This window comes from Gymnoscopelus braueri (genome assembly GCF_963280865.1).
Source record: "Gymnoscopelus braueri genome assembly, chromosome: 21".
Lineage (NCBI taxonomy): Eukaryota > Metazoa > Chordata > Actinopteri > Myctophiformes > Myctophidae > Gymnoscopelus > Gymnoscopelus braueri.
In genome coordinates this window covers 47,095,503-47,159,912 of record NC_137623.1, presented here as the reverse complement: position 1 = coordinate 47,159,912, position 64,410 = coordinate 47,095,503, and the positions used below count along the sequence as shown (strand labels likewise).

The 64,410-nt window shown below is 41.6% G+C and overlaps 2 protein-coding genes across 6 annotated transcripts; one reads left to right on the top strand and one right to left on the bottom strand.

The window, feature by feature from the left end:
* Positions 1–5,541: 5,541 nt before the first annotated feature.
* idi1 (isopentenyl-diphosphate delta isomerase 1) lies at positions 5,542–16,529 on the bottom strand. 4 transcript variants are annotated; one of them, XM_080418535.1, is made up of 7 exons: positions 16,427–16,529; positions 15,426–15,604; positions 12,687–12,859; positions 11,862–11,954; positions 10,917–11,047; positions 10,029–10,133; positions 5,542–7,585 (listed from the first exon to the last, which is right to left on the bottom strand). In XM_080418535.1, exons 2-7 carry the CDS (start codon positions 15,599–15,601, stop codon positions 7,373–7,375), a joined length of 891 nt encoding a protein of 296 aa, XP_080274661.1. In that variant the 5' UTR covers positions 15,602–15,604; positions 16,427–16,529; the 3' UTR covers positions 5,542–7,372. The 4 variants fall into 4 exon arrangements, with proteins under 4 accessions (XP_080274661.1, XP_080274662.1, XP_080274660.1 ...); XM_080418536.1 differs by having other exon boundaries at positions 15,426–15,499; positions 16,427–16,527; XM_080418534.1 differs by having other exon boundaries at positions 15,426–15,702; positions 16,427–16,474.
* Positions 16,530–17,250: 721 nt separating this feature from the next.
* Positions 17,251–53,316, top strand: LOC308076831 (WD repeat-containing protein 37-like). Of its 2 annotated transcripts, XM_080417330.1 has the most exons (15): positions 17,328–17,345; positions 17,476–17,516; positions 21,556–21,759; positions 27,244–27,340; positions 28,434–28,529; positions 29,275–29,339; positions 32,980–33,118; positions 34,395–34,466; positions 36,500–36,544; positions 36,654–36,730; positions 37,725–37,959; positions 38,966–39,107; positions 48,355–48,489; positions 49,067–49,181; positions 49,372–53,316. In XM_080417330.1, the coding sequence occupies exons 3-15, from the start codon at positions 21,619–21,621 to the stop codon at positions 49,501–49,503; spliced, it is 1,491 nt and encodes a 496-aa protein (XP_080273456.1). In that variant the 5' UTR covers positions 17,328–17,345; positions 17,476–17,516; positions 21,556–21,618; the 3' UTR covers positions 49,504–53,316. The 2 variants fall into 2 exon arrangements, with proteins under 2 accessions (XP_080273455.1, XP_080273456.1); XM_080417329.1 differs by having other exon boundaries at positions 17,251–17,516.
* The last annotated feature ends 11,094 nt before the right edge of the window (positions 53,317–64,410 follow it).

The window sequence follows — 64,410 nt, the reverse complement described above, 5'->3', positions numbered from 1 at the left end:
TAACATTAACTTTAAACTTACCTTCGTTGTCACCAATGTTCTTTGTAGTGACACAAAACCGCCCGTCTTCCTTCAGTGGCTGCTGCAAGATAGAGGGGCCTGGCTGTTATGTTCAGCATGGGGGGGGTGGGGGGGTGATGATGATGGCCACGGGAAGCACGACTCTCCCCACACCAGACTTGGGGTTCTCTGGACAAAAGAAAAGCCACTAGTCAACTCAAACGTCTCTGTAGCCTTATAGTGGGCTTTTCAGAATCAAGCTAAACTGAGAGTCCAGGGGTCTTCAATGTTTTTCAGGCCAAAGACCCACTCGCAGAGAGACAGATGAAGCCAGGGACCCCCTATTACATATTGTATACAATTGAGTTGCAAATTTATCATAGATTTCATAGCCTGTAAATCAATGTTTGTCTATTTACAGACACTACTTTTTTTTACCGTTACTCGTTATGCCAATGAATTCCTCCTCACACACATTTCTGTGTTGTCACTGCTGTTTGTAACAGAGAGGTCCTCTGTTACTGATGTTTTGCACAGTTGTATTTTGCACAATTAAGTCATGATTTTAAGTATTTATTGAATTATAATCATGAAGGGCAATGTGTAATGGGTATGATAAGAGACCAAGAGCAATATGTTTGAGTAGTGCAATATAGGGAATGCTGGGTGATTGTTGAAAGCTTAACATGTCCCTGTAAGTTGTGCTGTGGCCAGTGTAATTGGGCTGGACCAAGTCAGAAGGGAGGGGGGGGGGGGTGTAATGTAGTCTGAGAATCATCGGTGTAGTTCATGGAGTTTTAATATATCTTATGAGAGTTAATGTTATCTGTATTTATGTATGTGTATTAATCGGTAATCTACCCCTTGACATGGTTGAGTCCAAACTAATTGCCTCCAGCTGAGTATAAAAGGCTGACAGCAACAAACACATTCAGTTTGGTGGTACAATGGGAGCTGGACACCACCATGTCACATGTGTGGAGAGCTGCCTGTGTTAATGTATTTTTTGTATTGTCGGTGAAACCAGAATCAGAATAAATACACCTTTTTGGTTGCACCCTATCAAGGCCCCTGTACTAACGCCAACCGCTAAATGGGTCATTCTCACACTGTTGTATCTTATACTGACTCATCTGCCAGTGAGGAGCCCCACCGAGAGGACGTACGAGCCTTCGTCCTACTCCTCCCGCCCCAACACTCCCCGCTGACAGGTGCCGCCCCAGCCCATAAGAGTTCATGCAATGACCAATATCACCCTCACCGCTCGGCTTCCCTCCCCCGAACACGGGCCAATTGTGTTTGTATAGACGGCGACGCCCAACTTAGCCGGATGCACCACGGTGGATTCGAATACACAATCTCCATGGTGGTGGGCAGGGACTTTACCACTGTGCCACCCGAGCGCCCCTCTCTTCTTCTTATCGGCTCTTTTACCCCTATACACCAAATCTCGTAGCCAAAAATAGCCGATCTACAAGCTCACAACGCACTGCGATGCGTTGAGCTTGTAGATCTGCTGTCTTAGGTGAGCGTTCCTCCCAGAATAGGGATGCTATAGGTTTCAAGTGGAAGAAAAATCCCCCCCCCCCCCCTCCTCTGTAACTCTGAGGACCCCCTAGGGGTCCTGGACCACCTGTTGAAGACCCATGACTCAGACCATATGGAAACAGACTGCCCTAAAATAAGGTCAACACACACTGCACTGATTAATTATTGAGACCATAGGGATGGTGTCATTCATAATTGATGTATTTTGTGCATTTATGAGTCAAATCCATCAAGGATATAGCAAACAGTTTAGGATTTGTATCTATTGTTCAAAAGAAAGTCGCCAACTTGCTTTTGTACCCTGTGTTGGCCTGATATTTACAGTTCAGTGTGAGGTAGCCAGTCAGCTAACTGACAACTGTGCAGATATTAATTGACCATTACATTAGTGTGAGGTGTAGCTGAACAGAGTGCAGTTACTTTATCAAAATTAAGTGTGTCTGACTCTCAATATAAGGCTGGCTGCAACTACAAACAAACTAAAGCTTCCCAATGTTGCAGCAGATGACATCAGCAAGGCAAATTCTGGTAAATAGCATGACTACTCTCTCGCCATACTACTACACTTGCTGGCTTGCAACCAACCAAACACACACAGTGGTGGAAGAAGTACTCAGATATTTTACATAAGTAAAAGTATCAATACTGCATTGTAGACATACTCTGTTACAAGTAAAAGTCCGGAATTCTACATTTAATTGAGTTAAAATACAAAAGTATTGGAATCAAAATGTACTTAAAGTACCAAAAGTAGATAGTACTCATTATGCAGAATGTCCCTTTTCACAGGTTTTCAAATGTATAAAATTCTTTTGCAAATAGCAGATCTACAAGCATCGCAACGCATTGTGAGCTTGTAGATCTGCTATGTTCAAATGGCCGAAATGTATATAGGGCTGAAGTGGGTAATGTATGTTTTGTAATAATAATCAAAATCTACAAAGTAGTAACTAAAGTTTTCAAATAAATGTAGTGGAGTATAAGTACAATATTTGCCTCTGAGATGCAGTGGAGTAGAAGTAAAAGTATTGCAAATTGGAAATACTCCAGTAAAGTAAAAGGACCTCAAAATTGTACTTAAGTACAGTACTTAAGTAAATGTACTTAGTTACTTTACACCACTGCACTATACTTGCTGGCTTGCAACCACACACACACACACACACACACACACACACACACACACACACACACACACACACACACACACACACACACACACACAACAATAATGTCACAGACAGTTATCCTGCTCATAAAGAACAGCAGGTAGATCAAAAACCCAGAGGAAGTGACCATATTAGGCAAGCTATTTATAAACACATCATGTTTGTGTTGTAAACAAACCAAGAGATAGAGAGCAGACAGACAGCATGGACACAATGACAATGCAATAAACTCCACGTATAGCTTCCTAAATCATCCTAAACTTATACTTATTAGCGTTATGGTGGCTAACAACGAAGCTAGCTGTAAGTTAGCCAGGCTAGCTGGCAGCACAGAGACACCAGCCATATGGACTGACAGGCAGATCAGACAGTGGTCAAAATGGCTTATATAATATAGGATACTTACTGTACAACAACACTCACTCTGTACTTAGAAGTCCCACTGATTATGTGTACAAGTGTACAACACTATGTGATGCTCTCTCTCTCTTTCTCTCTCTCCTCGCTCTGTTCATGTGACATTCTTCCTCCTACACACACACACACACACACACACATACTACAATAATACATATACCAGACACCCAGCAGAGGGCGCACTTCGGCTTTGGAGCATGCTTTGGAGTAGTAATTCGTCTCCGCCAGGCCAAAAGGCCTAGGCATAAATATTAAACTTTAATTAACTGAATAATGATTGACCACCACCGGTAGTAAAGGACTAATGTATCTGTAAATGCTTGCAATGCCTCTCACAGCATCTAATCTATGTACTATAGTGTAGCCACTCATTGTCATTGATATATTTAAAGGTGCCGTTTTGATTGATTGATTGATTGATTGATTGATTGAATACTTTATTAACAAGGTTTTTAACAGTACAGGTAGTACAGTCACTCACAACAACGGTTATGCAAAAGAATAACACAAAAAGCCCAAGGGGGCTTGTTTCCATTGTGGTCCATTGCACTCAATTAATCAATTATACAATACATACCAAACAAAACAATACAATAAATGTTGGAATAAAACTCAGTAGCATACTTGAGAAAGGAGGGGTGGGGCTGGCGGCAGAGGATTCTACTATCAAGCCGTTAAAGGAGTTAAACTATGCTCAATTGTAGCCTATTTTAAGGTCAGCCATTCTTTTAGATTAATTTTGAGTTTGGGTAGGAAGTCGAGAACCTTAATGTATTTTGACAGGTCATTCCACATTTTAGTGGCTGCCTAGAATGCTTTTTTCCACATGTTTGAGCCGAATTTTGGGGGAACCAAACAAGGTCAGATGACCTCCTTCTGGTGTTATGCCTGTGGGCATCACTCGCTCTAGAGAAGTAGTTTGGTATTGGTCGTTTTTAGGTATCTGGGCACTGATCCTCTGAGTATTTTAAAGACCAGACCCATTGAGAGATGTTGCACTATCAGTTTTCTACCTTGAGTCAACCCAGACTAGCAAAGTGTGATTGGAGAAGGTGAGTCCTGGCCTGGGGGAGAGGCCTAGTAGTAGCCTAGTCTTATTAGTTTGTTTTGAGATGTTAGTGAACCAGGAGGTGCAACCTCAAATAACTAAATATCAGAGAACAGAAGAAGGATACGGGATAAAGAAGTGAAATGTGAAGTGATGACACAAAGAAGTGAGCGGACATCATTGGAACTGGAACACTATAGGCCTACATTTGAAGCTATAAATGGGTACTCTTTCCTGACAGGCTGAAATTGGCAACCCGCCACCTAATGCATTTTCTATTTATTAAAATGCTGGAGAGACGGGGAGACCACTGTTATGGACCACACACTATTACAATGATACTATAGCAGAATATAAAGCTTTAACCTTTTAACAAAATACCTTGTTTTAACCAAACTATATCACATTATTTTAGACTAATAGAGCTAAAACTATGTAGGCCTAAAATATAACTGTCCCCTTGCAGGCTATAGGAAATCCTATTGTGCGTTATCTATAGTAATCGATATTCATGTTCAACCTTCCATGTCCTGTCCTTGGCTATTTTTGTATTTGAGTGGTGTTGTTGACTAAGGATTAAATTTGGAATGGAAACATTTTGAAAGTGAGCTCAGCTCCTGCACTGTTAAAGGTTAAAATTTTTAATAAGTAGAAAACCTGGACTGGATCCGCGGATCCGGATCCAGATCTTCAAATAGTAAAATCAACAGGAAGTTGACATTTTTATAAAAAAAAAAAACAGTACTGGGTTTGGTGATGTTCTATATTGTCTGAATCAACTTTGTTTGCGTTCGTTTATGTGCTAAAAGAGTGACTTTGAGAGCTGTTTTACCGTACAATGTAAGTCAATGAGGAGCATATTTTGAATTATCAATTTCTAATCAATGGAGCAATTATTTTTGATTTCTTGCCCACCTTTGGAGTTACATCATGGCAAGGTAACTACACAACCCAAACCTCTACCAAAGTGGTCTTACCCTTTAAGACTGTTGGCATAAACACTAGGTCGCCAATTTAATTCTCTGCTCCACCAAGGTTGAAAATCAGGGGTACAATGTCAAATAAGATTACACCTCATTATATGAATGTATTTTGTATTAGTAATTTGAATAGTAGCCCTACTGTATGTGGGCAAAATGCTGTTTTACAAGTATTTTGGATTTTCAGTCAGTGAGATCCTGTATATTGCAAGCCTGTATGCTGTTGAACAGGAATGTGCTGCCACCTCCTGTACGGTAAAGAAACTGCATTTGTTTTATTGCATCTCCAAATTACTGTGTCATTATCATGTATGCATCACCATTGTAATACATTATGCATGCACAGATAGAGGTACCACTAACAGGACGACAACGCAACACTGATTCTCTTTATTTATTTATTTAATTGAAAAAACAAACAATGATAGTCATCATCTGATGTCAACGGAATCATACACTGTGGCAGAGGTCATCCTACTTGTACCCAAGTCATCAAAACTTAATGACCTTTGCTCAGGCACTTACTGTACAGCTTTCATACAAAAATACTCTATATAATTCTTGGAACAATCAGTCATTTCATCACACAGAGCCTACTAAAGCACTCACCTTAAATGATGAGACTTATGAGACTTGGATGCAGGTAAATGCAGGTATTTAAACTGCATCCTGTATTTCTCGCTCTTGAGGAATTACAAAGAATGAGCAAACCTAGTTTACAACTTGTCTGGTCTGACTGATCATCTAATCTGATCATTTCTGGAGCATTTCTTGAGTGGGTAAAATGTGACTTAATACGAGCCAAACCAGTTTGCACATGCAGCCTGTGTGCAAGCACACATTGCCTTCATTCCTTTTCAACATGCCATCATGTGTTCCAGTCTCTGCTATACCTACAGAACATTTTACTTTACAAATTTAGATTCTTATGAAGATTGCCTAGCAAGCATTACTTTTGTGATTGGCATTACCTTAGTCATAAAATACAAGAAAGTTGTGATGATAGAATCATGACAGATTAAAAGGTACCCCCACTCTCTCCATTAATACACTTTAGCTTAAAGTGAACATTAGCTAGCAGAAACAAGTGTAGAAGTAATAAAACAACTTGTAGGCTACACGATTGCACCTAAACTCTGTGAGAGTCATGTGCGAGTGAGATGCTGATGATGGCTTCTGAAACTCTTTTTTTTTTTCACTCAAGATGAAAACTATTCTGAAACGCACTTTTCAGTCCATTTTCACTTGTAATTACCATTAGCAATTCAGACAGCAAAGAGGAGAAATGGACTAACCAACGCATTGTCACTCTTACTGGGACAGAATTGGGGTTGAGTGAAGTGGCGCACAGTGGTTAACTAGCGTGTATTGTTTTCTTAAGTACCCATGACAAAGCTGCCCCGATAGACAGCGGTAATGAGAGACAGCAGCGAGAGAATGGCCTGAGATCAGCTTTCGTACAGATATACTTATAATACAGTAGGCTAATCAAGTTGTAAATGTTTTTTTCTCCAGATCACCTCATATTGGACACCTTCTCAGGCAGCATCTGGTCTGCGGGCCACTAGTTGATGTAGAGGGATGACATGCTACGTGCTACAAAATGTACATACAATATGTCAACATATTTATTCTTAAGATCAACCGATTCCCTACTTCCCCTAGTCATAGCAGCTTCAGTATAAGAAAACCTACACTCCAACAACATAGACATAGACGCCTCCTCCGGCTCTGAGGCATCTGTATCTCGGGCGCCATTTTGGAGAAGGCAAGCTTCCTGACTACTGGCCAATCACAGTGCGTCTTTTCCAGGACTTGGCGTATAAAAATATAACAGGATATTTTTATACAACTAGATTCTGACAAGGCCCGGAAAAGACGCGCTGCGATTGGCTAGCAGTCAGGAAGCTTGCCTTCTCCAAAATGGCAGCCGCGGTACAGGTCGCTCCAATGAACTGCAGAGGCCAGGCCGCCAATGAGGTATCTAGGTTTCTATATCTATGTCTAACAACAGAACAAACATACTTGACAACCGTGACATCATTATTTATGCAGAACAATTACATTTGAGCATTTTCTTGTCATCGTCTTGCCTGCCTGCCTGCCTGACCACCAGGAGTTTCCAACAACTTAATCTTCTGTGCACACAGTCACACTAATGCCAACAAAGCATATCGGGCTGGTAGTGCTTGGGGGACACGGTGGTGGGGTTACATGCGGTGGATGTGGTCATGATCCATGAACTGCTTCAGGTTGTGCAGGTTGTCCCACCACTTGAAGAGGAAGGTATCGGCGATGAGACTGAACCACGGCGTGATCTCCAGCTCCTTGCGCTTTCCCTTCTCCAACATGTCCTTCAGCTCCTCCTTGGTGACGTAGCAGTGGGTCTTGATCTCGTTGGGGTCTGGGTCCACCTCCACGTCCTAGAAATTAGACAACAAAACAAAAATGTACCCCTAACACGTTATATTTACACTGGGGGACACTGATGATTTTTTAACCCATTTAGGGCAGGAACCCCTATTTGTAACTATACCTTTCAGGATGGGAACCCCTTTTGGGGTTGTTGTTGCTATGTACAGTATATAGCAACATACATGTGCATGGATTAAAGCAAAATATATTCTCAGGACTCAAACAGTCCTGAGAACTTCATGCAACTTCATGCAAGTCCTATTTACTTGCATGAAGTTGGTTATCAGCAACTGGTCAATCTATCACATGAACAATAGAAGCTGTACTAATGACATTATCCACATGCTGTAGGTTACAAGAATTTACACACATTATGATAGAGGAATAGAAATTACATGGACTTATTTACCATCAACCTGGATTTTTTTTTACCAGTTGTCCAAACAGTGATAAGTCACTACCCCTAAACTCTGACATTATAAACCCTGAACTACACTGGCCATGGTGTTGATGACCATCACTCTGATAAAACCCATAGTACTTCATCTGTTGTAAAGCTGCAAAGAGCTATTCCGACTTATTTAAAGGGATACTTCACTTTCAAATAAAATAAACATTTAAAAAAAATATTTAAAAAAAATGAAAGAAGTTATGGCAAAATAAAGGCCCCCTCACGCATTAGAGTGTCCTACTAATGTGTGAGGGGGCCTTTATTTTGCCATAACTTCTTTCATTTTTTTAAATACATTTTTTTAATGTTTATTTTATTTGAAAGTGAAGTATCCCTTTAACACTTCTTCTCTTTTGTAATAATCACCACTGTTTTTATATTGGTTTTCATTTTGATACTGCCCTCTTGAGTCACATTCTCTATGTGACAGGTGCTACACAAATAACTTTATTTATTTATCATCAGTGTTGGGCTATATTACTTAGGAGAGTAATATGTTACTTAATACTTATTACTCCTTTGAAAAGTAATATTATATTACTTATTACTTGGAATCAAGAGTAATATATTAGGTATTACTTTATATTACTTTCCCCGTGCCCCCTCCGCAAAAGAAAAGACGTGTACAGTTTTTAGCCTTTTAGAACTGAATCCAATTTAATGGAACAATAGAAAACAGTCAACAGTCTTTATCCTTTTAAGTATTTTGCTGCTGCAAAAAACAATAATTATCCTTACAGGAACAAAATCAATCTGAACTGCACATATTGGCTGCAGCCTCTCAAAAACTGAAACAATAAAGTAAACTTTTTGAACATTTCTTAACATTTTCAACATATCTTACACCAGTCAATATTAATTAGCCAAAGTGCAAGGGGGGAGGAGAGAGGAGATATAGAGCAGTGGTTCTCAAACTTTTTCATGTCAAGGACCCCCAGTTTGACATGCATTAGGGCTACAGACCCCCATTTAATGTCATTTCTATCACTTGGACCGCAATTTATATTGTAAAATCTATGTCAATTTAACTCTGAGAGTGTACAAATGGAACGAAATGGACCCGTTAGGGTCCATTTGGTTCCATTTGTACACTCTCAGAGTTACAGACCCATAAGGGTCCATTTGGTGCCTAATCTATCATTTAGCTGGGGACCCCCTGGAACTCCCTCAAGGACCCCTGGGGGTCCCCAGACCCCACTTTGAGAACCAATGATAAAGAGGAGAGGAGAGGAGAGGAACACTGTTTCCTCTCCTCATCAGCAGTTCGTTTCCCCGACCACCAGACAAGTGACGCAGGGGGACTTCTGAAAGGGCCATGCCGAAAATAGGTTGCTTTATTCGGATACAATGCGTGTCACTCCCTGCCCCTGCCGGTTCTCTGAAATTTTATTTTTAAATAGGCTCTGTCATGATTAATTGACCACACATATGAAGTTAAACAACTAAATTCTATCCAAACGATATCTTATAAGTAAATTCCGTGCCTCAAAATAGAAGTTTGAGAGCTTTTTTAAGTAAAAAAACGGCGGAGAAATATACGACGCAGCGGTCACATACGGGTCATGCGCTACGTCATAACTTTGCGCAGGCTGCGTGCTAAAAAGAACTGATCTGCAAGCTAAAAAGCATCTCTGTTGACGTAGGTTGATAGCTTGTAGATCTACTCTATTTTTGCATGATGCGACAACTCGCCTCTATGAGAGACGGAGAGAGTACATATTAAATGAATGAATGAGCTAAAATAAATGACGCTCGTCATCAGTAACGAGTAACGAGGCCTTTTTTGTCGGAGTAATATGGTATAATATTACTCTTTTGGCAGAATAATACCTTACTTTACTCGTTACTGGGAAAAGTAATAATATTACAGTAATATATTATTATTAATCCGTTACTGCCCAACACTATTTATCATCAGTGTTATTGTTGGTGCACAGGCATGCAAACAGATGCATAACAACACAGGCATATGCACACAAAAAAAGCCACAGATGTACTACCTTTTGCATGAAGAGGATATAGTCAATCTCATGTTCTCCCCATACACCATCTGACTGGGCCTTGTAGTGGATCCTGGTCAGGTACGTCATCTCTTCTGGCGTCACCTGAGGCACCACAGGAAGGGCAGAGGAGATGAGTTACACTCTTCATAGACCAGTGGTTCTCAACATGTGGGTCGGGACCCCCACATGATTTGGGGGGGTCCCCATATGACAGTGACGTGATAATGTATGGAATTTTAAGACCCTTTTAATACCTAAAAATAGTGATCAACAAACTACTATAAAAATGGTCAAACCTTGGCCAAATTGTCAAATATTATAAGAAACAGGCAAACATTCTCACTCACACAACCAACACATGCATATTCAGGCAGGACATTGCTGTGGCATGAGTTCATCCAAACATCAACTTATTTCCAGCACAACAGCTCAAACAAAGAACTAGATGGCAGCAGAGACCCTATTTGGAAGCGATGGTAAGCATATTTTTTTTTATTCCTTATGCAGAGATTAAACGCTGAAGTTGTATTGCCGCAAAGTGATGTTTTTCTTTTTTCTTTTTCTTTGCAACTCGTACGGTGAAGTCAGAGCCTCTCTGGGTGAAGTCAGTTACATAAGGTTTGTTTTTTCCCTTGAAAATAATGAAAAGCTACTGGAATGTGTCTGAATGGCATTTTCCCAACATTTTCTAACTTGACTCTTGTATATGGGATGCAGCAACACAAATCTTTACACACACACACACACACACACACACACACACACACACACACACACACACACACACACACACACACACACACACACACACACACACACACACACACACACACACACACACACACACACACACACACACACACACACACACACACACAGCTGTACCTGTTCCATAGGGATTCCCAGTTCAGCTTGGAGTCTTCTCTGAGCAGCCCTCCTCACCCCCATGAAATCCTTCTCCTCCAGCTCACTCTCAGTGTGCAAGGGGTGACTGCAGCATGTGTTCGTATAACAGCCTGCGTGCATGAACACACACACACACACACACACACACACACACACACACACACACACACACACACATAGTTTCTTTTAAACCTTTATTTACTCAGGGCAGGTTCACTGAGCACGAATGCTCTTTATCAGCAATGTCAATGTGTTACAGCATTCAGTAATACATCCTCTACTACACCTGTTGGCTGCCCAGTACAACAACAGTCCTACACGGTTGGCCACAGAGCATGAAGTGAAAACAATGGCTTTGACTTACTGTGTGTACACGCTTGGCTTAAGAATGTCCCTATTCTGGGTATGTCATAATAGGCAAACATTCTGCCAAAACAGACGATCTATAAGCTCACAACTTGCAGATTTAGCTTGTGGCTATTTGTGATGAAGAGATGTGGCAAAGGAAGGGACCAAGTCATAGACCCCTGCCATCAGGGCCCCTAGACTCTAGAACAGCCTGCCATTGGACCTCAGGCTTGCTAGCTCCATAACCTTTTTTAAATCAAATTTACAAACAAAGCGTTTTTAACAAAAATTGGTGCACCAGCACCACCTATCCTCATTGATGCTGTGAATTGTGTGTTGCTTGCGGTCTTGTCATCCTATTCACACAAATTGTATATGATTCATGGTTTGATTTGATGTTGTAAAGCACTTTGTAACATTGTTAAAATATTTGCTAGTTTATTATTGAAAATCAATTACTAGGCGCACTAGTCGCTTCCCGTCTGAAAAGCCTTTAACACAGCACAGACTGGCTACTGCGGTTGCTTCTGATAAGCATTACACTTGGAGGTGAAGGGTTAGCTCAGCTGTGCTCACCTGGAAACGTGATCTTGGCATCAGACCTCTGTTGCAAGAGCAGCTTCTCTTCGCTGTTGAAAATAAAGACGCTGAAGGCTCTGTGCAGCAAACCTGGTAGAACACAGGACAAGGTACATATGATCGATGCCGTTACTTTCCAGGAAATGGAAAAAGACAACAATTGTGTTCCAATGGATCCAATGTAGTTATTATTTCATCACAAGCTCTTGTTAATACTTTTCATTGGTTAAATATTTATAACAGACAGACTTAACCACTTTCAACCTGGCATCTCTATTTTGGGCATGCCATTATAGGCAAAAGATTTAAAAACAAATATTCAACAGTATTGAAAATAGCACATACAGTATACAAGGTCACCTGACCTTGTAGATCTCATTTTTTGTTACATTTGCTCAACATTCAATGCAAAGTATAAAATCACCTAAAGCATTAATTTATGACAGAACATGAAAAGAAGCAATACAGATGGAGACAAAAAGTTTCTGCATGACAGCAACTACGTGATTATTCCTTGCTTATTGTACCGGTTAGTCACTCTGCATAATAGCATCTCCTAAATACCTGTGATATACTAGTCTAAGTTGTCTAAGTTGTCTCTTCTAAAGTTATGTGAAGCCACAAAGTAAACTGTAGCACCTGATTCATCGTCACTCAGTTTCCTTCAATGTACAAAGTCAATGTTCTGACTTCAGTGTGTGATCTATGAACTTGTTCTGTGGTTACACTTATTCTCTGGGTTTAAGTACATGCAGGATACACATTATTACTGCAGGTTACTGCAAGGCTAATGCTAGTAGATGGAGGTACTAACTGGCTCACCTTTATCAATATTGGCGTTCAGGTGGCAGTTTTTCTTGGTGTCTGCTCCGATCTTGTGGTCGTTTTCGTCGATGAGGATGCACATCTCTGCCAGGAGCTGCACCTGCTTCTCATCAAGATTATCCGTGTTGATTTCAGGCATTCTGACTGAAGATTGCAGGTTCCTTGCCTCACTGGAGCAGGGTTAGAGAACAATGATCAGTTATACCTGTACCAAACACAAACGATTTGTTTTTAACAGGTAATTTGCCAGCTGGCAACTACTTATACCATATTCATTACATTGTTATTGATTTAGCAGTGTCAGGCAGACGGACTGGTGTATTTGACCATGGCTATTCATTCGCAGAAAATATCTGTTCTACAAGCTCACAATTTATTTTTATCAGGTAATTTGCCAGCTGGCAAATACTTATAACATATTCATTACATTATTATTGATTTAGCAGTGTCTGACAGACCGACTGGTGTATTTGACCACGGCTGTTCATTCACAGAAAATATCCGATCTACAAGTTCACAACCTTTCTCAATTTGTGAGCTGGTAGATCGGCTAAGGAGGGAAAACAGAAAAAGAAACTTTTATCAAATACATCGTCATACATAGTATATTATTTATTTGAATTATTGGTACCAGACCAGTCACTGTCAGTCATGTCTTTGAAAGTCATTTGTCATATCTGTCCTTTACAAATTCTGTTTGCCTTAAAGGCCAATGTTCAATGTCATAGACACAATTATTAAATCGCTAATTGCAAATATTTGTATGCCAATTAATCGTCAAGTAAAATGTCATGATTATCATGACAGCCTTTAAGTGACACATCCAACTAGTAACACTAAGCAAGCTGCCTGTCAGCCAGCCAGCTATCAATAGCACAAACGGTGGATCTTCTCCACAGGTTAGCAGCTTTAGCACGACAAGGATTAGCAGCAGCGGTGGCAATGGCTTGGTTGTTTGATTGAACTCAAGAACATAGCTACTGAACTTGTCAAAATGCAATGGTGTAAAGTAACTAAGTACAATTTACTCAAGTACTGTACTTAAGTACAATTTTGAGGTACTTTTACTTTACTGTAACTGGAGCATTTCCAATTTTCAATACTTTTACGTCTACTCCAATACATCTCAGAGGCAAATATTGTACTTTTTACTCCACTACAATTATTTGTTACTTTGTAGATTTTGATTATTATAACAAAACATACATTAACCTCTTCAGCCCTATATACATTTTGGCCATTTGAAAATAGCCGATCTACAAGCTCACAATGCGTTGTGTTGGGACACATTGTGAGCGTGTAGATCTGCTATTTTCAACAGATTTCTATACATTTGAAAACTTAAAATGGGACCTTCTGCATAATGAGTAATTTCTACTTTTGGTACTTTAATAGCCATGGTTCACATGACGCTTGTATACAAGCGTCATGGTGCCGAGTCCCCCTGGTCTAAAGTTGTGTTCGATTTTTTCACATTGCCATCTCTCACATAAACATAAACGTTCAGATTTCAAATATAAAGTGCTTACCACCGAGCCACGGATGTTACAAGGCGATGCGGACCGCGATGAGTACCCGTATCTCCCGTATTGTTCAATAAAAAGCATTTTAATCCCATCGCCGACCATTTTCTTCAAATTGTCTCCCATACTTTCAACCATGCGACACTAATGGTTGGGAGGTGTATTGCACTCTGATACATTACAAAACAAAAAAAAACAAAAAAAGAAAATGGCCGGCGATGGGATTAAAATGCTTTTTATTGAACAATACGGGAGATACGGGTACTCATCGCGGTCCGCATCGCCTTGTAACATCCGTGGCTCGGTGGTAAGCACTTTATATTTGAAATCTGAACGTTTATGTTTATGTGAGAGATGGCAATGTGAAAAAATCGAACACAACTTTAGACCAGGGGGACTCGGCACCATGACTGTCATGGTATGACAGTCATGTTTCAGGGCTAGTACTTTAAGTACATTTTGATGGCAATACTTTTGTACTTTTATTCAAGAACATTTGTAATTGCGGACTTTTACTTGTAACAGAGTATTTCTACATTGCAGTATTGATACTTTTACTTGAGTATAAAATGGTGTACCTTTTCCACCACTGGTTGATTGAACTCAACAACATAGCTGAACTTGACAAAATGTAGCCCTGAAACATGAATGTCATATCATATGTATCATGACCATCATATGGATGAACTTCAACCTGGTGTTTGCACTGACCTTCTCCCATTTTAGTCCGTACATCTACATAAACGTTCAGATTTCAAATATAAAGTGCTTACCCCATGGCCACGGATGTTGCAATTATGTACGGCCCCCAGAAGTACCCGTATCGTCCGTATTGTTCAATAAAAAGCCTTTTAATCCTATCGATGGCCATTTTTTCCATATACTTTGAACTACGCGACCCTATCGTTTGGGAGTTGTATTGCACTCCACTCTGATACATATAACGCTGAGAAAATGGCCGCCAATCGAATTAAAAATGCTTTTTATTGAACAATACGGAAGATACAGGTACTTCTGAGGGGCCGTACAGAATTGTAACATCCGTGGCCATGGGGTGAGAACTTTATATTTGAGATATGAACGTGTATGTAGCTGTACGAGCCAAAAGAAAGTGCAAACACCAGGTTAAAGTTCATCCATCACATGACGGTCATCATGACACAGACGACCGTCGTGTGATCCATGGCAAGTCAAAATGCAACAACAACCTTACCTTGATGCAGCTCTGAAAGACCCAGATGCAGGTAGATGAAGTGTCCTCCTCAGTGTCACAGAAGCAGGTATGTTCTTGAACAAAGACACATTACTGTCACTGTGATGATGACAGCACGCCATGCGGAGCCCCGCCCACGCCATGCGGAGCCCCGCCCCCCACGCTGCCCGCACCATCGCCTGACCAAAAAATAAGACCAATCACACAGGCTGAAGATATGGCTTCTTCTGCAAAGGCACGGAGTGGAGCCACGGATCGGATCGGCCAGAAAAATACTCTGTTACAAGCAAATGTAAAAATCTTAGTTCATACGTTTTAGCATCAACGTGTACAGTACAGCAGTTAAAGCATAAGTACTCATGCAGAATGGATATTTCAGATTCTTCAGAATCAATATAAATGATGTTATTGATGATTATTGACTAGCCTTGGATCAGGACTATCATCATATTGTGTATTTTATTGAGTATTTTGCTTTCGTAAATATAGATACGAAAGCAAAAGTCAGACTTGATAAAATACATGATAGTCTTGATCCAAAACTAAGTATTGACCACTTAAGCCCAATTATATAGATGGGCTATTTGAAAATAGCAGATGTGAGCTCACAACGTGCCGCACATTGCGACGCATTGTGAGCTTGTAGATATGCTATTTTTTGAAAGGTTTTTGATGAAGGATTTATTAATCAAAAAGTCATATGTGCTCATTTTGCTGGGGACCCCCTGGACTGGACCCCTCTCAATGAAGGACCATCTGTCCCCTGGAGACCCCACTTTTGAGAGCCATTGGTGTGAGTATCTATTTCACTCCGTTCCAAAAAGGCAGACTCCATGTCACACTTTATCGGTACTCAACACGCCATCGCTGATCGCCCCATAGAGCCTGCAGCAGCAGCAGCAGCAGACCTCAGCTTTGACTGAACGGTCAAAACATGCGATACAACTCACTCATCTTTCAACAAAGAACAGTCTTTAGAAAAACACTGAACAAATACTTACTAATGAATGTTCGTATTTCAGGTATTATATAAACCGCTGCTACTTTGTTTTTTAACGGCTTGATGTTTTCTTTTTTAAACCCGGAACGCTAGTGTGTGTCCGCAATCCCCTCTGTTTACCCCGCCCACTTCCGCAAACACTAGTTTGTGATTGGCTCCTTGGTCCTTCCTTACCATGGATCACATGACGGTCGTCTGTCACGACAGTCATGGATGAACTTCAACCTGGTGTTTGCACTTTCTCCCTTTTTAGCCCGTACATCTACATAGACGTTTGGATTTCAAATATAAAGTGATAACCCAAGACCATGGATGTTACAATTATGTACGGGCCCTCAGAAGTACCTTTATCTTCCGTATTGTTCAATAAAAAGCATTTTGATCTGATTTCTTGCCATTTTCTCATAGTTATAATGTACCAGCGTGCAATACACCTCCCAACCGATAGGGTCGCGTGGTTGAAAGCCTATGACGAAAATTCAGAGAAAATGGCCACCGATTGGATTAAAATGCTTTTCATTGAACAATACGGACGATACGGGTACTTCTGAGGGGTCGTACATAATTTTAACATCCGTAGACATAGGGTAAGCACTTTATATTTGAAATCTAAACGTTAATGTAGATGTACGGACCAAAAAGGGAGAGAGTGCAAACACTATGTTGATGTTCATCCATGACTGTCATGATATGACATACTTGATATACTTGAATATGACAGTCATGTATCAGGGGCAGCTCCTTCCAGCCATTACGTAACACACGACGACGAGACCCTATTGGCTGAGCAGAACGCAAAACACGTCTTACCACGTGACGCGGAAGACGTCGTCCCCAAGATAAATAAATGATGTGTCAAACCAACCAACAAATATGATCGAAAATCTCTTCTTGGTACCGAAAAAAATGATTTAATTATGGTACGATATCAGTATATGAACTGTTGAATTAATTCACACGTCAAACACATTGAACAATCGGTTCATTAATAATGTAGTGGACTCTGTTCAGGAAATAATCCCATCAATATTGTCGTTCGTTAATCTGCAGCAGGGTGAAAGTTGAGTGGAACTGAACCCACCGCGGGGAAGGTGATGTATGCAATTTGTTATCACTATTTAAATAGTTTTGAGACGAAATTCTGCTAATTGTCCCAAAGTGACTGCAAAATATTGCTGCTATGTGTTTCAAATCGCTTCATACCCTGTATATAACATGTATACAACGACGCAATGTGATAGCTCTGTTTAACATTCCCAACTATACTGTACTTTCCCCATTCTCAACTGTTTTTATTACATTTTGACACTTGCTTTGGCTAATGTAAACGAATGTTTTCTCATGCCAATAAAGCTCCTTCGAATTGAATGGAAATTGTATGCCAGCTAGTCCTTTAGCTTTGCCAGCTGCTGTGTGCAGAATCTGAGAATAACCTGCGGTTTTCTGTTTTCTAAACCCGAGTGGATTGTGAGAGTGAGTATAGATTATTGCCTCCTTTCGCCCAGTAAACAGTGTATAAATATAGACGGCGATGTCTCGATGATCTGTTGATGCTGTTTTAGCCTGTGAGTGATGCATGGGAGCTCTTTGCAAGCAACAGCTAGTTATTCAAGGGCATTTAGATTAGGGCTGTCACGACTATAAAATATTAGTTAAAGATTAATTGTCATCCAAAACATTGCGAGTAATTGTGTTTTTGGCATTGAACATTGGAACATTATGTCTACAAATTTATAAAAAATCTGTTTGCCTTTTAGGCTTTGTAAACAGAAATGACACATATGACAATAGCTGAAATGTACAAAGAAATTACTGACATAATAGTTTTATACTTAAAAAGAAAAAGTAAAAATAGTGTAAATAGCTGATCTACAAGCTTACAACGCGTCACTTGTAGATCTGCTATTTCTGCTATCTTTGGAAAATGTTTGAAAATTAATGAACATTTTTCACTATGGAAACGATTATGCAAAAATAATTGCAATTATCTCAAATAATTGCGATCAGGCAATAATAATGTAATAATTGTGACAGGCCTAATTTAGATTGTTCAATCTTGTGTTTGTATAATGTTACCTTTACTTGTGTCTTTTTAAGCCAGCATTATGTTTTGTGCCCAGTATTCTTATCTTGTTGTTATGTATTGCTATTTTTAGCACAGCCTGTGGAGTGTATATATATCCAACATTTAGCTTCTTGTGTAGCCTACTTGTATGAGTGAGTGATAAATACAGTAAAGTATTTATATTGAGGGATGAATACAGTTAAGTATTTTTTAGCACAGTGTGTGGACCATATGTCACCAACATTTAGCTGCTTGTGTAGCCTACTTGTATGTGTGTGTGAGTGAGTGATAAATACAGTAAAGCCCTTCTTGTTGCATGTCTAGGCAGGTACTGGCTTGCACTGGCTTCCCTGATTGGCCAACACATCGGCTTCAGAGATTGGCCAGGATTCGTGTGATGTTTGTGCTGCTGTATATATAAGTGGTACTATGCAATGATAATCAATTCTCTTACAGAGCAAGGCTGGACCGATCTACTCAAATTGCTGGTGTACAAAATGTTCCACTGGGTGGTGCACCTGTGTCCTACTGGAGTACCACTACAAAAGCGTGACACTTGTCTTGTATTGTTGGGACACAAAGTCTACTGCTTTGATGGGGCATATTTCAAGCATGACAACAGTGATGAAATTGCTGTGCACATCTTCAACACAGTGTCTTTGCGTTGGACGACGTTGCCCCCAGTGAACACTGGGAGAGATGTATGTCCCCTTGAAGTTCACCCCAGTCTCTTTGACCACACAGCAGTTCTGATAGAAGATACTGTCTACATCTGGGGAGGCCACTTCGGGAAAGCAGGCGTTCCTTTCTCTAATGTACTCTATGCATTTGATGTGGATACCCACACATGGTTCAAGGCCAAGCATTCTGGGACTGTTCAAGAAGGGAGAATCTTGCACTCAGCCTGTGTCTTGGAGAAGATCATGTATATCTTTGGAGGATATACTTCGGAAAGTGGAAATGACACGATGTGCAAGTTGGACACCACCACAATGGTCTGGTCTTTAATTAACACCTGAGGCTCTCCACCATTTCTTGGACATGGTCACTCTGCCACCATCATTGGAACAAAGATATTTGTACTTGAGGGCTCATTTTCCCGTAAAAATAACATCGAAGTGTTCGACACAGAGACCGACTGTTGGTTGAGTACGCCTTCTGCACAGCTTTCTCTGAAAGCATTTTTTCATTCAGCCTTTGCCTACAATGGAGAGCTGTACATATTTTGTTGCAGAAGAGAGGAAGGGATGAAGAGATACAGAAGAAGAAAGAAGAGAGGAAGAGAGCTGATCGTCAATGATCTGTGGAAATTCAATCCAGAGACCTTCTCCTGGAAAAAGGTTGAGCCTAAGTGGAAAGGCCCAGGTTCAGGGACTCAGAGACATCAGATGTGCGGTGGGAGATCGTATCATCCTCTTTGATACCCATGTAGTAAAGTCCGCAACCGTTGATGACCTGTACATCTTAGACTTTAATCCTAGTCTCAAGACTTTATGTAAACTAGCAGTTATTCAGTACGGTCTAGAGCAGTCGGGACTCCCACACAACATCAGATGGGAACTGCCAACCAGGTACTGCCAGTCCCAGGTACTTGTTTGGGAGCCCGAACAGGGCTCCATGGCAGTAGTCCAGACGGGAGGTAACAAATGCATGAATGAGGGTCTCAGCCACACTCAGAGGGTCTCAGCCAGGTCATCTGCCAGAAAAGAAGAGAAAAGAAAGAGAAAAGAAAAAAGACCCTTACTGCATCAACAGTAATCAACAAAACTATACTATAAAAACTGGTCAAACATTGGCCAAATTGTTAAATAATATAAGAAAGAGGCAAATAGCCGATCTACAAGCTTGTAGATTTGCTATTTTAACAATGTTTATCTGTGGAACCGAGTCAAGCAAAATGTAATGCCTCAACTCCTACAATTCCAAGTGCTTGTCAGGGTGGGGGGTCCCCAGTTCAAATGTGATTTCAATGGTATTGTAATGCTGTGTGACTTGTGTGGCAGTTTACATACATTAAACATAACCACCACTTTGTTGCAGGGTTGCAAGGTATTGACAGAAATGCATCAATAAACATTTTCTTAATGTATTTTACAGATTTTCAACAGCTAAAGGACTTTTAAAAATATTGCTGATTTGGGATTAAATGTAATGCTAGATGCTTTGATCAGTGTTTACAAGTGGTGGACTAATAAGTACATTTACTTGAGTACTGTACTTGAGGACATTTGTATTTTGTTTTCTTTGCAAGCTCATTATTTTCACTCCACAACATTTCTGGAAGGGACTCTTGGGACCACCCAAACTTAACAAAACAAATAATATTATGAATTAACCACTTAAAGGAAGACTTCACCCATTTTCAACCTATCTTCGTATAATTAGTCCACTCCTCACTAATGCTTTTTATAATATGGTACCATTTGTTGTTGTCTACTCAGTCTGTGTCTCAGACAGTTCAGAAACCTGCCTACCATTGACTTCATCGATGGGGAATCTAATAGAGACTGAAGGCTTTCTATTCCTGGAAAGTTGCTATAAGCATGCTATAATAGAAGCCATTGTTCTTGCGTTCATAAATACATTGAAATCTTGTTTGAAAGGACCATACCTGCCTACCGAAGATGTCACTGATAGGCGGGTTTCTGAGTGAATAGACAAAAATGGGCATTAGTGAGGACCAATTATATGAAGGTAGGTTTAAAATGGGTGAAGTCGTCCTTTAAGCCCTGTTTCAAATATAGTGAAAATATCCGATCTACGAGCCCACAACGCATTGCGGTGCGACGCGCTTTGAGCTTGTAGATCGGCTATATTTTCACAATTGTATTATTTTTTTCAATACAGCAATGCATTGATATTCAAAAGAAAATGTACGTCATAATGATATTTTGTACTTTTGAATACTTGAGTATTTACTTTGTCCTCTACTGTTTACACTGGCTGTGAACACGATCTCCAGGTTCGCACGCCGCAGGTCATGTTCAAGTTGAGATGAGCATTGAGCAGTATCTTTTAACCACGCAAAACCAACCAACCAGAGCACCTGCCTTTTGTTTATCCAGGTTACCTCTGGAGCAGGAGGTGAGTAGGGGCAGGGCCACCACGTGGGAAGGAAGGGGGGAGGGATGCCTTTGGAGGGCGGAAGCAGCAGCTCTGCCTCTGGCCGTCATCCCAAGCAGAAGCGCAAGGCCCACAGCCTGTCCATACGACGCAACAGCATCGACGACAGGCTGCCTACACACAGAGGAGACATGCTGGAAGGACAGGTGAGGGAGATACACACACACACACACACACACACACACACACACACACACACACACACACACACACACACACACACACACACACACACACACACACACACAGAGATACGCACAGAGATACGCACATATCCAAGTGTGTGATGCCAGGATGTATAGGCTCACATACCAGAATATTCCCCCCCCCCCAAAGAGTAGATTATTGTAAAAATGTTTTGTTTAACACAAATAAACACATAGCTGTTAACAGCCTGGATTCTACTGAGAACAACATCCATGCTGCATGCATCTTCCAGCTCTCTGCTCTGTTCCTGGATCCAATGTCTTCCCATTTGCATTTTGATTGTTAGTGAGTTGTTGTAGTGATGGACTGGTTTCTGTCAATGAATGTAGAGTACTAACCAGTTTGTTTTTATTGAGGGGTACGGGGTAGAGACTAGAGAGTACAGTACAGTACTAAACCGGTTAAGCAGCATTACTCGAATGCTCGTATACATTGTTTGTATTTTCTCTCTGGTTTTGCAACATCCCCTTTCACCATTTATTTACAGTATTGCTGTGTTTATGCAGAGTACTTCCCCAAGGAATGTGGGAAGTGTAATAGGATCTTATTTACTTTAAGCTTAGTTTAACTTAGACAAGTGGTATTAACACTGTAGCAAAATAGGTTAATTTGTCTTCTTTTAACCCTCTGGTGTCTCACATGTCGTTTTATAATGCAATACAATGCAAATAATGACATTTTTACCTTCCATAAAACCACATTAGTGCATATTATGTTTTTGTACAGAAAGAACAGATTACGTATATTTACCTTTTGAGCGGTGTAACCGCTCCTATAAGAGGGTTTAGGACCCATCCGTGGCGAAAGTTTTTCTTTCCGTCGTGAAAATTTGTCTTTTGCTGTGACGCCATGCTGTGGAAAACACGCCCATAGGCTAAGCCTTGCAGGAAGTGCTGTGATTGGCTAGCGAGACACATGATGAAATTAACTTCAAACTTCGCAGACGCGCGTGATGGCTAGCGAGACGCATGATGAAATTAATAATAATGAAAAAATGTAAGCACGTCACTTCGCACGTCACTTCGCAGGAGTGCTGTGATTGGCTAGCGAGACGCATGATGAAATTAATAACTCATAAATAGCAACGCTCACTTCAGACTGGGTGTGATTCTTTTTATTTAATAACAACAACTCCCAAGAATAGACAGTGGCAGTAAGATGGAACACGCCCCACTTCCTGCTTCTTCTAATACAGCTTCCGTTGAGACACTCCTGACTCAGGGAATACCCAAAAGGGGTGCAGCGCCATCTAGTGGTTTTTGTGGGAACATATTATTTTCCACTATGATTGAGGTGGAGCATATTATTTTATTGATTATTCTTTCGATAAAGTTCAACAGTACCGCAACTATCCTTCTTTTTTTCCAACCGATGCGGTTGTAATCTTTACTCCCAATCCCCATGTTGTATAGGTGAGGGTTTCTCAAAGTGGGTGCCGTGACACCAGTCCAGGCCGGGGTGCTGCGTAATAATTTGATATTATTAGATTTTTTTCTTTCAACCAAAACAGATATTGTACGTTTTGCTCAGGACGTCTCTTCCTATTTAGAGAGCACATTATTCGGATAAAGATGCCAATGCAATTGTGCCCTGCGTTTTAGACCGTGTGCCATACATAGGCCGTCTAAATATGGCCCTTAATATTCAAGTTATTTGTACAAACTTGCATCTTTTTTTAAAGATGCACGGTTGCACCATAGCAGCCAGATATCCAGATCACTTGCATCTTTTTTAAAAGATGCACGGTTGCACCATAGCAGCCAGATATCCAGATCACATACTCAACTATCGTCAAGCAATGCCAGGAATGGCATCCACATTCTTTTGAACTTTACAAACTTGCTTCTTAATCCCGCCTACTACTGCAATGCTCTCTACACATGTCTAACCCAAAAATCTATTTCCAGTTTGCAACTAGTCCAAAATGCTGCTGCCAGACCTCTGACCAACACTAAAGAAACACGCTCATATCACCCCTGTTCTGGCAACTCTTCATTGGCTCCCTTTTGTTTTTAGAGATGATTTTATGATTCCTTAACAAACTTTTAAGGCTCAAAAGGGTCTTGCTTCCCAATATTGTTGAGCTCTTGTCTCCCTATGAGGTTTTCGTTGTCCAAGCTCCTAGACTCTGGAATGGCCCACCTGAGGCTATCCCACGAGCTGATTCTGTATTGTCGTGTAAATCACTTCTAATAACACACTTGTGTAGAAAAGTTTTCCTGTTAATCACTGTAATTATCCTGCTTTATCTCTTGGATCTCTCTTTCTTGTCTTACTTTCTGTTACTTCCCTCTAATCATACATTTGTGTTATTTTATAATTATTAATATTATTTATTCTCGATATTCAAATCCACAATTGATTAGTTTATTCCACAGAGGTGTTTGATAATCGGGATTCAGCTGTCAGACCTTTTGCAGCTGAGATACTGTAATAAAAGCTCTTTAATGTTTGATCAGAACCTGGTTCCTGGTTGTTAACTTTTGGGAGTTGCCCCCATAAAAATGTTATGTCTCTTTCAGATACGTTATGCAGAAGTTGCATTAGTGAGTAGGACTATAGTGTGTTTTCATCATCCTACTATAATTCTACAAAGCTCTGTAGTGGTGAGGTGGAGAGGCCAAAATCTGGTTCTCCTCAGTGGCTGGAGCATTTGATCTGAATTTGCACACAGCCATCATTAACCATTACCATGTGCACGGAACAGCGAAGCCCATTTTTCGATTTCACCAAATCTCAGCTGTTTATTAGCGTTTTTGTGTAAAAGAATGTCGCCATAGTTACGGCTGGGATGGCCCCGCGAGCTATGGGACAAATTGCCTCCCGGGTTGCCAGATAATGTGCGCATATCCCCCCACGGGTATGGACTAGTGGAAGATAATTGTAATTCTTATGAAAAGACTATAGACAGAAGCCAATTTCTCTTACTTTGGGGAGGCTATAGGACTAGGTCTAAATTAATTCAACTAATTCCGGGATACGTTTATCATCATCTCCTGTGTAGGTGCTTTTTCCTTTTTTTTGGGGGGGGTGCTAGTGAAAGTTACAGGTATGGTGTGTGTGATATCAAATGTTATGTGAGCTTAGTCAGCTTACCATAATCATAGTAATCCTTAATCATATTCCATCATATTCGAGGGCTTTTGGAGATAAATGAGACAGACTCCATAGAGCACCGCAGAGTGGAGGCAATTATGTTTCTGCACTCATTTTCGGTTTCGGGCCAGAATTTCCCTTTTGGTCCTAAAAAAACGTAGCTTATCAATTAATCGATCGATACGGTTATCAACCATCAATTCATGAATTAATTGATAATTTGCATCCCTAAAACCATCATTTGCTTTTTGCCAGAGCGAGTTTGTCGCCTTTTACTTTCTCCTCTGTGCAGTGTGCAGCAGTTTTGACCTATTGGCTTGTGAAAGCAGAGCTGAACACTAGCCCAGGGCCGTTGTCTCATCAAGTTTTAATATGGGCTGCCTGTACAGGTCTGATTAGCCCTTTTCACTATGCTGTTGTTTATGCCCACACGCAGCCAAGACCTGTTGGCTCATAGCTCATATAGTATGGACAGTAGTCTATCCCCTTCGCTAGGACAACACACACACACACACAGTCACTCATACAAAGTAAACAAACCCATATAGATTACATCCGGTGCCCCCACCCCCCTCCTCCCCCCTTCTCTCAAGGCTGTCCTTATGCACGGTAGCCGGTGACCTGTAGAATTGTTTTGAGCCATGGACTGAGCAGCTTAGAATACATAAGGGGCGGTCTGTTGTTCGCTAATTGCCCTCTTTCAGCAGTGTGTTTGACATGTGGCTCTGACAGAATGGAGAGGCGGCACCGTTGCTCTTGAACGTGCGCCAGAATACAGGTCGACAGAGAGAAGTATTCGGTTTCCTCGTGCTGCCGGTTGGCCGTAGAAAATGAGCTGTCAAAGCCAGACTTCTGATTGCATTGTTTTCATGGGAGCCCTATACTGCACTACTTCTCTTTGCATGCTGTGTAGTCTGCCAGCCAACCAATTACTGGGAACGTATAGGAGGTCACTATGGAGGTAAGTCAGTGGAGATGAGGAGTTTGTGGGTCTAGCTTGGATCGTCTTAACCACTTGAACCCCAGCATCCATATTCTGGGAGCAACATTAGCCAAAAAAATAGCCGATCTACAGGCTCACAACGTGTCACGATGCGTTGTGAGCTTGTAAATCGGCTAGCCTATTTTTGGCAAAGAGATTTGGTGTGGACGGAAAAAAAGCGGTCCAAGTACAGTTGCAACTCAGGTCTTTTTTTTTCTTTTACTAAGAGTGGAGGGTTTAAGTGGTTAATCTTATAGTCTGTTAGTTGACTGTGGGTCGATGTATTGTATACCAGTAGCCATACCTTCACACTTGCTTCACACCACAGACTGTAGCTTTGTGTTTGTTTACACTTAAAGTGCAACCAGACGTAGATGGTGTATGATAAATATATATATATAAACACTGTATATATTTATATAAAGTATAAACACATTATTTGCACTAGGTGCGATTAGGTGCTTTAAGCACTGTTTGTTTATCATCATGACATCTCTGTGGTTTGTTCCAGTTTACATGCTTTGTCTAATTAAGTGTTCTTATTTTGAGCGTTGTGGTCACCGGTTTGCAAGTTATGTTAGTCACTGTATGACTAAGCCCATCTTGTATTAGCACACAGAGCACAGAGCTGCTAGTTGATTATTATTATCCCCGTCAGGTCAGAATGGCCAAAGGCGAGGGATCATGTTTTCGCTCCTGTGAGTCTGTCTGTCTGTCCGTCTGTGAACAGCTAACCTCGGGAACTGCTGGACAGATCGGCGTAAAACTTTGCACCGCACACTCCCGGGAGGCCAAGGAAGAACCCCCACCCCAAAATGTTCTAATCGGCCTATTATAGCGCCACCATGAGACAATTATTTGCAAAACAAATGATGTCCAAACCTGTGTAGTCATGTGATCAAGATATATCTGTCAGAGTTTTCATGTTCAATTAGGATTGGCTAGGCTTGGCTTCCAAAGGTTGCGGGAGTGGCCTGTTTTTCACAAAATGCCACAAATCATGAACACAACGTTCGTTTGCCGTAAAACATTGCAAGCACATTCTCACTTGTCCAAGGAAGAACTACCACCCTAAAACTTTCAAATCGGCCTTGTGGTGGCGCTACAACAGGTCACAACATAGTCCTTGGTAGGCTACCCGGCCTGGCGGGATCTTCGCTCAGAGGAGTGCACTTTTCAAGTTTTTATTTTTTATTTTTACACAATAATTCTGTCCCATCCACAACTATCTAAATACAATAGCAAAATGGTGGTAAGTATAATGTGTTCTGTTTGTCAAGTCTGTGCAGACACAGATCAATTGTATTACATGGATTTGAACAATTTTCTCTTTGTATTTGTGTAGGATTCCAAGCTGCCTCCATCATTAAGGAACAATCTCTCGGATCTGTTTGGCCAAATCGAACGCGAGTTTGAGAATCTGTACATCGAAAACCTAGAATGTGAGTGAGCTCGAGGGAAGGGAAGGGAAGAAAGCATTTGTTTGTTTATGGTTGATGCCATCAAAATCTGTCAGCCATTTTTCTTTTCAAAGTCTTGACCATACAAAAGTAGAGCTGCGACAATCTATTATCTTCTTAGCCAATATGTATCAACAAATCAATGTCAAACATTTTATTTGATTGTTGATAATAAACAAAATGTATTAGTCTTATTAACCACTTAAAGGACAACTTTGTTTTTTTACAACCATGGTTTATATTTTAGCTTGTAATTAAAGTAAATAAAAGATGAGTGTTATTTTTTTTTCATTTACTGCTTTCTATAGTTTTAGCAATTTCCGCAATATGTTTTACAGTGGGCATTCTGTCCAGTGGCTAAATATGCCTTTTTTACACAATAAAAAATGTCCTGTGATCTTTGATGGCCAAATGTGAGTTATTGGGGGCTAGAAGAGCTACTGTAAATAATAATAAAGAAAACGCCGGGTTATTGTGTAAAAAAAGACATATTTAGCCACCGGACAGAATGCCCCCGCCCACTGTAAAATAGATCGCGAAAATTGCTAAAACTATAGAAAGCAGTAAAAAAAGTTTTTTTAACACTCATCTTTTATTTACTTTAATTACAATCTAAAACATAAACCTTTTGTTGTAAAAAAACAAAGTTGTCCTTTAAGCCCAATTGTATTGCCTACTTTGTCGTACAACATTGTTGTGCAAAAATAGCCAATCGTCTAAAAAGTATTTTGTTAAAATCAATTATTTTTGATTATCGATTAAATCCTAACCCTGTTCGATGAACTGCTGCACCCCTAAACAAAAATAACAGGAATCTATTGCAGCGAGGGAATCCTGTTTCAATAGCTCCTTTGTACAGTTTACGTTTTGGTGTGATGGAACTGTGGTTGGAAATTGGACAAAACCCCTTTCTTCAGTTCACCTCTTCACACTTTTATTTGTTGGGTACACACCCCCCTTACCATTAAAGTGTATTGATCTTAAATGTTGACTGATTTGTCGATCCAGTCAGCCTCAGACCACACTTTGTGGTGTTTGCCTACTGAGTGCCTCTCTCGCTGTGCTAATATTCCAGTGCGTCGGGAGATTGATACCCTGAACGAGCGACTGACAGGGGATGGGCAGAACATCGAGGGGGGAGACCCCGCCAAGGGGGCCCTAAAGACAAAAGGTACAGTGCACTTTTCTTTCCCAAGGAGAATTTTATTATTATTTCGATCCGCTATGCTATTCAGGTGTATATATTATTAACCCATTTAATATTTGTAACTATACCTTTTAAGACAGGAACCCCTTTTGGGGTTGTTTTTGCTATGTACAGTATATATAGCAGCATACATTTTTTGTAATTTTTGAATAAATATTTGAATTTTTTCAGAACACTTAGGTCAGGATTTAGAAGACGTTTTTAGAATCGGCCTCAGGTCTAAATGGATTAAGAGGAGGGTCTTGTTTTGGCAGAAATTCAACAATTTACATTATAATTATAGACATTTATGTATTCTAGACATATTGATATGTTTTATTTAAAATGTTCCTTGTTTTATTAGACGTTAATTTATTTCTTGCTCATTTTCATACTGCACAGGACACCCTAGTTCTTAAATAGGGTACACAGGATACATCCATATTTAAAGTCCAGAGCATGTTTCACTTTCTACATTACCTTAACTTTCAACTTTTCTGTTCATATGCCGGTGTGTACATGAAAGTCTGCAGTTGACATGTAGACGGCAAAATGCAACTCCCTGCAAACAAATGATTTGCATTGTGAGAGTGTATCTGGTTAAAAGTCCTGTCAACCTTTATTAAGCAGTTACCAGACTTCCAGTAAAACCACACAAGCAAACTGCCAACATTTAACAAGATTGTGACGCTGGTGAATTTCCCTCATTCTTCTTTGTCTCTCCACACAGCCAGCCACAGCACCAGTCAACTCTCTCAGAAGCTAAAGACGACATACAAGGCCTCTACCAGCAAGGTAACTGGCATTCACTGTACGAGCACGCTCTATAGAGCTAACCAGATTAGCTGTCTATGTAAATATTTGAGCTGTTTTGGATTCAGGGCCGGTGGTAATGATTAGTAGCCATCAAAAGCCCCTTTGTTACTCAGTCAAAGGAGGGACCGGGGAAGGCTAGCTAAACAGTTCAGGCAATTGATTGAAATGTTACACAATATCTGAACGTAAAGTGTACTTAAGTTTAGCCTATATGGCCATATTTTTACATGATACATGGGAGTAAACATTTTAGTGGCATCACAAAAAAACAGGAAGGAAAGACGTAATCTCACAGAATACTTCTCTCATTATTGTAAATCCTCACTAGCCGAAAGCAGTGTTGATTTTGACAGCAACATTTTGATTTAGTTTTAGTCATAGTCTTTTGAATAAAATTCCATTTAGTTTTAGTCATATTTTAGCCATCTGAAATGTTTTAGTTTTTGTCTAGTTTTAGTCGACTAAATCGACAGTTGATTTAGTCGAATGTATTTTGGCGGTGCCTTGATGGTGTCGTAATGGTTGATTTTACACTTGGTTGCATGCTGAAAATAGCAGATCTACAAGCTCACAACGCCTCGCAGCGCGACGCGTTGTGAGCTTGTAGATCTGCTATTTTCAGAGCGCATCACCTGAGTGCAACCAAACATAAAACATAAAATGACTTGTCTTTTAGTTCTACTGCATCTCTTTTCCACTAGTCACTTCCTAACATTTTAGTCTAGTTTTTATTTGTTGACAAAATTGTCAGTATATTTACTATTTACTTTAGTCATCATAGCTTAGTTTTTATTTTGTTTTGATTTTGTTTTTGTCAGTGAAAAAAGGTAGTCGACAAACATTTTTCGTCATAGTTTTAGTCAACGAAATCAACACTGGCCTAAAGCCGTATCGTATCAGACAAAACAAGCCTTAACACACTTTTTAATGATCTTCATTCTTCAACACTGACCATAATATGCTACAATGCACGTAAAGAAAATGACCTCTTCCTCTCAATCTCTCGCCGACATAGTGTTTGTACGCTATCCAAGGCAGTAGGTGGACCTTGCAACTTCAATGTGGCCACATTGATGTTGGGTGAAGATTCATGGGTAACTGAACAGAGCTCTGTTTGTCACTAATCCATTAAGATCGGGAACGCATCTGTGTCATTTTAAGATTTATTTGGCTATTTTCTTTTTATCATGGAAAATGTGTGCAAATCTTTGAATATGAAATTTTTTAACTCCAGTCTGTGCTTCTGGGGGTCCCTGGAACGTATTTTGAGATTGGGGTCTGCGGCCAAATACATATCATTTTGGGGGTCCTTGACCTGGAAAAGTTAGAGCACCACTGATATAGCAACATACTGTTAGGATTTAGAAAACATTTTCAGATGGCTGCGGACCCCCATCTCAAAATGTTTTGTTCCACGGATCCCCAGAAGCAAAGATTTGAGTTACGCTTTAAAAAATATATATTCAAAGATTTGCACAAATTTTCAAGATTTTTCAAAAATAGCAGATCTACAAGCTCATCGTGCCATCGGTGCGTGGTGCCGCACTATGAGCTTGTATATCTGCTATTTATGAATAGCCAAAGAAATCTAAAATGACACAGAAGCGTTCCCGGATTGAATGGGCTAAGCATGATGGGACATGATGGCAACGGGCTGAATTCTTGAATCGAAGTCTGACCTTGACTCCTTGTGTCCTTGTCTCGTGTTAAGTGGTCAGATGGGGGGGCCGCGAATGCTTTCAAGATTTTCAAGTGGGCCCTGATCCAGAAAAGATAGAGAACCACTGATCTCGAATTCTCGATGATATTTCTTCTCATCACTCCTAATAAAAAAAGTAAAATGTCTAGCTAGTAGAGCATTCTGACTGGCTTAGTGTTCAGTAGAAGTTAAGGAGTATGTCACCAGCGTTCAGGGTTTTCCCTAAAGTTCTCAATTATATCAAAATTACTTAATACAAATCAATATTATGCTCTCATTTTGAAATTATTAGAACTATGACAAGGGATTCGATATCAAAGTAAGTGTTTTTAGACTAGGCTTTAGAAGGGTCCCCAGGGTGACTGAACATTTGTCATGAATCAGTGCTGTTCTCTTAAAAGTATAAATATTGTCCTTTCCTTTCCTCATCGACCATTTTTTCCACAAGACGGGAAAGGAATACATTTTGGAAGTTAGGAAAGAGGATACAAGGGTTCAAGAGAAGACTTCACGGATTAACCTCCTGTTGAAACTTGCTAATAATGTACAGCTAACTTGTCATCTGGTTGAGATACATGACCTCAAACTAATGAAGGGACGTGGCACTAATGCAAACGGTCTGCACTAACTTTAAGTTCCCTGATTACCATGTGAGTTTGCTTGTTCCTGGCCTTCACCTTAACCGGAATGGGCTGTCCTTGCAGTGTTTCCAGATTTTCCAAGAGAAACAAACGGTCAGGTGTACGAAAGCAAGCAAGAAAATAGCAGATCTACACGCTCACAATGCGTCGCATTGTGAGCGTGTAGATCTGCTATTTTCAAAAAATATTGGAAAAAAAGTGAAATATTTGTGAAAAAAAAGATATTAAAAAGAAAATCTTGCATGGTGGTCCCTGGTACAACATCCTTTTAGATGATGGTCCGTGGACTAATAAATATTAATCTGGGGGTCCGTGACATTAAAATGTTTGAGAACAACGATTTAAATAACATTAGGAAACAAGCCCAAACAAGCAACTACACTTTAGAAACAAGCCCCAAAAAAGCGCAAACCGTAACTACCAATAAGCGACAGAAAAATAAGCCCAAAGTTGCTAATAATAAGAGGACATGGTAACACTGTATCCTTGTTACGTCTAGTTTTATACTTCATCGTATGCCATGTTGCTCACATTTTTCACTTCAAAAATCAGCGAGCGACACGGTCGCATGACAAAGTATAAATTAGTATTTTCTTTTGCGGTTATGTTTGGTTGGCCTTTGTGCTCTTTTCACAGGAGTACAAGAAGGAGCACTAGCATTCCAAACATCAAAACTCACTCCAGAATTAAAGTGTTGTAGGATACCTCACAAAGACACTTAGTGGTGTGTTCTAGAGTTTTTTCGGAGGGCATATGATAATCATTCCCTGCACATGGTCGTGGTTACACTCACGCGTGGTCAATGGATGAAATGGTTAGTAGAGGGCCATGCTTTTTTCCAAAATATTCTGCACGTCACACTACGTATATAGCGTAACACGGTAGAACACACCACTGCTTAGAACCTAGATGCTTTGCTGCTGCATCTAATGGCAAATAACTGTAGCTTACTGCTTTGTTCAGCCTTCAGCAGCATGAACGGTAGAACGACGGTGTGTTTTCATTCATGTACATTTTTTTACCAAGCTGTAGACGGGACCAGGCTGTGATGGATACATTGGGATTCCATTTCACTTTGTCTCCCTGCATAAATAATCCAGTAGCCTACAGTGCAGTACTTAAGAGTTCATGTACTGTACATCAATTATACAAAATTATTTCAAGTTCATCTTTGGTCTCTCATTGTAGCACAGATGGGTTTAGTTTGGCTCTGGTACAGGTTCCTTCTGGCGCTCTTGATTCTATCATTCCTTTTCTCTTTCTTATTCTTTCTCTCCAGATTGTGTCTAGTTTCAAAGCCAACGCAGGTTCCAGGGCTGTGTGTCAGTTGGTGAAGGAGTATATGGGCCATAGGGATGGCATCTGGGACCTCAGTATAACCCGGACACAGCCCACGGTCCTCGGAACCGCCTCTGCAGGTACGCCAACATATAACTGACTTTATAAACTAATACACTGACTGGGATCCCTCAGGGCTCTGTCCGTGGCTCCCCTGATTTTATTCCCTAGTTATCTCCAAATCTCTTCACCGAAAATAGCCGATCCACAAGCACACTTGTTGGTCGGCTATTTCCGCCGAATGTTCGCCTATTATGGCATGCCCAGAGTAGGGACACTAAGCGTTCATTACATGACATTTGTTGAATACTCAATTCTGATTGGTCAGTTAAGGCATTCTGCAATCTGTCATTTCTGATTAACATGCCACTACACAGTGATTCAAGTAGTTAAATTAACTTTTTGTGAAGTTAACTATTGACACCTTGGTGCATGTCGTGTAGTAATGCATGTGGTGGTGTAGTAGTGCATTTGCAAATAGCCGGACGTTGCTCTGTGCTGCTCTCAGACACACAGCGACAGCAATGCATCATCATTTGGCTATAGTTTTTAATGTTTTGAATCTGAATTTGTAAAACTAAACTTAACCACTCCTTATTTTGGGGCATGTCGTTAGAGGCGAATTTTTTTTTTTTTAAATCACACATTTTCTAAAATGTCACAGTTCGGCTATTCTTGCTATTTTTAAACAAATCTAAATGTTGGGCTTTAGTGGTTTCATATATTAAGTATAAATTAGTCATGAGTATATTTTTTTTACACACGGACACGGATTGGAATCTATGGCTCTGTTTACTTTGTGTGTGTGTGTGTGTGTGTGTGTGTGTGTGTGTTGTCCTTGGAAGGGGAATAGCCTACTGTCCATACTATGACCTACTGTATTAGCAACAGGTCTCGGCTGTGTGCATTCATTTAATTTTTGTCCAATTATTGTAGAAGTTACCTGGTTAATGAGTAATCCTGCTTGGTGCAATACCCCACCTGGACTCTAGGATCTGGAATGCAGGAGTATTTTATTTTTTGGGGGTTTATGTATGACCTGTGAACAAGCAGGCACTTTTGCAACAAACCCATGTGACCGGCATCTTTTACTGGCATGTGACATTTTTCTATTATATTGTATTATATTTCGGGACATTGTACATTAACTCACTGTCAATGTGATAATTAGTAGTTAGACATAGTACATTTTCCAAGTAGCTCTAACTAAAGCTCCTATGGTAGCTTTTCTGTAGTTCAACGTCTTCCAGTGTGAAATAAAGGGTAGCGTGTAAAGCTATGCTTTCAAACTAGCTTCACCAACACTGCAAGATGGACATCATCATCATTGTAACACTCTCATTCTTTCCTCCTTAGACCACTCAGCTCTGCTCTGGAGCATAGAGACAGGAAAATGTCTGTTACGATACGCTGGCCATGCAGGATCAGGTAAGGTTTCTTCAGTAGGAAGTGAATGGTTCAGTTCAAAATTGAATTGGTCACAACCAAGCGCAAGGCCACTGGGCCTTTGGTGTTCTATCATTCTTTTTTTGTGAACAAAGGCCAAGTGTCGGCCCATCAAACGTCCATCATACAAAACAATGATTTTAACTCCACGAATGAAATAACGATTTCAATGTAATTATTTTCTTATACATCATCAGTGAAATAAATACAAATAAGTTGTCTATTTTGCTAAATAAATTATGCGTATTTACACATTACCAATATTTGTTGAAACTCAAAGGTTCATACACGCTAGGGATGGGACGATATGAAAATTACATGTCACGATTATTGTGGCAAAAATTATTGCGATTAACGGTATTATCGCGATAATCAAAAGATGCTTAAAACTTAAAATGCCACTTTTGTTTTATCACGATAAACGATCATAACGATTATCGTCCCATCCCTAATACACGCTCAGCCCTAGACTAATTAGAGTCACTATAGACTCATTTGAAGATGGAGATAAGGACTCAGGTTCAAGGTTGTGCTTTATTGTTACATCTTGTGTACAGGTACATAAGACTAAAACTTATTTTTGTTCGGCTTCCTTCAGACAATGCAGCAGCATAGATTATAACAATAAAACAGTAAAAAGATTGAAAAAAGAAACGGAGACTGCAAAAAAAGAGAACATGAGCGTATGTACACGTGCATGTACACAGGCAATTCTGTAGAACCAACGCTAGAGGGCAATGCAAGCCAGACATGAGCCCCACACCACACACGCACGCATGCACACGCGCACAAACGAGCACGCACACACACACGCGCGCGCGCACACACACACACACCCGCGAACAGCCTGATTCCATGCAGTTGAAGCACAAGGGGGCGAGGGGGCGGGGTTGGCGGGCTATGTTAGTGCAGCAAGTGGCAGCTGGGGCAAACCATAGAGGGGCAAACGCAGTCCCCACAACATCATTTACGATTCTGTGCCTATCGGTACATAACTTGGACGGCGCTTAGTCGACTAGCAGACCATCGGCCGGTCGGCGCGGGCACTCGCGCCTGGAGGCACTCGGGCGCGACTCCTTGGCCTCAAGGTCTGCTGAGTCGGAGCGCCTCCGTCATGGTCCAAAACTATACTTTATCAGCGAAAAAAAGTAGTCCACGGTTGTTTGAAAAAGTAATGTCCCAAGCGGGAGTCAAACCCAGACTCCCAGTGGTAGTGGATGGGGAGTCCAATGATTATCGAAGTGCGCCACTGAGGCCGGTATGTATGTATATCCATGTTGTCGTCGTCGTCGCATCAAAGCCCCGCCCCGTGCCTAAAAACAAGCGCTCCCCTTTCAATTTCCCTGGAATGCCAATTTCCCTGTGACATAATACACCATAATTTTTTCAGTAGCTGTCGTATTACTGTAAACGACTTCACAGTATCTTCTATACAGCACTGCAGTTTAGGAAGGACCAGTTCAAGCATATTAAAGTGCAAGAAAAAATATGTCAGGGGGGTTAAGAATTCAACAAAAGACACCAGTGTCTAAAAACGGTATTAACAGTAAAGAGGCAGAGGAGAAAACAGTACAATCAGCTGGGGCAGTGTGGACGGAGCATCAAGGCCACTGTGACCTTAAGGCCAAACTGCAATTTCATGCAGGCCATGGCCACAGGGGCCATGGCCTGCATGAAATTCCTGCCCTGGTGACGGTACATATACTGTACATGTAAACCCACAAACGCAATAAAGAATTGACACAAGTAGTCTTCGTATTACAAACACTTAGGATAAAGATAGACTGTTGAAAGTTTTGGATGGATCAATACAGATCAATGAAAGCAAAAGTAAGTCACTTATTCACTTACTGCAATAAGGCATCAAAACCAAGGTTTCACAAATCTAAACTTTGGGTGTAAACGGATTGTCAGACTTGATCTTCGACGATCGATTCTTAATACACTGACAGTTCAAATATTATTCACCCTGAATAGATGCAAAAACAACATGTGTGTGCTTTCTCACTCTACAGTCAACTCCATCAAGTTTCACCCCACAGAACAGATGGCCCTCACAGGTATGTAGGCATGGATTATTTGTGTATGTGTGTGTACATATGGTCTATGTGACTTGTGTGTATTAATTTAATTAATAATTTGTGTGTGTGTGTGTGTGTGTGGCCACAGCCTCGGGGGACCAGACGTCACACATCTGGCGCTACATGGTGCAGCTGCCCACCCCCCAGCCCGTACCAGACGTCACTGTGAGTACCACTCCCTCCTGTTCTATTCTCACACCACCCTCTCATCCAGCTAGCCAGCCAGCCAGTCATTCCTTCAGCTAGTCAGTGAATCATTAAGGCAGTCGGTCAACCAGCCAGTCAGTCAATCAATCATTCAGCAAGCAGTCGGCCAGTCAGTCAGTCAGTCAACCAGGCAGGCAGCCAACCAGGCAGGCAGCCAACCAGGCAGGCAGCCATTAATTCAGTCAGTCAGGTAGTCATTCAACTCATTCAATAGCTTAGTGAGACAAAACAGTTTCCGTAACCCAGTACAGTGTTCTCTGTTCTTGATCCTGTCTTCATCTTCAACTGATCTCACGTGAACATTTCTTCCCTATTGTTCCTGTGTTTTATCATTCATGCATGCAAACACACTTGATATACTCAGTGGAATCCACTTTATAATGAATGAATGAATACCCAGTCCTCCAGTGAAACGGAGCCTTCTATTCTGTTGGCCTACCCATCAGTTAACCACTTAAACCCTTTAGTCTTAGTAAAACAGACCCGAGTTGCAACTGTACTTCTTGGACAGCTTTTTTTTCCATCTACACCTAATCTCTTCACCAAAAATAGCAGATCTACAAGCTCACAATGCGACGCGTTGTGAGCTTGTAGATCTGCTATTTGTTGGCTAATGTTCCTCCCAGAATATGGATGCTAGGGTTCAAGTAGTGTCTTTCTGAATCGAGTAGAAATGTCTTACAACAGTGGTTCTCAAAGTGGGACCCCCAGGGGTCCTCGAGGGGGTTCCAGTGGGTCCCCAGCTAAATAATTGATGGCTAGTAGTAACCAAATGGACCCTTGGAGGTCTGTATTGTAACTCGGAGAGTGTAGTGGAAAGTAATGGACCCGTACAGGCCCTTACAGTTCCATTTGGTTGAACTTGTACACTCTCAGAGTTATGGGGTCCATGGCCTAAATGTCTTACAAAACCCATTAAATACGTTTTCGTTCCTCTCCCGTGCTCCCGCAGGCTCCGTGTGACGATGACCAGGACTCGTCGGACAGAGAGGAGGGGGAGGTGGACGGGGAGGGGCCCTGCGAGGTGCCCACCATCCGCGTGGCCACCGCCACGCTGAGGAGCCACCAGGGCGTGGTGATCGCGGCCGACTGGCTGGTGGGAGGGAGGCAGGTGGTGACCGCCTCCTGGGACCGAGCTGCCAACCTGTACGAGGTGGAGACCTGTGAGCTGGTCCACACACTCACTGGTAAGACACACTTCCGCCATGATGGATATTAGGGCTGGACAAGAGACTGTGCATAACCCAAAGATGGTTAAGTTACGAAGTTCGGCCATCCCAATTGTAGCCACAAGAGGCGAAATGGTATACAAATCCTACAAATGGTCTCCTAACTGGTTGCCGGCGTCTGACGGCAAGTCTCACGAACGTCCTATGTTTACTAGTGCTATATCCCGCGAGAGTGTGCTGCTGGGGACAGAGAAAAGTTGACAATAACGTTGATTTTGTCCTGATTTGTCTCTCAAAAAAAAAAAAGCCATTTCAGTGTTTCCCTTAGCCAGATGTTGAAGGTGTGGGGGAGGGTTCTCAAAATGCCTATTTATGCTCAAACACAAAGTCTTATATCTTATATAGTACAGTGCACAGTAATAATCTGTATAGTTTACATATGAATTGTCTCCAGATTTAGGAAAATATACTTTTATTAGACAAAAGTATAGACAAAAGTATACAAATCAGTCAGTCAAACATCAACAACTAGTGATGGCACAGATGGCATCCTGCCTGAGAGCATTTGAGCCTTATATCAATGCATTTGAGCATTGATATAATGTTTGGATTTTTTTCAGTTTTTCTGTTGGATATTTTTTCAGAAAAAAATCATACTGTGGCGGTCGGATTCAAGGGGTGGCGGCCCGCCACTGCTTAATGCATAAAGGGGAAACACTGCATTTTAGTATGAAAATCTTGGGAAGATTGTGTGTGGTTTTTGGCTCCAATATTTAGTTCAATGACCATGATGGGACTAAAGAATGGTTCAGAAGCTGTGTTCACGTTCGCTCTACCATTGGAATTAATAGACTCCAACCTGCTTCCGGTCTCCTACACCTACTTCACGCAAGAGATCTTCCTTATTGAACTTACGCTTAGAGCTACATTTTGTTTGTGTACAGTAGGTGTGTGTGCATCTCTGCCAGTAGTTTGTGTATTGTGTAGGTCAAGGCTAACTGTGTGTATGTGTGTGTGTGTGTAGGACATGACCAGGAGTTGACCCACTGCTGTACCCATGCCAGCCAGCGTCTGGTGGTGACCTCATCCAGAGACACCACCTTCAGACTGTGGGACTTCAGAGACCCCTCCATCCACTCTGTCAACGTCTTCCAGGGCCACACTGAGTGAGTCTCACACACACACACACACGCACACGCACACACACACACACACACACACACACACACACACACCTTGTGCTACTCATCCCTGGTGAGGCATCAAGACGAAGAGAAAGCAGGGTTTCCCAAACACTGGGCCAGGGTCCATTTTCATGGGTCATTATAGTAAATATGCCCTTTTTTAAACAACCCATTAAGACCTGAGGCCGATTCTACGAATCCCTTCTAAATCAGTATTTCTCACACTTTCAAGATTATTCAAAAATGTAAAAAAAATGCAGATGTACGAGCTCACAGCTGTGAGCTTGCTATTTTTTGAATAGTCAACGCTAAAAAGTTTATGAACCACTGCTGTAAACTGCAAAGCCTTAATTGTAACATCGTGAATTACATTTTCATTGAGAAGCTGTGTGGTGCAATACTTGTTTCATCCACATGGTGGCACTGTAGTACCATGGCTGGACCATTCTGATTCCATCCCTCTGTCAACGTCTCTAGCTATTTCCTGAAGCTTTGACAGGCTCTGGTTTAAGGCTCCGACTATCCATTATCTTCTTAGCGATTATTCTATTGATTACTTTAATAATAATCAAAAAGGTGTTTTCCTTTTTTTTAAATACAAAAACGAATGTATATATCAATCATTTGATTAACTACTAACCAAAATTGTGAAAATAGCTGATGTGTGTATTTTCCCTTTTTCTTTTTCTTTAAAAAGATTTATTTTAGGCTTTTCTGCCTTTATTGATTAGATTTTTAATTGAAGATTAACAGGAAAGAGGGAGAGACATGCTGTCAGGCTACTTTAGAGCCTAGGTGCCCGGACCTCTATACCAGCGGTCCGGGCCTATTTTCACTATATTTCAAGATTTTTTTTACTATAATGACATGCCCAAATAGGGATAGATTATTAATTGAATATTTTGTTAAATGATCGATTGTTATTTGTATTTATTTTTTATAATCGACTAAATTGATTAGTTTGATTAACTATTGCACACTTACTCTGCTTTCCTCTGTTCCTAAAGCCATCAGCTCCACAGCTTATAACCACATGAACCCTAGCATCCCATGGGTGATGGGCAAAGTCATATTAGGCGAACATCGGGCGAAAATAGCAGATCTACAAACTCACAACAACACAATGCAACTTGTAGATCGGCTATTTTCGGCAAAGAGATTTGGCGTAGAGGGAAAAAGGAGGAGAACATGTATAGACCCCTGTGGGACCCCGATCAACAAAGTATAGGGTTTAGATATTTAACTCTTTGACTGCCAGAAATAAAACATAATTTGCTAAGCCACTGTCAACGATTTTTGAGTGTTTTCACTAACCTTTGAAAAATAGAATATTCATATCCAGTATAATCGATCCCCTGATCGCTTTAAAAGATGTATCCGAGTCTCGTAGAATGGGGAGGGGGGGGGGGGAAAGCGTGCCGCCGCAATCCTCCATTCCATCGATATTGGCAGTTGAATGTAGGCTGTTTTCGCCAAAAAGCAACAGAAACAGCGAAAAAGCCATTCTTCCACATCGGATAACAAGGAAGTGAACGGGCTGGTTTATTGCGATCACGTGATCCGCTGCTTCTCTCCTTCACTGGGAGCCAAACGGTGACCAGTAGGCGAGCGAACAGCGCCATCTAGTGGAAAACCACTGAAAATTGGCTGCGCCTTAGCAAAATATGACGAGAAATCTTGTCATTGGCAGTCAAAGAGTTAATGACTGAATATAGGCAGGGTCTTGACCATTCTTCCAGCTCTGGGTCACTCAGATCTGACAGTCAGTTGTATTTGAGGACTCCACGGTCTAACACCGTAAGGACGGGCCACCGTGCCTTCGCTGTGTGGCACCAAAGTGTGGAACAAACTCTCCTTGAGCATCAAGTCTGCCCTTTTGGACTTTTAAAAGCATGCTAAAGACCCATCTTTTCACTGTGGAGTACTCCTAAGTTCGCCTGTTGTTATCTTTGTTGTTTATGCGCGTTGTGTTTATTTTCTACTCCCTCCCTCTCTTGTTGTGAATGACTGACAGTGTTTTCTTCCATGTAATCTCTTTTTCTCTTTCCTCGGGCTGCTCCCCGGGCCAGTGTAATAGCTGGATTGGGGGGGGGGGGGGTGGTGCATTATAAATACCGAACCTATGAACCTACTTCACTTGTAAAGAAAACATTTGAAACCTTTGCTTGTGAAGACAGGGCTGACAAGGGACACTGAGCATGCACTCAACCCTGTGCAGTTTGCATATATAAGGCTTACAGAAGAGTTGAGGATGCTACAATCACCCTACTTAACCTTTTGTTTAAGCACCTAGAGGGGAATAAATGAAACCCATGCTAGATTGCTACTTATTGATTCTTCCTCAGCCTTTAACGCTATCCAGCCCCATACATTAGTCATGAGGCTGATAGAGCAGGGGTCTTCGACATGTTTCAGGCCAAGGACCCCTTAGCTGACAGAGAGACGAAGCAGGGCCCCCCACTACATACAGTATATTGTTTTGTTGAGAAAAGTCCTCCATGCAACTTGCTTTCAAAGCTAACTCACCATATTTAGATGATTGTCTCATGTCTTGGAAGTATTCCACTTGTTCTTCTTGTCTCTAAGTGAGGCTGCAGCTTTGATGGCTTCATAGATTTGTTTGACAGCGCTTTCATCAGTGTTGTGTGAATTAAACTTTTTTTTTTTTTTTTTGTTTACAAATTGTCTAACATTCTTGGGAAACAAAAGAAAAAGTCATTCCGATCACACAAACATTTCGCGGCCTCCCTAAGGTAACCCCTGAGGTCATGGAACCCCTGTTGAACACCTATGTGATAAACCAAACACAAGGGCTGTGTTCTCTCTCTCCTTCACTTGATTCTGTACACAAAGACGAGAGAAGGCATGAGAAGAGGACTGTATTGAAATGTGCAGATGATAATACAGTCATTGTGAGTCTGCTACTGTACGTGGCAATGAGTCCATCCATTGGTCCACACGTTGATGAGTTTGTCACCTGGTCTGACGAGTCTTTCTTGGAGCTTAACATATCCAAAACAAATGTATAATCACAGATTCTGAACTGATGCTTCAATTTGCAAAACTACAAAAATCAAAGACCAAGCTGTGGACTGTCTGTGTAGAAAGCTACAAGTATCTTGGGACAGTTGTGGGCTAAATTGGACTTCAAGAAGAATTGTGAGGCCGTGTTTAAAAAGCCACATCAGTGCTTGTACTGTCTCAGAAAAGCATCCAGTTGCCACATTGATAAAACCAAGATAACCCTCTTATATCGGCCTTTTATTTAATTAATCTTTTTCACCGTTGTGTCATGGTACGGTAACCTGTCTCTGGACAAAAAAATCTCTCAACCAAATAGTTGAGTGGGCTAGTAAGCTTATCAGCTCTTTACTCCTCACAGCTGCAGTGCAAGTTGAACTCTATTCTTCGAAGACTGTTCTCATCCTTTGAACAGAACATTCTTTGCTCTGACTGTCAGTGTGTGGCCCCAAGGTGGAGAATAAAACCATACAGAAATGCTTTTGTACCTGCAGCTGTCGTACTGCCAAACAAAGCTAGCACGAGATGATGCACTTCACCCATGCACGGCACTTGCGTGCGCGCGCGTAGAAGCATTGTTCATGACCCTCTTAGAAGTTCTTATGTATTGTTGTGGTGTCTTGTTTTTAACTGGATTGCTGAATCTCTCGCCTGCACAACACATACAGTATAGCCTTGGGTACAAAAAAAAGAAAGAAACCTTGACCATTACCCTCCCTCTCTCTCTCTTGACCATTACCCTCCCTCTCTCTCTCGCTCTCTCTTTGTCTAACTCTCTCACACCACTCTCTTTTGCTCCATTTTTTCCTGTCTGTTTCAGCGTTAATCCTCCATTCGGTATAATTTGGCACTTTGCTCGCTGTTAACGCTCATTTCACAATGACGGCTGTCACTGTCAGGCTTGTCTCTGGATTTCAATGGCTGTGCTCCTTTTTTTAACCCTTTAAGACCTGAAGCCGATTCTACAAATGTCTTCTATCCCAACAATTAAAAAAAAAACGTATGTTTCTATATCCGTGGTGCTCAAACTTTTTCAGGTCAAGGACCCCCAAAATGATATGTATTTGGCCGCCGACCCCCATCTCAAAATGTATGGTTCCAGGGACCCCCAGAAGCAAAGATTTGAGTTAAAAATGTTCGCTTTAAAATAATATAAATATTCAATTTGCGCACATTTTTACGATTTTTCCAAAATAGCAGATCTACGAGCTTGTGTATCTGCTATTTTTGAATAGCCAAAGTGTAAAATAATGCTTTTTAGCTCAAATAAAAAAATGACACAGATGCGTTCCAGGTCTCAATGGGTTAAAGCTAGGAAAAGTGTGCACTCGCGCGTATGGTGTATGCGCTTGTCTGTCGAGCGACTTGATGCGTGCGCCTGCCGGCTGGCGCTCTCTCTCTCTCTCAGCCTTTGATTGTGAGTGGGGGGGATTATGTGGTGTTCATTTTGCGACCTCAACATGTATAATTCCTATGGATCCAACTTTGAATTCTCTCCCATAGACAATAAGCATAATGGGATTAAGCACCTCTGTTCCACAACCAACAACAGCTTTCCCTCATTGTCTCCTTCCTTCCTCCCTTCTTTCTGTGTTATTGTTTAATAAAACAGAAAATCTGTTTAAAAAAAGAAAAATCTGTTTACATTTACGCTCTACTTCTATACTAAGTCATTCAGGCCAATAAACCCTCAGCTAAATCCTTAAAATGTCAGACTTCTAGTAGACTTCTGGTCTACTAGATTAAAGGAATAGTTCACCCAAAAAACTACTTATTTTCTATCTTATTTTCTATATTGAATTCATGGAGATGTTTTTGTCACATTCCTAAGCCAATAATTTGATTATCGGCGGATAGATGCTAATGTATCCGGTAGGAGACTAAAAGGAGACTCTTTGCGTCTCCTACCGGAGAGCCCGCCGGTCATCAAATTATTGACTTAGGAATGCGACAAAAACCAAAAAATCTCCATGAATTCAATGCTTCATGGGGTGTGTAATTGATAGAAAAAAAACGACTTATTTTAAGCTTTGTATCCTTTCCTGACCCTGTTGTTTAATTGCGTTTGTGTCTGTGTGTGTGCGTGCATGCGTGATTGGCTGGCTTATTGTTCTTTGTCATCTATTCATAAAAATAAAAATAAAATACAGTATATTTACTTGTGACCCATAACAATGGGTCTGCGGCCCACACGTGCGTCCTGACCCACCGAAACACTGCCCTACCCCATGTTGTCCCTGTGAACCTGTAGGATGATGCTGACTCCAGCAAATGCATGAACCAGAGCAAGTTGCTGTTTTGATAATATTCATAATAATCTGCGGTACAGTATAAAACCATGGAATAGAGATGGAAAGGATGTAGCATGAAGGATTCTAATAGAGACAGGGAGGAGAGCAGGAGGAGCAGCGAGGGGGAGAGAGAGAGAGAGCCGTCTCTCTCTATAGCCACTGTCTTCACTTCACCGGCAATTACAGCTAACGCTCCCTGACAGCGTAGCGCGCCAGTCAAAAGTGCAACATATTTCTGCCTCCTCCCCCTTTGCCGTAATTGCCGAGTAATGACAACGGCAAGCGAGCTAACAGGCTGCAGAGAGCAAACGAGAAGTGGCAGCGAACTTGCCTTACAAACAGGATGCCATGTTCTTTCTCTGTGTGTGTGTGTGTGTGTGTGTGTGTGTGTGTGTGGTTGGTGTGTGTGAGACAGCATGAGTATGCAGCATAGTACTACATAGTGCACGCGTACGTCTTTGTATGCAGATTTGATCGCCGTTCTTGGTGGAATTATGTTAGCACTTAGCACTAGTTTGAATGTCACCACAGCACTTTAAAACCTATTTGCTGTTCCGTGCCCAAGTTGTTTACATTCTATTCTGAGGACATTATTTAAGCTGATGCTTGTATATCCACAGCAAACCTGCTGTAGTATGCCTTATACAACACTGTAGAATAGACCTAACTTCCCAGATCATAAACAGTTTTAGGTAAACGGCATGGGCCATGAAACCTTTTCTGGATCAGGGCCCACTTGAAAATCTCAAAAGCATTTGTGGCTAACCCACTGACTGGACCACGTGCAATTTCAGAGCATGTTTATTTATTTTAATTTAATGATCAATCAATTGACTCATTGGCTGATCCCGAAAAACGTTGGGTCGGGTAGGGCTCGGGCAGAATTTGAGAACTATACTTGCAATACCCGTTCCTCTCAGCCTGGAGTAGGTCACAGATGTCACGCGGTGCGTCACCTGTGACTCGCGCTGTGCCCTGTGGACCAAGCTCAGCCATCCGTCGGGCCTGATCAGCAAAGCCCCATTACAGCACACTCTCCCCTAGCCTTGGCCTCTCTAATACGTCCCATAATTACACCTTAATACCATGTCAATTTGAATTAAGGAGGGTTAGCCCAGGCGAGTACATCTAACCTCAGACAAGATGTGGTGTGTGTGTGTGCATGTGTGCATGTGTGCACGCGCGGTTACAAGGAGCACATTTGTAGAGCGAGGGTCCCCCTGCTAATCTTAATCAAGACGAGCCAAAGTGAAGGAAATCTCCTCCACCAAATCCACTCTAAAAGAAAGATCCGGAATCTAGGTTTTTGAGTGAGTTCTTCGCAGGGGGGAGGGGGGGGGAGTCACAGGGGCGAGTGACATAATAGATTGGAAATATTAAGGGGCTATTAAATGAACGGCTAGGTCTGACCTAAGTGCTACCAGGCGGAGAGCCTGCATCACGGCCGACTGGCCTGCTGAAGGAGAGTGGAGATGCTGAGTAGAGCAGTTCCTCCCTCTCCCTCTCTACCTCTCTCTCTCCCTCTCCCTCTCTCTCTCTCACAGCTGCACAGAGGAAGGCAGGTGACATTCAACTCCCAGGTCTACCCTTAAAGAAGGCATTTGGTGTATTTATGATAATTCTATCCGCAAGCACGTTAAGACAGAAATGGCATAGTGTGTTTAAACACTATCTAGCAAAAACTGTACAGCATGCTGTTTTATATGACATGGTGTGAGGCCCCTACTGTAAGGTGAAACTAGATGGAGCTAAACGTTGCTCTTAAAGGGTCACTTCAGCGCTGGTTAAAGTGCTCACCCTGACACTGAGGCGTTAATCACGTCGAAGAGAACATTCTCGTGCTTCTCTGCTCGCAGGGCTGGATTTGCAGTGCCTTACAACAGACAGTCGTTCTCAAAGTGGGGTCCAGGGACCCCCCAGGAGTACCTTCCTTGCGGGGGTTTCAGGGGGTCCCCAGCAAAATTAGTTTAGCATTTTGGAATTACTGTACCCTTTACAATTGTATACATAAATCTTATGGTGGTCCTTGGCACAAAATCATTTCAAATGGGGGTCCACGGCCAAGAAATTGACATGAAAACGTTTGAGAACCAGTGCTTTACAGTGTGCCTTTACAAGCGTGCAGCCTGCGTGTAGCTGGAATAGATACAGTAGAATACAGGATCATCTGAAAAAAAACATGAAACAAAGTGAAACTTTCATATATTCTAGATTCATTGCACATAAAGTTAAATATTTCAGACTTTTTTGGCTATAATCTTGATGATTATACTATGTAGGCGTATATGACATTTCCACAATATTATAATGTTTTGAGCATAGACATTCAAATCTACCATCTTGGAAGTTCCGGTCCTGAAAAGCAACCGGAAACAACTGCTATTGGCTGCAACCGCTCCAACTTGGTAGAACCAGTAGAAGCCCTAGATTTATACCCTACTTCATCATTAATTTTCTAATTAATGGGACCGTAATTTACCAAACGCATATCATGATAATTAAAAAAAAAAAAATGAAACTAGAGATTTAAAACATTACGTATTTATGAAAATTATTCCTAGGGTAATACAATCAAGTGTAAAGTCTTGCTTCTGCAGCCAGCAGGAGGTGCTGGGCCACTAATGGGAACTGCAGGGAATTGCGTTCTTCTGTGTGAACCTCAATTTCAGGAGCTCTCCCTTGCCGAATGGTTTTGAGATCACCAGCTGCAAAAACACAACAGACAGCTGTACAATAATCATAGATCCCAAGAAGATTACATTATACCGTCTCTATCGGGCAAAAACCTTGTATCTGTAAGTGAGCTTTTAGAATATCTTTTATAAAAGTTTTGGCTTGGACCAACAATAGTATACTAACACTTTTTTCAAAACAAAATACCACAACACTATTTTTCTTTTATATAATTTTGTTTTTATATCAATGTTGTATTGTCATTAAAATCTTAGTGTTTTGCCAACGATTTTGGGGCCCACTAGCAAATACCCTCGCAGTCCATCTTTTATTTTGTTTGTTTGTGTGTGTGTGTGTGTGTGGGGGGGGGGGGGGGCTAAAGGGGCTTTAGCCCAGGGCCTCAGCCTGAACACAGCTGGGAGCAAGGACACAGGTTATTAATAATATCTCTCTCTCTCTCTCTCTCTCTCTCTCTCTCTCTCTCTCTCTCTCTCTCTCTCTCTCTCTCTCTCTCTCTCCCTCCCCCCTCTCATCTCTCTCTCCCCCCCTCATCCTAGTTATCACTCTGCTGATACAACATCTCTTAGGAATGAGTGTGAGTCTGTCTGTCTGCGCACGTCTGTCTTCCTCCCAACATTTATTTGTCCACACACGCACAATTTTTACTTTTCAGGAAATGGAAAAAATAACCTGTTATAATGGATCCAAAGTAGTTATTATTTAGTCACAAGGTCATGTTAGTACTTTTCCTTGGTTAAATATTCGTTTTTTTCAAAAATGCCCAAAATAGCAGTTACAAGTTTTATGCCATTTTTTTTGACTGATTGAATACTTTATTAACACATTTGTTAACGGTACAGTCAAAAGGTATGCTAAAAGAAAAGCAGAAAAAGCCCCAAGGAGCTTGTTTCCATTGTGGACCACGTACAATACATTTAATACAATACATAACGGTAAAAGCTCCGGTAGCAGGAAAAGGTAGATTTACAGAAAAAGGCTACTGACCAAGGCTACCAAGTTCCTTGGGTGTTCTTCTAAGTAAAGCCCTATTGTATGTTTTTGGTCAGCCATTCTTTTAGGTTAGTTTTGAGGTTGGCTAGGGAGTTGAGATCTTTTTAATGGCTTTTGGTAAAGGCATTCCACATGTTGGTGGTGGTTGCCTGACAGCAACGATATACTGTATGCGACGTCTCTTCTAACCATGGGACCGATAATGTAATAATAACACTGTCTGTCCTCCCCAGCACTGTGACGTCGGCAGTGTTCACGGTGGGCGACAACGTGGTTTCCGGGAGCGACGACCGCACCGTCAAGGTGTGGGACCTGAAGAACATGCGGTCGCCCATAACGACCATCCGCACCGACTCGGCCGTCAACAGGTGGGTTAGAAGAGAGCGAGATGATTGGAAGAGAACCAGGTTCTCTGCTTCTCCAATCACAACAATGACGAGCTGTCACTGTATGCCCCCTAACAATGCTCTTATGTGGAACTGCAATTTTCCTTTTGTCATTTCCAAAGATTGTTAGCAATTACAATTTAGACTTTTAGCCCTTATGCAGAGCGACTTACACTAAGCAAGGTACATAACATCAAACGCAGAGAGACAGTGTAGTGCCTCAGTAATCTGTCTAAACAATATACACTATCAAAATAATAATCTGTACATTGAACTACTAGAAGGGCAGAGGAGAACAAGATGATTGGACAAGAACCAGGTTTTCTGCTCCAATCACAACAATGATGAGCTGTATGCACCCTAACATTTGACTATGTGGAACCAATTTTCCTTCCATTTTTCAAAAGATTGCCAGCACAAACCACTGAAACCACTTTTAGTCTGGCGTCCCTATTGTGTGTGTGTTGTTGTATATGCTACATCCGTGGTTCTCAACCTGCGGGCCACAATAACATGTTTGCAAAATGGAAAGTAACACAAAGCGTGTGTGATCCTGTAGGATAAGCGTCTCCCCTAACCAGCGGATCATTGCACTGCCCCATGACAACCGGCAAGTGCGACTGTTTGACATGAGCGGAGTGAGGCTGGCAAGACTTCCTCGCAGCAACAGAATGGTAAGGAAGATACAAAGACTGTGTGTGTGTGTGTGTGTGTGCGTGTGCGTGTGCGCGTGCCTCTGTCTGAGCATACGCCTTATTGTGTATTGTTTGTAAATTAATATAAAATGCATCATTTAAAGATGGCAGGTGTGTAAGAGGTGAGTCCTAAACCCCATTTTGTGTGTGTGTGTGTGTGTGCATGTAGGGCCATCGGCGTATGGTTTGCTGCTCAGCGTGGAATGAGGAGAATCAGTCGTGTAACCTGTTCACCTGCGGCTTCGACCGGCAGGCCATCGGCTGGAACATCAACATAACGGCCCTGCTGCAGGAGAAATAATGTCCCTGTCCTACACACACACACACACACACACACACACACACACACACACACACACACACACACACACACACACACACACACACACACACACACACACACACACAATGGCAAGTGAACAAATACACAGGAATAACGTTCAGCTATAAAAAAAATAAAAGGCTTCATAGATCTTGCACATTTTCTGAGGACTGCACAGTCACAAGATGTGTAAATCATTGGCCATCAACAGGGTCATTAGTGTTGCTAAATACAGTAATGCCAGCTAGGCAGACACGAACACTTCCTAAAACATAAAAAGACAAATACCTGGTCACTTCAAAAGAGACTGGTCACTTCCTCAGAGGTTTGACTCTGAGGAAGACACTAGTCGAAACGTCAGTCACCTCACTGCAAATTAATAGGGAGCTCCAGTACTGTATTTGGGTAGTCTCTTTTTGTCTTTTTATTATTCAATATGTCCCACTGTTGAGCAACCGAGCCCCTTCCACCCACAACTGGCTGAAGCGTGTTGGACTTCTCGTTGTGACTTCCTAAAACATAGCAGTGATTTCACAGACCGCCTGTAGCTGAATGAACAAAACTCACTAGAACCAGAGTCTGCAAAGCTGTAAGATGTGAAGATCTTTATGCCCTAGCAGCTCAAAGCCTCTCCGTGGCTTTCCACCGTCACCCTAGCAGGTGGATCAAGAGAAAACGTTTGTTTTGCAACCCTTTAACCCGTTCAATCCAGGAACGCGTCTGTGTCATTTTAGATTTGAGCTATAACCATTATTTTATTCTCTGGCCATTCAAAAATAGCAGATATACAAGCTCACAAGCTTGTAGATCTGCTATTTTTGAAAAATCTTGAACATTTGTGCAAATCTTTGAATACTTTTATTTTTTTGAAACAACATTTTTAACTCAAATCTTTGCTCCTGGGGGTCCCTGAAACAACATATTTTGATGGGGATTGGCGGCCTGAAACATAATTTTGGGGGGTCCTTGACATGAAAAAGTTTGAGAACCACTGATATTATAGCAACATAAGTTTTTTCAAAAAACTGTTAGGATTTGACATTTTGTAAAGATTTGCACAAATTTTCACGATAATTAAAAAATAGCAGACCTACAAGCTTGTAAATCTGCGATTTTTGAATAGCCAACGAAATCTAAAGTGAAGCAGATGCGTTCCTTCCTGGATTGAATGGGTTTAAGGGACAACTTTAAGCACATGAACCCTAGCAACCCCCATTCAGGGGTATGTCATGGTGGGGCAAACATTCGGCAAAAGAACTGATAAACATTTTTCCTATTTGATGTACAATAAAGTATATATATATATACTGTAGGGTTCTGTGTGGTGTAGGTGTGCATGACGCCTTATTGATCAAGTGTTTGACCCATTCTGCCTATTTTGCATGGCTTGTGAAATAGCTGTTGTTGTTTTTGTTTTTTGTTTTTTTACCAAAGGTTAGACATCATTTACTGTATGTAAGAAAATACTATCTTTCACTGGCGGCTACTGCTGTTATTCTCAACCTGTGGGCCCGGGACCACTAGGTGGGCCGTGAGTGTATTGCAAGTGGGTACCCCAAATAAATAATTGTCAAAACATTAAGATTTTAATTATAATATAACATTGATATATTTTTTTAAAGAGTTGTGTTACTGATAAAATAGGAACTTAAAAGTATACTACGTTAGTTCCATTGATCCAAGCCCGGAACACAATCAATTGACATGATCATTAAAATGTATATGTTCTGAAAATGCATGCGGACCACACATCTGAGTGGTCAGATGAGTGGACCGCGAACGCTTTTGAGATTTTCGAGTGGGCCCTGATCCAGAAAAAGGTTGAGGATCACTGCTACTATATTACTGTCATTAAGGTTACTGCTGAATGGTTGGCATCAGAAGTCTCTCACTCTCACTGCATGAGAAACTTGCAGTGAGTACAACTGTAAGCAAGTATTGTTTCCGTAGGAGACGAGACGCGAGCCGTGGCTTGTGATTGGCTGAAGCGGGGGTAGGGAGCGCCACGTGGTATAACTATGAGAGTGACAACACTAGCGTTGACTCCCGTTGTAAGAATAGAACGTGGAAATGCTCTGTCTATCTCAATGAGGAAGTTGCAATGTTTGGAACGCGTGACGCGACTCTCTTATACGGCTCTTGGGAGTGCGTCGCTGTGTTCACTTGGACAGCGCGCGAGGCGGTGTAGACAAAGTAGGGGGGGACGAAGATTTACGATTCTGTCCCTATCGGAATATAACGACGTCTGAAGCAGACTTCGCAACTTTCGGCACAGCGACTTGCTCGCTTTAGCTCGCTCAGAGGTGCCTCTCGTGGCTCAAGTCTGCTTCAGACGCCTCGCCTCTGACGAAAACAAGCGCTCCCTTGCGTCTCACCTCCTATGGAAGCAATAATAGCCAACTGCAAGGACACAAGAAAGGAACACACACAGATCCTGAGAGAGGGAGAGACTGAGAGCCTACACCTTACATACTGTCATACTTTGCAATTGCGTAACTCACTGTACATCATTCTCTTACAGTGTCAAGAACATTATAGCAATAATGAGAGCTCTACATCATTGTTGTTTTTCACAGACTCATAAATGTTGATCTGTGTATTTTATTCTTTCTGCTCAGAGCTGATGTCTTACCTGCTGTTTTATGTTACTGTTTTTTTTTTACATCGTGGTAAGGTAACCCATGCTTAGTCAGTGTGATTGAAAAGCAAACTGACCTAATTCAGTCCATTGCCAACCCCAGGTCTGGCTTGTACACTTACTTTCAACTAGCTTCAAGTGAATCGCGATACATATGGTGTTGTTATAGTTTTGTATGTATGTGCTTAAGAAAAGAGCCGAGTCAAAATTAAGTGTTTGTAAGTGTTTACACTTGGAATTGTGACGTTGCAAGATGTATCGCACCTTGATCGTTCGTTTCCTCTGATGAAAAGTGCTCTTTACGCACGTGCAGCAGCAGTAACATCAACAGCCCCACAAGTACACAGTGGGTTCATTCTGGTATACAGGATGAGCCCATATGTTGTCTCAAAACAAGGGAATGGGGATTGTAACCTTGTCTAGAACTGGGCTCGTCTGTACTCTATAGTTAACTTTTATTCTTCACAGTTGTGCAATATCTCACACAGATGGAAGTCATGCTGTAGTCTTTGATCGTCTGATGTTTTAATAACGTATTTCAGTGCTGTAGCTCGGAAGGACAGGCCTTTTTGTGACTTATGTAGCTGTATAGCACCGTGTACATACTGACTGTGGACACGTATTGCAGTTGTACGTAAATTGCTTCAACTTATTTTTTCTGTCGTTTCAGCCGAGGTTCGATTTTACGCAGTAGCATGAAGTTCATACGTTGAATAATCTTATTTAAATGCCTTACCGTGTGCATTAGCCCTGCTGGCTTCACCCAACCCGAGCATCAGTGCACTTTCCCAACTGCATGTTAAGTAACTGTTCCACTATACAGTGCAGATAGGATTTCTATTGCGACTTCATTCAGGGAACTCAATGTCACACCTACTGATATCGATGTCATCTTTTTAATCTTCAGTTAGAAAGGCAAGTCTGATTCAGGCCCCCGCGTATGAATTATATCCTGGTGGAAATATGATTTTGGAGAGCTATACTTTGAATTATGACATGCGAGATTGGAAAACAAATTTAGCAAGGAAGAGGCTTGGCCCTTTTGTAGCAAAAAGTATTCACCTCAAATGATTTGATCTATTTTGCATAGTTATTGGGTATGTCTTTTTCTGTCTACAAATTCAATAAAATGTGTGACTTCCATTTTCCATTCATTCATGTCTCTCTCACCTTTCTTAACACATCACTTTCATTGTGTGTTTTTAAATATGAGATGAATATCAGTAGGGATGTGTCTACATTGCTAGCAAAACGTGCGTCTTGAAGAAATGGTGGAAAATCTGGCTCAAATGGCCAGGGCCTATATGGGGAGTAGCGTTAATGATCCAAGGCATCCAGGGGAAAAAAAGATTTGTATTGTGCGAACTATATGGTTAAAGAGTTATAGGCCAAAATATGAAGCGTTCTGTTATGGCGCCACCATGGCCGATGATGCGCAAACATAGTCTTCTTCCATCATCCGTCTGCCCTAGTGGAGACAATAAACCCAGTATATGTATAAGTCTGTGCTTTGTAAACAGAAGGTTGCTGGTTAAATTTGACTTTTTGGAACATGTTCTAAATCCCACCTATCAGTAACTAAGTATTTGTCACTGACGTCATTCATGTCTCTCTGGTGCAAGAGATAAGCCTTGTAAAGGTTAATAGTCAGGGGATATTAAAAAAATCTTGGAATAAATTTCTTACCAAAAAAAATCTTCACCAATGTGTTTGTAAAGGTGTCTAGTAACACATCTCACAAAGACTGAAATGCAGTTTGCCTAGGAGAATTTGTGACAGCTCCTGAAAGTTGGGGTACCCACCATAACCTTATGCGGGAAAAAAATCTAATTTTAATTCTGTTTTAAGTAGCATGTGAGGGGTCAAACTAGGGTGCTTTTATGATTCTGAATCCATTGCAAGCATTTGTTTTGCACCAAAACCACTCCTTGGGCTAAAAACGGCCATAGCCATCCTTTTCCAGGTATACTTTTTGTGTAAAAAGCCCATTGAGATTGGGCTGTTTTTAGCCCAAGGAGTGGTTTTGGTGCAAAACAAATGCTTGCAATGGATTCAGAATAATAAAAACACCCTAGTTTGCCCCCTCACATGCTACTTAAAACAGAATTTCCCTGCATAAGGTTATGGTGGGTACCCCAACTTCCAGCAGCTGTCAAAGATTCCCCTAGGGAAACTGCATTTCAGTCTTTGTGAGATGTGTTACTAGACACTTTTACAAACACATTGGTGAAGATTTTTTTTTGGTAAGGAATTTATTCCAAGATTGGAAATTGTTCTGCTAATTCCCTTGACTATAAGTATTTCTTTCTCACTTGATTTTCCTGTGCCAGCATGGCTCAAGCGATGAATCAGCGGTTTATAAAATAAAGGTCATAAGTTCAAAACTCACTCTAGGGTCAATATAAAACAATTAAACTAAAGATGGCAAACAAAAGTATTAATAAACATCATATATGTATATGTATGTATGTATGTATGTATTGTTGGAGACTGGCGCTAAAAACAACAGACAAATTGTGCAATGAGATAATTTGTAACCCTTCAGATCACGCATCTCCGCGCGTCCGTTGAATTGGTGAAATTAAGAGCAGACAAGACTTAAAATTAAGTGTATTTATTAATTAAGCAGAAAGTTAAAAGTAATACAGATTGAATATAAAAATGTACTTAACAGAGAATTATCTGTGCTCCCATTAACTGTCCTTAACAGCAACAAGTTACGTTCAGTCCAGTTCATGAAGTCTGGAGGGTCTATCTCTCCCTGGAGCCTATATCATATGCATATTATCATGAACAGTTTATCAGTAGAAGTCCCCAAATGCCCCCCCCCCCCCTGATTTACGGGTTTGAACGACGACCTTGGATCCCACAGGCCGAGCCCCTCGCACCTGTGGAATGCAACACAACCTCCCTAACTAGGGGATGCTGATATCATTGTAAGCCTCTGCTGTCTCAAAGTGTCGGCCCGGAACTACAGGGGAGTGAGTTTTTGTCTACTGGGAGATAACACACAGAGTTCCGCTATGCGAGCAGATAATATAAGCATATTCATCACAATAACTCTACTTCTAAGAATATCATACTAACAGAGCTATAATGATTTCCTAGGGTAATAACGTCTTTTCTTTGGGTGTATATATGAACAGCAATGAAACAATAGTAATTAGAACACACATATGCTCTTAGTCTAATACCAACTGCTAATAACTAAAGCGTAAAAGGATATAAGTTGCCATCAATATATATATATATATATATATATATATATACACATATAAACTTTCTGCTAAACCAGCTAAGTTCACCAAAGGGAACTGTCTTTTCAGCAACACCCAGAGGCCATCAAGGGTCTCGCAAATCTGATGTCTCGCTGGTACGTCCTAAACTATAGGATCATAGAATACAGAGAGACAGTGTAGTGTCTCAGTAAACTATAGGATCATAGAATACAGAGAGACAGTAGCTGCGCTTACTGTACATGGACCTTTCTAATCGGGTTAAAACAATAATTAAAATCAACCAGATTAAAAATCTCCATGTATACACCTAAATAAACCCGATCAAGCCCAACCTGATTAAAATTCTAAGCGGGTGCAGAGGGGTGTTCTAGACCTTTTCACAACCCGATCAAAAGGACATTTCTTTTATGTATACACCTTAACCCGATTTACTATCTGATTATGTTATGCTGCTTTCTGTGCATGCTTCCTGACCATTTATTGGGGCACCTTTTATATAGATACTGCTGAGGAGGCACAGTGCACAATACCCCCCCCCCCCCCAAACACAAACAAACACACACACACACACACACACACACACACACACACACACACACACACACACACACACACACACACACACACACACAGATCTCGCTTCATACTTCCTCCCGGCTAATTTGGTGGCTGCTCTGTTTGACACCTGTGTGTCTTAACCTAAACGTAAAAGGTAGTTGGGTCTGAGAGGCTAAATCTCATCAAACGGTGGTCCGTGGCTCAAATGCCGAATAAATAATGGCCGAATAAATAATGGCCCCTGATATGAAAAGGGTTGAAAACCACTGCTCTAACTCTTTGTATCCCATCTACTGTAACCCCATACATGTGCTCCAGCACACAACTGTCTGGGATACAGTAGCTAGCAGCAGTATTCTGTTCCAATACGTCATCGAGTAATGTGACACTGAGACAGAGTAAAACAGAGAGAGAGAGAGAGAGAGAGAGAGAATCCCATGGAGCGTTATCTCCCAGGCCTTGTCTATTAGATTATAGCTGGATGGCAGTGTGACCAGCCACTGAAGCAAATTGTCAATTATGATGTTTATTGTAAAGCGGACAGCCAACTCCACAGCCTCGGGGGGATACTGCTGAGGAGGCACAGTGCACAATACACCCCCCCCCACACACACACACACACACACACACACACACACACACACACACACACACACACACACACACACACACACACACACACACACACACACACACCGGCACACGCACATCTCGCTTCATACTTCCTCCCGGCTAATTTGGTGGCTGCTCTGTTTGACACCTGCCACCCTGGCTGACAGAGATAACCATTTCTTTCCCTCATGGATTTCCCATGGGAGAGGAAGGAAGAGCAGGAGGAGGAGAAGAGGAGGAGGAGAAGGGAGGAGATTCCTTTTCACATTTTGTCTGGATGCTTCTGAGCGGCCAATCGTGGATGGATACAAAGTGTAAACAAGGTTGTATGCTATAACTGCTTATTATTTGGTTGTATTGTATTGGATATACAGTCTTGCGGTTCTCAAACGTTTTCATGTCAAGGACCCCCGAATTAATGTTCTTGGCGTACTCAGGAACAATGCAAGTAGAAATGCCTGCCCGGTTTTGTAATACCATTGTACCCGTTGTACCCACCTGTCTGTCTCTGTCCCTTTTATGCCCATATATGGAGATTGTTGTATCTGTCTGTGTCCCTTTATGCCCATATATGGAGTTAAGTGTCAGGCATGCCCAAATATGGAGTCCAGGCCAGTCTATGATGCCAGTCAGTGGTGAGCTGTGGATTTTTTAACTATGGGGGCTCTATTTTATGACGTCACGTGCGCGGGCACGTGCGTGCGCACGTGCACGCGTGTGGGCACGTGCGTGCGCAGGCATGTGCACATAGCCACTCAGCTCAGTGCTAGTTGATATACTGTATTCAACATGTGATTATTAATGTATTTATATTTCTTATTATTTTGTTGCATTGTTAATTTGTTGTTTTTATTTTTGTTTCAATTAATTAATTATTGTATTTTCCTTTTAGTTTTATATAAAAGCCCTTTACATAGATTCACCCACACATAAGTACTTAAAATAATCAGTACCATAACGTTAAGGAGAACTCCTTCTAACGCTATGGACCAGCGCTAGACAGGGATAACGTGAGTGTCTGGTAGGCTACAGCTCTTGTGTCCTCTGCTAAGCGATTAACCCTTTCACACTCCATGGCTTTTCTCGAGTAGCCTAATGTTATGCAAAGCAGCCAGGTTGAGGCCATTGTTTAAGGTGTTAAAGACGGCTCGCCCCTGACGGTGCGTTGTTGTGTTAATGATTGACGGCTCGCGGGCGGCTGACGGTGTGTGCTCGCTCGTGCATGTGGAGCATAGTGTCAGAACTAAGGGGTCGCCGAGCACCCCCCTAGAGCTCACCCCTGATGCCAGTACTAGGACAACTCAACACTCCATATGCACATATGGGAGGCAGCTCTGGTGGCGCAGTGGTAAAGTATCTCGCTACCACCGCAGAGGTCCGGATAAGCGGTTGAAGATGGCTGGATGGATGGACGTGTCCCTCTTATGTATGCCCATAGGATGTCATGCCTGTTCATGGTGACAGACGCGAAGTCGGTCGGATCGGCGGTTGACCAGAACCACCGATCCAACCGATATGCCAATAATAATATTATAGGCATATCGTCATCATCATAGGTGGAAACCTCAGGATTCAAATTCAAAAGTAGCAAAAGCAGATCTCCAAACTCAAAACGCAAAACGTTTCGAGCTTGTGGATCCGCTATTTTGACCCAAATGTGTGACGCTGTAGTATAATCAAGTGTGCATTCATTTACGACATGATACAGTTAACCAGAAAAACACAGATCTCACTGATGTAGAACCCAACTTACTGTGTCAGGGGCCACACATCTGCACCAAACTTGCCACAAACACTGTACAGGGGTCTGGCATGAGAATAGTCACGTAAAAAAAACCCCATACACACATATCGGGGCGCTACAGCAGTGTTACAGCAGTGTTTAACACTTCAAATGGCCATAGGACTAGATTTGAAGGTTGCATAATCGGCCTGATAATCTAGTTTAATAGAAAAGACGGCTACATTTTAGCCTCGGTGGACGTGACATTGTCCTTGTTCGCTGTGTGACATTGTAAAACACGTAGCCATCTTCACTTCAGAAAATATGGATCATTATGGGCAAGAACACCTTCATAGCTGATGTTGGAGGTAAGCCTCACCACATCTCTGTGGACCGCCTCAAACCTGCTCACCCGGAACAGTACAAGAGACGCCCTAGAGGACAGAGCGAAGGCCAACGTTCTCGGTCCGGCTGCTACCGGTGCGGAGACCCAGGGCACATCGCAATGTAATTGTCCAGCCCTGGCACCCTTGAGCCATCCCGCTCTGCTGGCGTTAAACTACAGGAAGACGGCACAGAGAGGGGAACTGCCGTCCCAAATCTCCTTCCCTCGTCCTAGAACATCGACTTGGTCAGATAGGCCAGGTTGAAAGACTACATCTGAAACCTGAATTTAATGACACTCAGTGCCAAGGACAAAGGGTCACGCTGCATCATGGTGGCAAATAAAATACTGTGCCCTGAGTTCTGCTTGGCAGAAATCCAGGACGTTCGCTCGTACTGTATATGTATGCAAAAGAGCAAGTAATATTACCATTCCTCCATGGGCGCAAGCTACGCGCTTTATACGCGGCCACTCTCAGATTAGGCACTGTGACCCGAGCTCAATCAGCCATCCCAAAGAAAGCTATGGCGGGCCATAGGGAGGTCCATACAGCCACATTTGGACTGCGCCACCAATCACCCAGCCTCCGGTACCCGCACTGACAGTACAGGGCCTTTCAGAGGAGACCTGCAAGGCAGCACGTGGGATTCTTTTTATCAGCTTATTATTAGAGGTCTTCGCGTATATGGGTCCATTCTTTATTTTGGTTAAATAGGTCCGGGTCAGTTCTATTTCAATGACCAGGGTCTGAAAATGGACGAAGTGCAATGTAACATGTGTGATGACTGGGATGAGCTACAGTAGGATCAGATTCTCATGCGTTTTCATTCACCTTAACTCTTTGACTGCCCCGGACGGGAATTCCCGTCCGATGGCTCTATGGCTATCATGGCCAATGACGGAAAGACGAAAATATGAAAAAAATAATAATATTATTATTATTATTTTTTATTTGTTTTGAATTTTTCTGAATTTTTTAGTATTTTTTTGGGGGGGTTTATCTCAAAGGAACTAGGAGATAACGCTATCCAAAAAATTGCTGCTCCATTCACTTCAATGTTAAAAAACAAACAGAGGAAAAATGCACCTTTTTCCTGGCAATGGGACAACACATTCTGAAATAAGTCTGGCAGTGAAAGAGTTAAAGAGGTGGTGCCATGGTTTTGCATTTTTTCTGTTTTTCATGTGTCTATGAGGTTGATAGAAATTCATTAAGCCCCCTGGTGGTGTTTTTATGGTGTTTTATGTCTTCTCTGACTATTTTGAGTTTCTTCCTGGAGGCTGAACCCTTGAGGGTCAAACGTGCCAATAGAAAAACAGCGCTTTAATGACACAGTAAAAATTTACCCTCCCCCTCATTATCATAACACAACAGGTGTGGGCATGAGGAGGAGGAGGGACTAGGACAGGTGGGTGGTGCTAAGGTGGTGGAGGAGGTGCTAAGGTGAGAACCAGGTATACTTAAGGAACTGGAGGCGTGTCCACTTAAAAACATAATTTTAACACTTTCTGTACACTTTTTTGAAAAAAAATCGTCCTCCTAGTATAACCATAATACCTGATGATTATGTTTTAGGGGGGGGGGGAATCACTGAAAATCACGGCACCCCGTCTTTAATGATTGTGAGACCTGCCCATTTCCTGGGCTCAATCAAGGAAGATAAATTAAGGAAGGGACACCGACGTCATTTTCTCTATCCAGCAATTCCAGCTGGCAGATTCGTCGCGCTGGGTGGGAAACAGACAGCCAGGAGTTCAATGGAATGCATTGCAGTCAATGAGAGCCAGGTGGACCAGGTTATGAATAATCACTATTTCTGAATGATTGAGACTTTTGTGAAATACTCGGTCCAGGAAAATAAAAGAAGACATATCACACATTGTTTTTTGCTGTGTTGCTTTTCGATGTGTACACTGTATAATTTTATAGAGGTATCTAAAGAGCACAAAGTAAGTTTGTGAATGTGCCAAAGTATCGCGAGACTGTCCATCATTGCCAGTCTGACGCGCAACACTACCGGAGCCTGAAACGATACCTGCCGCTGTTTAGATGCCTCAATAACACTACGTACTGTGCACATCGAAAAACCAGTGATCACAAATCAACCTGTGATATGTCTTCTTTTATATTCCTGAACCGATTATATGACAAAGATCGCAATCGTTCAGAAATCGTGTTTGTTCATAAGCTGGTCCAGCCAGCTGTCATTCACTGCCCTGTATTTCATTAAACTTCCGGTGCGAGTTTGCCACCCATGAGTGTCATGGTGCATGCCCGGCGTCCAGCACGTACCTTCCTTAATTTACCTTCTTTGGGCTCAATATACTGCTAGGGGTGTAACAGTGGCTGCAATCAAGCTAATCGATTAGCAATAATTTAATACAATAATCAATTAAAGGTAGGGTAAGTGATTTACTTTGGTTCGAATAAGTGTTAAATAGCTCTATATTCTGATAGTACTCATTGCTACAGAGTGTTTGTTCAGTAAAAGGACACTCCCAAGTCTCTCCAGCTCTTTATTAAACAGAAAATGCATTTTCAGTGCTCTCTCCTGATCGGCTTAAATGTTGTCACCTATCTGAAAATGTACTATATTCTGTTTACTAAAGAGCTGGAGAGACCTCTGTGACCAAACAAACGCTCTGTAGCAATGATTACTATCAGAATATAGTACTTGAACTTTAACAAAAAAAAAAAAAAAAAAAAATCACTTACCCTACCTTTAATAACCAATACCTATTTTGGGCATGTCATCATTATAGGCGAAACCTTTTCACAAACATAGAAAATTGTTGATCTTCAAGCTCACAATGCAAAGCTTAGATCAGCTATTTTTACAAGAATAAACAAAAGACCAGATTTTGTGGGTTTATTCACATATACAAACATTCACTTGTAAGGTTTTACTGCAGTGAAATGTACAGACCTTAGCAGCATTAACTCATATACTGTAATTTACATCATAATTTGACATTTTCATTATCACTCCATATCTTCATTTTAACATCTTTTATACACTTCTTTTTTAATTATTATTTTGTTTTTACATATGTACATTCATAGATACAATATTTCCATTCAGTCATGCCTTTCTTTAATGTATCCCAAAAGTAAACCAGCGTCTGTTTACGTGAGTTTCTGAAAGGGAAAACAGGGTGGGTCTCTGTTGACCACTGACATCCATGAGCAATTAACACTGTGATTATGAAACTTGTGTAAAAATAATCAAATTTAAGACTAAAATCCACAAAAAAATGAAAGAAAATGCACCTTATAGAATGACACATCAAACCAAGCCACGACTCAAACTGTGGGTTTAGATAACGACTTTAAATATCCCATAATATCATTCTAGAATAAATCCTGACACAGTCCATGCACTCCATGAAGACAACGTTGTAGAATGTCATTGCGGACAGGCATTTATTTACCCAAGAGCACAAAACCATATTTCTAACCTCCATGGGAAGCGGATAGGATGTTTTTACTGTTCGTTTTCACACAGAAAAAAAAACACTACGAAACTAGTCTGGGCAACGCTCTTAAAATCCCAATTTCCGTGTAACCCTAACCCTGTGTGATGTTCAAAGATGTTCTCCACTTAACAGTTTTTTTTCTTCACACTTTCATGAAATAATATTAAGACTGGGAGAGAAGGATTTGAACTGCTACTTAGGGCTGCCAACTTCCTGAAACTCAAATAAGGGACACCCTGCCGGGCGTCCTTTATGTCAAAGAAAAATAAGGGACGCCCAGAAAATGTGTGTCATTGATTGCTTCCCAAAAATAAGGAACAAAGGTTGTCCCTTTATCAGTTCAATAAAGGGACACGTCTTTTAGTTTCCAAATAAGGGACGATTCAATATTTCAAGGGGCGGTTGGCAACCCTAGATCCCAGTGGAGTGTAATGATGCTACAGTACAGCATTTGTGGGGAGCGGGGAGGAATACATAGCAGGAACAGTTGTACAAAGTGACCACTAGATGTCACTCTCACAGTAGGCTTCTTATTTGTATTTTTTGTATTTCTTTCCTGTTCTGTAGCCTGACCCACGGCGTTGGTGATTTGGATACTTTGTCTCAATGCTTTTTAAGAGACACGCAAAGGATTGTGTTTTTTGTTTTGTTTTGTTTAGTTTTCTCTTCTTCAATGAAAACAAGTAGTTATGAGTAGTTAAGAGTTTGATGAATATGAACATTGAGGTAACCTGTTCTGCTCAGTTATCATACTTAGTACACACACACACACGCACACGCACACGCACACACACACACACACACACACACACACACACACACACACACACACACACACACACAGACCTGCAGAGCATCTGTGTTTACATCGTGTAATGTAGGTAACACACATGATAGAAAAACAACAACAAACAGGGCATGTGGTACAAATGCACAAGGTAAAGGTCCTGCTCTGCACATTAACAAACTATGACATAATGAGGTGTGTGTGTGTGTGTGTGTGTGTGTGTGTGTGTGTGTGTGTGTGTGTGTGTGTGTGTGTGTGTGTGTGTGTGTGTGTGTGTGTGTGTGTGTGTGTGCGCGCGCGCCTGCCCGTGTCTACATGCGAGTGTGCGCGTGCAGGTTGTGTGTAATCGTGTAAAAGTGCAGCATCAAGGCGCTTGGTGGTCACGACCATGGGTCACAGCCTCCCACCCAGCTAAAGCAGTGGTTCTCAAACCTTTTCATGTCAAGGACCCCCAAATTAATATGTATGATGTGGCCGCAGACCCCCATGTGAAAATATTTTGTGCCAGAGAGCCGCCATACAAGATATCTGTTGTTAAAATGTTTCCAAAATATTCCAAAATCATGTCTTTTTTTTTTTTCAAGATTTAAAAACATATCTACAACCTCTGTGAACTTGCTACTTTCAAATAGCCAATGTATATAGGGTTAAAGTGGTTAAAACTCATTTTTATGCCATATTATCTCATTTTGCTGGGGACCTCCCCCTGGAACCCCTTCAAGAACCCCTGGGGGGTCCTCGGACCTCACTTTGAGAACCACTGTGCTAGATATCTTGCTCTCATCATACGGAGACCATGTATTAATGGCTAGCTTCATTACAGTGTATCTACATGAAGAATATGGCTCCTGAAAATGGTGCTCAAGTAAACGTGAGGTTAAAAAGGACAGCTTAGACGGGGCAAAGGCTTTTGACAGCACAGCCCCCCCCATCCCCTCCCCTTATCCCACCCTTTCTGTATCAGCCAACCCTAATGGTGGCAGTTACGTTGCCTTATTGTCCCCACCCCATTTTCTCCTCTCTCTCTTTCTCTGTCTCTCTCTGTCTGTGCCTCTCCGCCTCTCTCTCTCTCCCTCTCCCTCTCTCTCGCTCTCTCTCTCTCTCCACCATCGGGTTGAAAGGGGACAAAATGGGGGTGAATTAACTTATTGCTGCAATGTCAAACTCAAGAGAGAAAGAGGGGGAGGGCGAGATATGAGGAAACATGTGGAGGAGGAAGGGAGGGGGATAAAAATAGGCAGCAAGGGCAGAAAAGGGAGGAGAAGGAGGGAGAGGGGAGAAAGGTGGAGAAGGAGGAGAGAGAGAGAGAAAGATGGAGGGAGAGAGAGAGAGAGAGAGAGAGAGAGAGAGAGAGAGAGAGAGAGAGAGAGAGAGAGAGAGAGAGAGAGAGGGAGGGAGGGGGGGAGAGAGACAGGGAGGGAGGGAGGGAGGGAGGGAGGGAGGGAGAGAGAGAGAGCAGGGACAAAA

What these genes read in the sequence shown, in the direction of transcription:
- idi1 (XM_080418535.1), bottom strand. Translation starts at nt 15,601, where the DNA reads ATGGTGCGGGCAGCGTGGGGGGCGGGGCTCCGCATGGCGTGGGCGGGG. An exon ending in GAACGCCAATATTGATAAAG is followed by an intron (nt 11,955 to 12,686) that starts GTGAGCCAGTTA and finishes GTGTTCTACCAG; the next exon opens with GTTTGCTGCACAGAGCCTTC. An exon ending in TGGGAATCCCTATGGAACAG is followed by an intron (nt 10,134 to 10,916) that starts GTACAGCTGTGT and finishes GTGGTGCCTCAG; the next exon opens with GTGACGCCAGAAGAGATGAC.
- LOC308076831 (XM_080417329.1), top strand. Translation starts at nt 21,619, where the DNA reads ATGCCTTTGGAGGGCGGAAGCAGCAGCTCTGCCTCTGGCCGTCATCCC. An exon ending in GAGACATGCTGGAAGGACAG is followed by an intron (nt 21,760 to 27,243) that starts GTGAGGGAGATA and finishes GTATTTGTGTAG; the next exon opens with GATTCCAAGCTGCCTCCATC. An exon ending in ACAAGGCCTCTACCAGCAAG is followed by an intron (nt 29,340 to 32,979) that starts GTAACTGGCATT and finishes CTTTCTCTCCAG; the next exon opens with ATTGTGTCTAGTTTCAAAGC.